This window comes from Panthera tigris, chromosome X (assembly GCF_018350195.1).
Source record: "Panthera tigris isolate Pti1 chromosome X, P.tigris_Pti1_mat1.1, whole genome shotgun sequence".
Taxonomy (NCBI): Eukaryota; Metazoa; Chordata; class Mammalia; order Carnivora; family Felidae; genus Panthera; species Panthera tigris.
Genome location: NC_056677.1, coordinates 126,353,222 through 126,421,829, shown reverse-complemented (window position 1 = coordinate 126,421,829; position 68,608 = coordinate 126,353,222). Strand labels below are relative to the sequence as shown.

The 68,608-nt window shown below is 51.1% G+C and overlaps 6 protein-coding genes and 1 pseudogene across 14 annotated transcripts in view; 3 read left to right on the top strand and 4 right to left on the bottom strand.

Annotated features, from left to right (window-relative positions):
* LOC122235309 (sodium- and chloride-dependent creatine transporter 1-like) overlaps positions 1 to 762 on the bottom strand; it is a gene marked incomplete at its 3' end in the record, with an annotated part of 3,626 nt that extends 2,864 nt beyond the window's left edge. The window contains exons 1-2 of the mRNA XM_042973992.1: positions 739 to 762; positions 250 to 696 (exon numbers count right to left, since the gene is read on the bottom strand). Of these exons, the coding sequence (XP_042829926.1) occupies positions 250 to 696; positions 739 to 762 (471 nt within the window). The remainder of the gene's footprint in view (positions 1 to 249; positions 697 to 738) is intronic.
* A 320-nt stretch (positions 763 to 1,082) lies between these two features.
* On the top strand, positions 1,083 to 2,450 carry LOC102968244 (cancer/testis antigen 1). Of its 2 annotated transcripts, none has more exons than XM_042974722.1 (3): positions 1,083 to 1,460; positions 1,809 to 1,914; positions 2,151 to 2,450. In XM_042974722.1, the coding sequence occupies exons 1-3, from the start codon at positions 1,171 to 1,173 to the stop codon at positions 2,205 to 2,207; spliced, it is 453 nt and encodes a 150-aa protein (XP_042830656.1). In that variant the 5' UTR covers positions 1,083 to 1,170; the 3' UTR covers positions 2,208 to 2,450. The 2 variants fall into 2 exon arrangements, with proteins under 2 accessions (XP_042830656.1, XP_042830655.1); XM_042974721.1 differs by having other exon boundaries at positions 1,809 to 1,937.
* Positions 2,451 to 12,912: 10,462 nt separating this feature from the next.
* LOC122235308 (olfactory receptor 3A3-like) lies at positions 12,913 to 14,382 on the bottom strand. The gene is given in 4 exon segments (XM_042973991.1): positions 12,913 to 13,452; positions 13,454 to 13,606; positions 13,641 to 14,117; positions 14,119 to 14,382. Coding segments are annotated over 4 exon segments (1,434 nt in total).
* A 7,266-nt stretch (positions 14,383 to 21,648) lies between these two features.
* On the bottom strand, positions 21,649 to 26,388 carry LOC102964310 (EKC/KEOPS complex subunit LAGE3-like). 6 transcript variants are annotated; one of them, XR_006213469.1, is made up of 5 exons: positions 26,303 to 26,388; positions 24,376 to 24,669; positions 23,441 to 23,691; positions 22,021 to 22,208; positions 21,649 to 21,908 (listed from the first exon to the last, which is right to left on the bottom strand). XR_006213469.1 is itself a non-coding variant. In XM_042974724.1 (4 exons), exons 1-3 carry the CDS (start codon positions 26,378 to 26,380, stop codon positions 23,665 to 23,667), a joined length of 309 nt encoding a protein of 102 aa, XP_042830658.1. In that variant the 5' UTR covers positions 26,381 to 26,382; the 3' UTR covers positions 21,649 to 21,908; positions 23,441 to 23,664. The 6 variants fall into 6 exon arrangements, 3 of the variants coding, with proteins under 3 accessions (XP_042830658.1, XP_042830657.1, XP_007096701.1); XR_006213468.1 differs by lacking the exon at positions 26,303 to 26,388 and adding an exon at positions 25,524 to 25,576 and having other exon boundaries at positions 24,096 to 24,669; XM_042974724.1 differs by lacking the exon at positions 22,021 to 22,208 and having other exon boundaries at positions 24,466 to 24,669; positions 26,303 to 26,382.
* LOC122235406 (EKC/KEOPS complex subunit LAGE3-like) lies at positions 26,362 to 27,933 on the top strand. 3 transcript variants are annotated; one of them, XM_042974718.1, is made up of 3 exons: positions 26,362 to 26,967; positions 27,261 to 27,404; positions 27,602 to 27,933. In XM_042974718.1, exons 1-3 carry the CDS (start codon positions 26,606 to 26,608, stop codon positions 27,744 to 27,746), a joined length of 651 nt encoding a protein of 216 aa, XP_042830652.1. In that variant the 5' UTR covers positions 26,362 to 26,605; the 3' UTR covers positions 27,747 to 27,933. The 3 variants fall into 3 exon arrangements, with proteins under 3 accessions (XP_042830652.1, XP_042830654.1, XP_042830653.1); XM_042974720.1 differs by having other exon boundaries at positions 26,368 to 26,967; positions 27,261 to 27,389; XM_042974719.1 differs by having other exon boundaries at positions 26,486 to 26,967; positions 27,264 to 27,404.
* A 3,044-nt stretch (positions 27,934 to 30,977) lies between these two features.
* On the top strand, positions 30,978 to 38,580 carry LOC122235307 (annotated as a pseudogene).
* A 1,512-nt stretch (positions 38,581 to 40,092) lies between these two features.
* On the bottom strand, positions 40,093 to 41,505 carry LOC122235370 (cancer/testis antigen 1-like). The gene is made up of 3 exons (XM_042974483.1): positions 41,110 to 41,505; positions 40,661 to 40,789; positions 40,093 to 40,410 (listed from the first exon to the last, which is right to left on the bottom strand). Exons 1-3 carry the CDS (start codon positions 41,388 to 41,390, stop codon positions 40,272 to 40,274), a joined length of 549 nt encoding a protein of 182 aa, XP_042830417.1. The 5' UTR covers positions 41,391 to 41,505; the 3' UTR covers positions 40,093 to 40,271.
* Positions 41,506 to 68,608: the final 27,103 nt, after the last annotated feature.

Below are 68,608 nucleotides of genomic sequence, written 5' to 3'. Positions count from 1 at the left end.
GTTCAAGGACCTGCCGCCTGGGCCTGTCCCCTCAGGACGGAAGGCAGCTGGGCTGGAGTTTGGAGGTTGCGGAGGACTACCCGGGCACGCGTGGGTAATCCACCGGGCTGGGTTCAAGGACCTGCCCCCGCCTCAGGCCCTGGCCCGGTCACCTCACCCCCCTGCGGAGACACCCCTTCTCCCCACCGGCCATGCTGCCCCCACCCCTGCCATCATCACCCACCCCGACCCGCCCGCCTCCAGCTGTACCTTTCCTGTTGACTTGACCCCCTTGCAGACACAGAAGTAGGCCAGCACCCAGCAGGCCGGCAGACACAGGGTCACCTCCCAGTTGAGGGCCCCTGGCACGTCCAACCCCCCCACCCCCCCACCCAGAGCCGCAAGACTTTGTTCCTGGGGGAGGGACAGCCCGTCAAGGCTGCCGCAGCAGAGGGCAAAGCGACGGGGGAGCTGTCGCCGGGGCGGTGCTCCCCCGTGCCGCTGTCCTCGGGGCCAGCTGGGACCCCTGGGCCCCCGGGCCCCCGGCCCAAGCCCGCAGCCATTGCGGTGTGGGAGGCGGGAGCCCGGGAGCCCCAGGCCGGAGGCCGGTCGCACCCTCGGCGGTGTACCCTCCCCCAGGCTGGCAGGCACTAGGGGACTGACGGTGCCCGGGACCGAGAAGTGGTGAGGGAGCGAGGCCCGTCCATTCCAGCTCTCCTAGGGGCCGCGCGGGGCGTGTTCCCTGAGGACAGGCAGGGCCTGGGAGTGGCCCCTGCTCGGCATCCCGCTTCGCCCCCCCCCCCCCGCCCCGGGGGACGGGTCCCGGCACACGCAGACCCGAGCCGTACGGGGAGCCCACAGACAGGGACAGGCACGGTGCTGCCCAGAAGCGCCTGAGCGCGGCCCACGCCTCGACGCCCGGGACCCGGGCGGGCGGCGGTCAGTTGGCTGCTCGCATGTGCGCCCGGCTGGCGCCTGCGCAGACACACGCTTGGGGGGAGGGGCGGGCCGGGCCGGAAACAGTCACGTGCCAGTGGCCTACAGGAGGGGATTCTGGGCATTAGCCTCGGGCCGGTTTGCGCAGGTGCGCGGGGAGCGCAGGTGACGTCACCCGCTTCCCGAGGGAGCCTCGTTCGTTCGTTCGTTCGTTCGTTCCCTCGGCGGTTCAGCCGAAGTCCAGGCCGGGGAACCATGGAGGCCACAGATCGAGGCGCAGGCGGTGGGGCCGGCGGTCCCGAGGGTCAGCGTGGCCCGGGAGACCCCGGTGTCCCAGATGGCCCCGGAGGCCACGAGGGCCCCGGCGGAGGTGGTGAGGGAGAGGAGTGTGCCGCGGCCGGTGCGGCCCCGCGGGTCGCGCAGGCGCCATGTGCTCCCGTCCCGGGCGCAGCTGCCGTGCCAGGGCTTGGCGGACACCCTTTGCCGGGACCCGGTGGGCACGGCGGGCCCACAGCCGGAGGGCCGGGGAGCCGGCCGCTGCAGTTGTATCCTCTTTGCCGAGTGGCGGGTGGCCGGGGCGATGGGCCTAGAGGAGGCGACGGGGTGGGGAGCGGAGGGGAGGGGGTTCAGCCTGGGGGTCCAGGGCAAGGAGGGGAGGGGGGACCGGGGCACCGGAGGGACCGGCCCGGGGGGGGGGGGGGCGGATGGGCCAGGGGTGGCCGGGAGGGGTGGCAAGGAGAGGCGGCCTGATGGACCGGGAAGGAGGGGAGCGGACCTGAGAGGATGGAGAGGGGGGAGAGTGGCCGTGGGGAAAGCAGGCCTCGGAGTGGTCAGGACGCCTGAGGCACCGACGCGATCGGTTTTCGATGATGCCTTAACCGAATGGCTACCAGCTACGTCACCATGCCTTTCCCGTCACCCACGGAGGCACAGGTGGCCCACCAGTGTCTGGCGACACAGGGCCAGCCCCAGGTCGGGGCAGTTCGGAAGGAGTTCACGGTATTCGGCAACGTCCTAATTATGTTAGTTCCAAACGGGTCCCTCGTGGGGGGTGGTGTCAGGTCGCTAGGGCCTATCTCCTGAGGGTCATTCTAATAGTGAATTGGAGACACCAAAGGTTAGGTCCAAAGAGGTAGGTGTGGCACCCTGAGCCTGTGGCCACCTGAGGGGGGGCAGAGAGATAGGGGCAAGAGTGATGACATTTCATTTGGATTTTCTTTTTCCCTCACTTTTAGCCGACTGACTGCCGAAGACCCTGGCCAACTCCAGATTTCCATCGCCTCCTGTCTTGACCAGCTTTCCCTGTTGGTTTGGACCATGCAGCGCTTCGTGCCCCCGTTTTTCAGATTGCCGGAGCCAGGCAAAAGGGGCTAATTGTAACCTAGCGTCCCTCCCTTCCCTAGGGCGTCCATTCCGATGCTGGTTGCCGCTTTATTACGGGGGTCTAATTGTTTGTATTGGACTTTGGGCCTTGTTTTTCCCTATTGCTGGAGGAGGGGCGTTCTTACAGCAGAAAATAAAACTACTTTTCCGCATCTGAGTGTATTTTCAGCTACTGTGTCAGAGCAAGGGGAGAGGGCAGAGAGAGAGAGAGAACCCAAGCAGTTCCTGCGCTGTGAGTGCAGAGCCCGACGCAGTGCTTGAACCCACCAACCGTGAGATCATGACCTGAGCCGAAACCGACTCGGATGCTTAACTGACTGAGCCACCCAGGCGGCCCTCGTTGATTAATTTTTCAATTGGAAGGGTCATATTTTACTTATTGACTGGTGAATGCTCTTTATATACAAAAGATACCAAATCTTGGCCAAAGTAATTGAAAATACTTTCCTTCCTCATTGCTTCACTGAATTCTTGCTTATAGTTCTTTTCTGTACTGGAGGGTTTTTAACTTTTTCTTGTATTTAAATATGAGATTTATTGTCAAATTGGTTTCCGTACAACACCCAGTGCTCATCCCGACGGGCCCTCCTCAATACCCATCACCCACCTGAAAGGGCGGGCTTACGCCGGCCGACTCCATCTTGTTCTGTGTTCTCCACCTTGAGTGACTACGTCCCCGACATGACCCCTTTTCCGGGAAAATCACAGAAACCTCAGACCGCGCCTCCTCCCCTTGAGTAACCTCCCGCTCACCCGTTCAAACTTCCTGATCAAAACACGCCCAGCGACCTGCGTAACAGGACTCCAACCCTTCCCCAGCCAATCGGCTGAGGCCACAGCCATTACCTCACCAACTGCTCCTAGACCCCTATAAAACCTTTGTGCTTTTGAAACTCGCTCTCTCTCCCTGGTATCTCACCGCTGCGTCGGTGCAGGTAGGGGATTGAGCTCGAGCTAGCTCGAATAAAGGTTCTTTTGCTTTTGCATCGGACTCGGCTCCCTGGTGGTCTTTGGGGATCACGAATTCCGGGCATAACATTTGGGGGCTCGGCCCGGGATCCCCAAGACCCCCAAGGGACCCCCGACCCGGAGAGCCTGACTGGCCATGGTTAGTGTCTGTCTGTTTGTTCTGTCTTTTCTGTGTGAGCTCACTTCTGGAATTCTGGTAGTGCTCGACGCGGTCTAAGTGGACGCACTGGAGGACCACGGGCCGGGAGTTTCGGAAGACGTTCCGATCCTCCCTTCTGGAGGGACGTGGAATCCCCTCAAAGGTCTGAGACGAGGCGGGTCGCTCCCACTGGTCGGCGTGAGGCCGTAGTCTTTGGAGGGACGTGGAATCTCCTCATCGGTTTTGGAGGGACGTGGAATCCCCTCAAATGTCTAAGCTAGCTTTCAGTTTTGCTTCCATGGAGTTGGAAGATTTTCTAGGGGCCCTCTGTTTGTCTGTTTTTGTGTTTCTCTGTTTTGTTCTGTGGACTTACTGGACGGACGTTATGGGACAGACTCAGACTACTCCTCTAAGTATTATGATTGATCACTTTAAGGATGTGAGGGGAAGAGCTAACAACCTCAGTGTGGAAGTCGGAAAGGGTCGGTGGCAGTTTTTTTGTTCTAGCGAGTGGCCAACTTTCAATGTCGGATGGCCACCAGAGGGGACCTTCGACCTCCCTACCATCCACCGAGTCAGGAGTATCATCTCTCAGCCTAAGACGGGCCATCTTGATCAGCTCCCTTACATTATCACTTGGCAGGACCTTGTAGAAGACCCACCCTCTTGGCTTAAGCCCTTCCTAGCCCCGCTCCCTCCGGAGCCAAAACCCATTCTTGCTTTGCAGGGGACAAAGAAGAAGAAAAGTCTTATCCAGCCTTCAGCACCCCTCTACCCTGTCTTACAGGGGGGTACTGAAGAAGAATTAATTTTTCCTCCCCCGTATAACCCCTCTAGGATGCTGGAAGAACACCATCTTCCCCCTCCGGGGGAGGCAGACGCTGTTCCGAGAGCGGGAGGCGGAAACGCTCCAGTGGGAAGCCCGCCCTTCACCAGACAAAGGGCTCAGAGGGAGCAACCCGCCTCCGCCGCCGACTCCACTATTCTGCCCCTGCGAGCCACCGGACCCCCAGACGCGGAGGGGAATCAGCCCCATCACTATTGGCCTTTCGCCACTAGTGACCTCTACAATTGGAAAGCTCAGAATCCTAAGTTTTCCGAGAAACCGGCAGGGCTTATTGATTTATTAGACTCTGTTCTTTTTACCCATCAGCCCACGTGGGACGATTGCCAGCAGCTTTTGCAGGTCCTGTTCACGACTGAAGAAAGAGAAAGAATCCTCAATGGGGCCCGAAAACTAGTTCCGGGCACAGACGGGAATCCCACCACCAACCAGGCTCAGATAGATGCCTCCTTCCCCTTAACTCGGCCCCAGTGGGATTTCAACACGGCAGAAGGTAAGGAGAGGCTCCGGGTCTACCGCCAGACTCTAATGGGGGGTCTCCGAATGGCTGCTAGAAAGCCAACCAATTTGGCCAAGGTAGGAAATGTACAACAGGGAAAAGATGAATCTCCGGCTACCTTTTTAGAACGGATCATGGAGGCATTCCGTACCTATATCCCCATGGATCCAGAGGCTCCGGAAAGCAAGGCAGCTGTTATCATGGCCTTTGTAAACCAATCGGCCATAGACATTAGGAGAAAATTACAGAAAATAGATAGACTAGGAGAAAAAAGTCTGCAGGACTTACTGGTGGTAGCCGAAAAGGTATATAATAACCGGGAGCCTCCTGAGGACAAGCAGGCTCGCGCCATGGCGGCTGCCAGCAGTAAGCAGACTCGAGACCTGGCCAGAATACTACTAGCTACCACTGCTGACTCCCCTGAGGAACGAGACCGCCGTCTCCGGCAGCTGGCAGACGACGCAAGAAAAGGTAAAAGAACCACCAAGGGGGGGAAGCAGAGGCTGCAGAAGGATCAGTGCGCATACTGCAAGGAGATAGGGCATTGGGCCCGAGATTGTCTGAAAAGGGCCGGCGGGAAAGGAAGCAAGACTGATCAAGTAAAAGTCCTAGAGCTAGATGAACTAAGTGATTAGGGGAGTCGGGGTACGGACCCTCTCCCCGAACCCAGGGTAACTCTTAAAGTGGAGGGGACCCCTGTTGACTTCCTTGTCGACACCGGAGCACAACATTCGGTCCTCCGCACCCCACAAGGAAAACTAGCCAGCAAGAAGTCCTGGGTACAAGGGGCAACTGGTATGAGCCAGTATTCATGGACTACCCGAAGAACAGTAGATTTGGGAACAGGCCGGGTATCCCACTCCTTTATGGTAATACCAGAATGCCCCTACCCGCTGTTAGGATGGGACTTACTGACCAAGATTGGAGCTCAGATAACTTTCAGACAAGGGGGGCCTCAGGTCACCGATGGCAAGGGCCACCCCATCCAGGTACTGACCATGAAACTGGAGGATGAATACCTCCTCCACTGGGAGGCGCTCCCGAGAGAGGATAATATAGACAGATGGCTACAAGAATTCCCCTCGGTTTGGGCAGAGACTGGGGGGGGGGGGATGGGACTAGCCGCTCATAGGACCCCAGTCCTGGTAGAGCTCAAGCCAGGAGAGAGTCTGGTAAGGATCAAACAATACCCCATGTCTCAGGAGGCCCGGAAGGGGATCCAGCCACACATCCGGAGACTACGAAGCCTAGGGGTACTAGTTCCTTGCCAGTCTGCCTGGAACACCCCCTTACTGCCGGTCAAAAAGCCTCACACAAATGACTACCGACCGGTACAAGACCTCCGGGAAGTAAATAAGAGGGTCGCGGACATACACCCAACTGTTCCCAACCCATTTACTCTCTTGAGCTCCTTGGCGTCCTCCAGGGTCTGGTATACTGTACTAGATTTAAAGGACGCCTTCTTCAGTCTGCCGCTGGCACCCCAGAGCCAACCCCTGTTCGCCTTCGAGTGGCATGATCCGGAGGAGGGCTACAGTGGGCAACTCAGCTGGACACGGCTACCTCAGGGAATCAAAAATTCGCCCACCATCTTCGACGAGGCACTACACGAGGACCTGGGTGAGTACAGAAGGGAGCACCCTGGCCTCACCTACAGTACATAGATGACATCCTGATTGCTGCCGACATAGCCAAAGACTGTGAGCGAGGGACCCAGGACCTGCTGGCTACCCTGGGGGCTTTAGGGTACCGGGCATCCGCGAAGAAGGCTCAGATATGCAGGGAGAGGGTAAGTTACCTGGGATATATCCTGGAGGGCGGACAGCGGCGGTTATCAGATGCCAGAAAAGAAACTGTCCTAAAGATCCCTACTCCCACCTCCCGAAGAGAAGTGAGGGAATTCCTAGGATCAGCCGGCTACTGCCGCCTCTGGGTTCCAGGTTTTGCTGAGATCGCCAGGCCCCTATATGAAGCTACCAAAGAGGGGAAAACATTTAAATGGACTGAAAAAGAAGAAATTGCCTTTAATCGGTTAAGAAAGGCCCTCCTAAGTGCCCCAGCCCTGGGCCTACCAGACATTACGAAACCCTTCCACCTCTTTGTAGACGAACATAAGGGAATAGCAAAAGGGGTTCTAACTCAAGCCTTAGGCCCCTGGAACCGCCCAGTGGCTTGCCTGTCTAAGAAACTAGACCCAGTGGCTGCCGGCTGGCCGCCATGCCTAAGAATTATTGCGGCGACAGCACTCCTAGTCAAGGATGCAGACAAACTGACCCTAGGACAGGAGATCTGGATCACGACCCCACACGCCATTGAAGGGGTCCTGAAACAGCCTCCTGACAGATGGATGAGCAACACACGTATGACTCATTACCAGAGCCTCGTACTCAACCCTCCACGGGTGCGGTTCCATCCCAGTGCAGCCCTCAATCCTGCAACCCTGCTGCCCGACCCTGACCTAGGTGCTCCACTACATGACTGTGCAGGAATCCTGGAACGAGTACATGGATTCCGGATGGACCTGACCGACCAGCCCCTCCCCGATGCCGAGGCTACTTGGTTCACTGATGGCAGCAGCTTTGTGCGAGATGGACACAGGTATGCGGGTGCAGCGGTGGTCACCGAAACGGACACCGTATGGGCGGAGGCTCTACCCTCCGGAACGTCAGCCCAGCGAGCGGAGCTCATAGCCCTCACCAAGGCGCTGATGCTGGGAGCTGGAAAACGGCTTAACATCTACACAGACAGCCGTTATGCATTTGCCACAGCTCATATTCATGGGGCAATTTATCAGGAGAGGGGGTTACTGACGGCAGAAGGACGGACTATAAAAAATAAGCAGGAGATACTTAACCTGCTTACGGCCTTATGGCTTCCTGCCAAGCTAGCCATTATCCACTGCCAAGGGCACCAAAAAGCTGATAACCCAGTAGCTAGAGGTAATCGAAAGGCTGACCAGGCAGCCAAGGCAGTAGCCCTTACTCCAGTCCCCACCATGACCATACAACTACCGGACCCGGGAGACCCAGTTTTACCAGACCAGCCCAAATACTCCCAGGAGGAGTTACAGCGGATCAAGAAACTCCCCATGGCCCAGGAGATAAAGGGATGGTGGTATACACCCAACAAGGAGCTCGTGCTGCCAGACCGGCTCGGAGTCTCACTATTAGAGCACATGCATCGGTCTACTCACATGGGGGCCCGAAAATTAAAAGACTTAATCCGACATGCCGGAATCAAGATTCACCAACAGGACACCAAAATAGAGCAAGTTGTATCTGCCTGCAAGACCTGCCAACTCACCAACGTGAGAGCCACATCAGATAAAAAAGGAACCAGGCTCAGAGGCACCAGACCGGGAGCCCAATGGGAGGTCGACTTCACTGAAGTTAAACCAGGAAAGTATGGTTATAAATATCTTTTAGTATTTACAGACACCTTCTCTGGCTGGGTGGAGGCATATCCAACCAAGCATGAAACGGCTCAGACGGTGGCAAAGAAGCTACTAGAAGACATCTTACCCAGGTATGGTTTTCCTGCCATGGTAGGATCAGACAATGGACCAGCTTTTATCTCGCAGGTAACACAGGCAGTAGCCAAGGCGGTGGGGGCAAACTGGAAATTACATTGTGCTTATAGGCCCCAGAGCTCAGGACAGGTAGAAAGAATGAATAGAACCCTAAAAGAGACCCTTACCAAATTAACCATGGAGACTGGCGGGGACTGGGTGACTCTCCTACCGTACGCCCTTTACCGGGTTAGAAACACTCCTTACACTCTGGGTTTTACTCCCTACGAGATCATGTTTGGCAGGCCACCCCCTGTTATTCCCAGCCTTCGAGCTGAACTTCTTGCAGAGTTTAAAGATCAAGAACTTTTTCTTTCCTTGAGAGGGCTCCAGAGGGCGCACGAGGACATTTGGCCGCGCCTCCGTGCCATCTACGAGGCTGGCCCGACCCCGACACCTCATCAGTACAAGCCGGGAGACTGGGTCTATGTCAAGAGGCACCACCGAGAGACTCTCGAGCCGCGCTGGAAGGGACCCTACATTGTAGTGCTGGCAACCCCCACCGCTCTCAAAGTAGACGGCATCGCGACCTGGGTCCATCACACCCACGTTCGGCCAGCGGACCCCTCCTCGATCCGGAAGGACTTCGTCACGCGATGCGCCATCAGTCGGGACCAACACAACCTGCTCAAGCTCAAGCTCAAGCTACAGCGCATTCGACCCACCTAATATTGGTAACTCTGTTAACTCTGCTTGTCTTTGCTCATGCTGCCGGGAGTCCCCACGTCCCCCAAAACATCACCTGGCAGATCATAGATACCAGCTCAGGGACAATACTTAATTAGACCTCCCAGAGCCACCCCAGGGACACATGCTTCCCAGAACTTAGCGTAAACCTCCAAACTCTGTTCCCCTTGTCACCATAAATGCAGCCGGTCCCATGATTGGGTCCGTAAGTTACATGACAAGGGGGGAATGAAAGGGCGGGCTTACGCCGGCTGACTCCATCTTGTTCTGTGTTCTCCACCTTGAGTGACTATGTCCCCGACATGACCCCTTTTCCGGGAAAATCACAGAAACCTCAGACTGCGCCTCCTCCCCTTGAGTAACCTCCCGCTCACCCGTTCAAACTTCCTGATCAAAACACGCCCAGCGAGCGACCTGCGTAACAGGACTCCGACCCTTCCCCAGCCAATCGGCTGAGGCCACAGCCATTACCTCACCAACTGCCCCTAGACCCCTATAAAACCTTTGTGCTTTTGAAACTCGCTCTCTCTCCCTGGTATCTCACCGCTGCGTCGGTGCAGGTAGGGGATTGAGCTCGAGCTAGCTCGAATAAAGGTTCTTTTGTTTTTGCATCGGACTCGGCTCCCTGGTGGTCTTTGGGGATCACGAATTCTGGGCATAACACACCCTCCCCTCCCTCCCACCCACCCCCCATCAACCCTCAGTTTGTTCTCAGTTTTTAAGAGTCTCTTATGTTTGGCTCCCTCCCTCTCTAACCTCTTTTTTTTTTTTAATGTATGCAAGTGGTACGTTATTGTCATTAGGATTTTTGTAGTTTATGTCCAAGGGAAAGCCATCCCCACTGTAAAATTATAAAATTTGTCCCTCATGCCATCTTCTAGTACTTTGAAATGTTAACACACAAGGAATTTATTGTGGTGTGAAAGATGACATTGGTCTAATTTTGTCCCCTTCCCCCCAAGGTTCCTCAGGTGTCTCAATGTCATTTATTGACTAATCCATATGTCTCCGCTGAATTGAAGTGTCGTCTTCACCAGGGTCTAAACCTGCATCTTCGTTTCTTCTTGCACATTTGTTTCTCCAGCAAATTTGGGCTAGGTGATCTGGGATGGCCTCTCTGAGGAAACGGCCTGAAGGATACAGTAGAGAAAGTTGGGATTGGTGTGGGAGAAGGGACAGACAGAGACAGAGGAAGACAGACAGACCGGCCGACAGAGAGATTTGATTGGCTCAGCTTGGATTGCCCTTCGAAGGGTGCAGGGAGAAACGTGAGGACAAGAACGAGAAGAGAGAGAGAGAGGTTAGGGCATCAGTGGATTAGAGGACTGTTGCACTGGGGATACTGGAGCATTTGGGGTTTTCTTCTTTCGTTAAGAAAAACCTATTGTAAATAATACTACTATGAATGTTTTGTTTAAAAAGATTGTACAGGGGCACCTGGGTGGCTCAGTTGGTGAAGCGTCTGACTCTTGATTTTGGCTCAGGTCATGATCTCACAGTTCTTGGCATCGAGCCCTGCATAGGGCCCTGTGCTGAGCATGGAGCCATCTTGAGATTCTCTCTCTCTCTCTCTCTCTCTCTCTCTCTCTCTCTCTCTTTCTACTTCCCCCCCACCCCACTCACGTGCATGTGTGCGCGCTCTCTCAAAAGAAATAAAAGAAATTGAAATATATTTCTATATATGTTTAAATATACACAACCCTAGTTTCAGTGGTGATAGAGTTTTCAGGTTATTGAGTTCACGATCTTGTAGGAACTGTACATTCCCCCATGACCTACTGATCCAGGTTTCTGTAATTACGGCATATTACCTGGTTAGCGGCTGAGGGAGCATTATTCTACTATGTAGGAGAGTGAAGGATATGGGGAGAAAGGCCCAGATGGGTGGCTGCAAAGTTGATGTCCAAAGTCGAGCACAAGTCCCATGTCCTCATGGGAGCGTAAGGTTTCTCAGCCAGGACACAAGCAGTGTTCTAAGGGACCAAGCCAGAGCTGTGCCTGGAGAAAGAGATGTAAAATGAAGAGCCAGAAGCCAGAGTCCAACCCAACTTGAAAGAGTACGTAAAGAACAATGGTGAAATTATTTGGGTTACTCGAGTCAGAAGAAAAAGAAAGCCGGTCTTGACCTTATTCTTAAGTCAAACAGTAAACAGAGCAGGATGCAAAATCCAGAAGCAAACAGCCACAACCACAAATAAACCAACACCAGTGTCTAATTACACAAAGGTGTTAAGCTCTGTTATGGAAGAAAACATCATAAATAAAACGGAAAGACAAGTTAGGAAGACATTAGTAACCCAAATGGCAAACTAAAGTGAGTATCTTCAAAACACAAGTGACCCCTAGCAAATAAATCCGTAAAAGACACAAACAGCCCAGTAGAAGATTGTACAAATGACGGGACCGTGGGATTCCTGGAATAAGGATTATAAACAGCCAATTTGGTACAGGGTATTGTTTACCAGTGGGAGCGTCTACACAGCGTGAATGGAAGCTTCCACTCTTGGATCCCCCACGGAACGTTTCCTTGAGGATCTGCGCTCAAATAAGGACAGCCGGAAGGAAAGTAGCAAGCACAAAGCAGTTTATTAAGGACAGTGCACTCTCCAGGTGGCAGAGCGGACAGGCCCAGAGGTGTCTGGGTTTGGGGGTGTCTTTTCTCTGTATGTTTGCATAGGTTCCGGATGGGTCACAGCTAGGGGGGTCTCCCACTGAGGGTGCTTCCCATCATGTGCGCAACTCCTCCTACCGGTTGGGAGGGGGAGTTTTTCTGGCCCCACCCACAAGGTTCTGGCCAGAAGAGTCCATGGCCATCTTCCCTTGGGCGGGGAGAGTTGAAAACAAAACCATGTAAATCTATTGTAATGAAGCTGTAGGTTACCCTGAGGCCAAGGTTGAAGAGGAGAGCCCCTGTTCTGCACCTGTGGCCCTTGGTCTGTCAACCTGGGGGTGTTGGAAGCCATAGGACCAGGATGTTAACAGCCGCAAAGTCAGGACATTGTGCCCTCAGGCTTCTAATGTGTCACCTATTTAACACCGCCTTTGCCTCTGGCTCATGTCTAACCAACTGCCTACTTGATCGGTATGATCCTATGTATGCAAACAAGCAAAAGAAAAACCGTTATAAACGCAGAGGACTATATCCTAGGAAAAAGTCTGGGAGGACACACGTAAAACTGATCATAATGGTTACTGCAGACACTGAGTTTATGGGAAATTTTTACTTTCTAACAACACACCTTTGTGTAAGGCATGAATGATTTTATAATAAACATACATTATAGTGGAAAAAAATTTAAATATCTAAGCGTTCGGAGCTGTAAGTGCACTATGATTCCAGTTTTGCTTTCCTACTTTAAATGTGCATGCACGTACATTTGGTTTTTTAAAATTTTTTAAAGTATATTCATTTTTTTTGAAAGACAGAGAGAGACAGAGAGAGACAGAGAGACAGAGCACAGCAGGGGTGGGGCGGAGAGAGAGGGGGACACAGAATCCAAAGCAAGGCTCCAGGCTCTGAGCTGTCAGCACCAGAGCCCAGCGCGGGACCCGAACCCACGAACCGCAAGATCAGGACCTGAGCCGAAGTCGGACGCTCAACCGGCTGAGCCACCCAGGCGCCCGTGCACATACATTTGTAGTGCAAAAAGAAACCTGAAATAAACCATCAAAATTTACAGTGAGGTTCTCTCGCGGTGGTGAGGTTATAGAGGGCATTTTTTTCTTTTTCGGTCACTTTGTAAGGTTCTGTAACTGCACAACCTAGGCAATGACCATGTTTTACTTCCATAAATAGAAAACAGTGTTTTAGAATAAGGAAAGAAAAAAAAAAAAGAGCAACAGAAATATTTGATCGTTGCTGAAAATGGGGGGAAACCTGGCACCCAAAATAGGATTCACCAAATGGATCACGTGCATGAAATTTCAAACTCCTGTGTGATTGGATTCACCCCCAAAGCACTGGCATGTGCCAGCCCCACCCTGGAGAAGATCTTCATGAGCTTACACACATGGGGGGAAATGCCCGGTGGGACAGTAGGCCGAAGGCCTTCCACTGCCACCTTCATTCCAATCTCCGTGTTGGAGAGGTCAGCAAAGAGTACCTCCCGTGTCGCCAGTTCCCACAGAAGCACTGCAAAACTCCCCATGTCCGCTCAGCGTCTGTTTGTATCTTCAGGCTTCTTCTGCAGAGCTTCAGGGGCCACCCAGGCAGGTGCATACCTGCGCCCAGGGCATTGGAAGGAGAACCTGACGTCGGCCGTGCTGATTCGGGCAGTCATGTCCTCATCAATCATTACACTACGGCTGCTGAGTGCGTGTCGTGGGACGAGGGGCTCTAGAGTGTGTACGAGGGCCATGCCCCTTGCCATGTCCAATGCAAACGTCACAGCCTGGCTCTGGTCCACAGCAAAATCGGTGCCTTCGTGTAATACATTGTACAGGGAGGGATCCATATGGCATCCAGTGTGCGACGAGGGTGGGGTGTGGAGCAGGTGGAGACTGACAGGCACCTAGCACTGGGAGCACATTCGGATGTGAGAAACTCCTGAGCCGGGGACACTCCTCGTTGATTTGATGTGACCAGTGCCTAGGAGGCACTTTCTTTCCCGAGGGCCTTGAACAAAGCCCTCTTCACCTCCTTGTTTCGCACGCTGTAGATGACGGGGTTGAGCATGGGGGTGAGGACCACGTACAGCACAGAGAGCACCCGGTCCCGCAAGCCAGAGCACGCAGAGCTGGGGAGGATGTAGCAGAGGACTGAAGCGATGTAGAAAATGCAGACCACGGTGGTGTGAGCACCACAGGTGGAAAAGGCTTTTCTTCGGCCCTCAGCGGAGTGAATCCTGAGAATCGCAGCCACAACACGTACACAGGCGATCGCAACCGGGGCACGGGGTGCAAGAGCCACCACGAAACTGAAGACGAACAGGGCAAGTTCGCTGGCCCACGTGCTTGAGCAAGAGAGCCTGGTCAGTGGAGGGAGGCCACAGGAGAAGTGGGTGATGAGGCGAGGCCCGCAGAACCTCAGTGGAGCTGCAAGGACGGTGTGGGCGAACGCATCGGCCAAGGCAAGCAGACGGGAGGTGGAAGCCATTCCTGCCCGGGTCCGTCCGTCGGCCCATGAGGACTAGGTGGTGCGGTGGCCGGCCAATGGCTGCATAGCGGTCATAGGCCATGGCTGTGAGCAGGAAGCACTCCCAGGGAGCCAGGAAGTGGAGAAAGAAGATCTGGGGAAGACAAGCACGATAGGGCACGGTCCACACTGCTGCCAGCAGGTGTTCCAGCACCTGAGGCCCCGTGCTGGAGATATAGGCAGTGTCCAGCAGTGAGAGGTTGACTAAGAAGTCGTACATGGGAGCGTGGAGTCGGGAGTCCATCACAGTAAGGCTGGCAATGCCCAGCCACGCTGTGGACCCGCAGAAAGATCACAAAGAGCAAGGGCCTCAACTCCTCTGCGTCGGCCAGCCCTTCCAGAAGGAACAGCGACACTCGGGTCTCATTCCCCAGCTGCCCGGAACCATGCGCAGAAACCTGCACCTGTAGAGTCCAACTCAGAGTCAGATGAGGATCCAAGTGTGGAGTTCCAATTTGCACAAGGCAGCAGGGGTGAGGGAAGGTCCAGAGACAACAACAACAACAAAAAGAGACAGGTTTCAAGCTTAAGAACATAAGACTCAGAATTGGGGGAGTGAGGCTAGGTTCAGGAGGCCAGCGGTAAGGTAGAGGCCAGTAGAATGGAATCGGTAACCCCACACCAAGACAAGGTGCACAGACCTTGAAGCCACGGTGCATGCACCTCCCGTAAGGATATCAAAGTCAGTCCCTCAGAAGCTTCTACCTGAATAAGGACCCTAGACCTCGTAATTATCTGCAGTGGTCCCCTTATTTCACCCTCACCAACCCAGCAGAGCCCCAACTCAGGAGCAGTGATAGGACACTAGTCAGGTCCCTCCTCCTCCCGCTCTGAACCTTTCAGTGCCTCCCATCTCACTCAGCGTCAAAGCCAAAGTCCCCCCGGCGACCTACCAGGCCCTCTGTGATACGCTCTCCCTCCTCTCCTCTCCTCTCCTCTCCTCTCCTCTCCTCTGCTCTCCTCTCCTCTCCTCTCTGACCATCGGGCAAGAAGTCTGTCAGCTCCGTGCCCCATATCACATCTTCGGACTGGCCCACAGCAGCAAACGCCCTTGCCTATTCCCTGCCTCGGTGGAAGAGAGCCCTGCCCTCCTATCCAAGGCTAGCTTGTCCGATTTCCCCAGCTGCTCTCTTCATTGGGCCAGCCCTGCTCGGCAACCCTTTTACATGGGAATGTGCTAAATGCCACTCGACTGTTCACTCTCAGATGGTTTATTTTATGTTATCTCGATTTTACCTCAATGAAAAAAGGAAGCAAAATAAAGACTTTTTCAGACATAAAAAAGCTGAGATTGACTCGTTGTCAGCGGAAAACCTGCACTACAACAAATGTTAAAGGCTGTTCTCCACAAGCAAGCATGATACCACGTGGGAACTTGGACCTACATGAAGTAATGAAGAGGGTTCCAGAATTGGAAAGTATGTGGGTAAATGTAAACATTTTTTTCTCCCTTCAAAATGTCTCTCAATCGTCGCAAACCACCTAAAGCAAAAATATTGACAACTCGGTGTGGGGTGTATAACTGCTATAGAAATAAAAGGTATGACAACAATAGCACAAAGGACACGAGTGGGTAGTTGGAAGGGTACTGCTGTAATGTTCTTACGTTACGTGCGAAGTGATTTGAAATTACTTGAAGGTGGTCTATAATGAGGTAAAACACATATTAGGATCCCTAGAACCCTAGGTTTAATATGTACACTTCTCTAGCGGAGATAAAGTGAACTTCCAGAAATTACTCAATCTGAAAGGAGTCACGAAAAGACAGGGAGGGGAACACAGAACACATGGGGCAAATAGAAAATAAATAGCAGGGTGGTAGATTTAAACTCAACGATGTCCCTCGTTGCATTTATTCCAAATGGTCTAAACGTGGCAACTAAAACACGGAGATTGCCAGACTGGATAAAAAGGCAAAGCAAAACTATATGCTACGCATAAGAAATGCGCTCTATGAAGACACAGATACGGTAAAAGTAAAAAGATGGGCAAAGATACACCATGCAAGTCTTCTAATAAGAAAGTTTGAGTAGCTATATTAAGAGCAGGCAGAACAGACTTCAGGACAAGGAATACGACGGGATGGAGGACGTTTGCTAACGATAGAGGGGTCACTTTGTGAAGAAGACATAAAATCAAAACCTAAATACATAGTAGGAAAGAAATAATGAAGCTAAGAGCAGATATGAATAAAACGTTAAATGGACAAACAATAGAGGAAAATCCATGAAGCTGAAAGCCTTTTTTTTCCTTTCTTTCTTTTCTGTTTTAATGTTTATTTTTGACACAGAGAGAGACAGGGCGCGAGTGGGGGAGGAGCAAAGAGAGAGGGGGGACACAGAATCCGCAACAGGCTCCAGGCTCCAGGCTCTGAGCCGGCAGCACAGAGTCCGATGCGGGGCTCGAACCGACGGACGGACCGTGAGATCATGACCTGAGCCGAAGTCAGACCCTTAACCGACTGAGCCACTCAGGCGCCCTCTCCCCCACTTTTTAAAGGTTTTATTCATTTTTGAGAGAGTGCATGTGGGGGAGGGGCATGGAGAGGGGGACAGAGGATCTGAAGTGAACTGTGCTGACAGCAGCGAGCCCCATGTGGGGCCTGAACTCACCAACTGCCAGATCGTGACCTGAGCCAAAGTCGGACGCTCAACCGACTGAGCCACCCAGGTGCCCCTGAAAGCTTCTTTAAAAAAAAAATACCAGGGGCGCCTGGGTGGCTCAGTCGGTTGAGCGGCCGACTTCGGCTCAGGTCATGATCTCGCGGTCCGTGAGTTCGAGCCCCGCGTCGGGCTCTGTGCTGACAGCTCAGAGCCTGGAGCCTGTTTCACATTCTGTGTCTCCCTCTCTCTGACCCTCCCCCGTTCATGCTCTGTCTCTCTCTGTCTCAAAAATAAATACACGTTAAAAAAATGTTTTTTCTAAAAATACCAATAAAACTGATTTTGAAAAATAAAGTGTAACCAGGGAATATTAGGAACAATATTTGTGGGTAAGTTTCCCAATTTAGATGAAATGGACAAATTCCTTGAATGACACAAATTACCAAAACTGACTCAAGAAGAAATAGAAGACCCGAATATCCCTACATCTATGAAAGCAATGGAGCCGAAAACTCCAGGCCCCCGTGGCTTTACTAGTGGCTACCACCAAATACTTAAAGGAGAACTATCACCAATCCTACACAAATGCTTTCAGAAAGCAAAGGAGGAGAAACATTTCCCAAATCATCTTATGAGGCCCGCATTACACAACCCCAAAACCAGATGAAGACATTGCAAGAAAAGAAAACCACAGAGCAATATCCTTCATGAAGTCACACACACAAAAGAACTTGATTCGATATTAGCAAATTCAACCCAGCAACATACAAAGAGGATGATACCATCGTGGCCAAGTGGGGTTTATCCCAAGAATTGGTTTTCATTAAAAACAAAAAAGTCAATCAGTGTCATCTGTCATATTAAGAAAATAAAGGAGAAAAAACATGTGATCATTTCAATAGACGCAGAAAAAAAGCATCAGACAATATCCAACAACCACTCATGACAAGAACTCTCGGAAAACTAGGACTAGAGGGAAACGTTCTTAATCTGATAAAGGGAACCTACAAAAATCCTACAGCTAACATGATACTTAATGGTGAAAGATAGAATCACCGCCCCCGCTCCCTCGCCCGCAAAGTTTGAGAAACAAGGTATGGACGTTCAACACTTCCATTCAACACTGTCCTGGAGATCCGAGGCGGTGCACTAGGCAAGAAAGAGGAATAAAAGTAGTGACACAGACTGCAAAAAAAGAAATGGGATTATCTTTATTCAGAGATGACATGTTTGTTTACGTAGAAAACCCTAAGTGATGTACAAAGAAAAGAAGAGTGACATTTTAAAAAATCACTACCATTTATAATAGCATCCCCAAACATGAAGTATTTGGGGACACATGTAATAACATATGTGCAAAACCTTTACGGTGAACACTAAAAACTATTGATAAGTGAAAGAAAGCTTACAAAAATGGAGAAACGCATCCTATGCGTGGAGCGGAAGATCCTGTATTCTTTTTTCTTTTAGCGTTTATTTATTTATTTTGGAAGAGACAGAGAGAGCACGAGCAGGGGAGGGGCAGAGAGAGAGAGAGAGGGAGCGAGAGAGGGAGGGAGAGAGAGAGAGAGGGGGGGGGGATATCCCAAGCAGGCTCTGAGCTGTCAGTGCACACCCCGACTCTGGGCCCAGTCTCACAAACCGTGAGATCATGACCTGAGCCGAAATCAAGAGTCAGACGCTTAATCGACTGAGCCACCCAGGTGCCCCAAGGCCCTGTATTCTTAAGATGTACACTCCCACCACACCATTCTAGAAATCCATTGCAAACCCAGTAAAAATCGTGATACTGCAGAAATGGACAAGCTGATTCCAACGTGTATATCCAAATGCAAAGAACCTGGAATAGGCAGCTCGAACTTGCAAAAGAGGAATAAAGTCGGAAGACATAAGGATGACTAAAAGAGGATACAGACAGAATGGAAAGTTCACATGTCACTGGTGGGACTGTAAATTGGCATGATCACATCGGAAAACAGTGCTTCCGTTTCTTATACAGTCACACTTACGCTTACCATGTGACCCAGAAATCCCACTTCTGCTATTTACACAAGGGAATTAAAAGTATATGTGTGTGCAAAGACTTGTACGTGAATCTTCGTATCAACTTGATTAACAATAACCGCAGTTTGGAAACAAGCCAAACGTCCAATAGCAGGTGAGTGGTTAAGCCTAAATTACGGTACATGCACGCAATGGAATACCGGTCAGCAACAAAGAAGGATGGACATACTGTGTGATTCCCAGAAATTCCAGAAAAGGCAAAATCTAAGCTGAATTTGCTGTGTGGGGGCAGACTGTAGAGGAGGACATTGTCTGCACGGAGGCACAAGGGCGGCTGTGAGAGCGATGGGAATGTTCTGTATCTCGGCTTTGGTTGTGGACACCTTTGTCGTAACTCATGAAACCGTACGCTTAAATGTGTGCAACTTCCCATACGTGCATTTTGCCTCAAATAAGCTGAGCAAAAACAAAGAAAAGAGAAGGGACAAACAAAAACTGAATAGCAAAATGGCAGACTTAAATCCGACCATATCGGTAATCGTATTAAATGTGAATTTGCCAAACAACCCAATTTAAAAGCAGACATCGTTAGAAGGGTGCTGTTTTTTAAGTGACCACACTACACGCTGTCTACGTGAGCCACATTCAAGATACAAAGACACCAATAGGTTAGAAGTAAGAGGATGGAAAAGGACTTACGAATAAATAGTGAGCAAAGAAGCCTGATGTGGTTATAGCGATATTAGAGAAATCAGACTTCGAGGAAAACTGTGTTACCAAAGATGAAGGGATGCATTTCATACTAGTAACAGCAGCAATGAATCCATCTGGAGGAGAAAATGATCATAAATATGTTTGTGCCTAATGACACACCTTCAAAATACACGGGGCGCCTGGGTGACTCAGTCGGTAAGCGTCTGACTTCGGCTCAGGTCACGATGTCACCGTTGGTGAGTTCCAGCCCAGCGTCGGGCTCTCTGCCCGTCGGCACCGAGCCTGCTTCGGATCCTCTGTCCCCCTCTGTCTCTGCCCCTCCCCCGCTGGCTCTCTCTCTCTCCCCCTCTCTCAAAATAAATAAACTTAACACACACGCACACACACGCACGCACACGCACACACACGCGCGCGCGCGTGCGCGATGCAAGAATTTTTAGGATTAATAGGTGAAAGGGACAAGTCCAAAATCACGGTTGGAGATTTTAACATCCTCCCTCAGCAAGCGAGAGAGAGAGACAACACACTCTGTTAAAAGAAATAGAGCAGGGATTGGCAAACTACCGCCTCCTGGCCAAATCCAGCCCGGGGCCTCTTTTATGTGAAAAGTTTGTTGTCCCCCGACATAGAACATACGATCAGTGGTATCACCTACCTTGACCGATGTCTTTAGAACACTAAACAGGAGATCTGAATTCCACACGTGTGTCCACTACACATTCTTTTCAAGTACAAGTATGTTCGCCAAGATAAAGCATTTTCTGAGCCACGGACCAATTCTCAACACATTTCAACGTCAAGGATTGAAATTTAACCCGGTACGTCTCTGACCAGCCTTGCCTTGTTCTTGATTCTAGAGGGAAAGCTTTCAACCTCTCACTGTTGCGTATGAGGTCAGCTGTGGGTTTTGTCATATGTGGGCTTTGTGGCATTGAGCTATACAACTTCTTTGCCCCCATTCGTGGAGGGTTTTTATCATGGAAATATGTTCTATTTTGTCAAATGCGTTTTCTGCACCTAGGGAGACGATCATATGGTTTTTATCTTTCATTCTAACGATGCGGTGCTTCGTTTATAGACGTGCATGTGTTGAAAGATCCTTGTTTTCCGGCTGCAGGTTCCTCCTGCCCGTGCCTGGAGATGAGAGCTGCCTGCCCCGTAGACAGTGACAAAGAACAGGGCAGACAGAGACAGTCCGACGCTCAGGCTGAGGCGCTCTTTGGTGACATTGCTCATTGAAACGCTTCCACCAGCCACAGGCCGCTCTAGACACTGGCCACCTTCTTGCTGTGACACCCGCCTCCAGGACAAGGCAGCTGTGCCTTTACTTTCCTCACTTGTCCTGAGGACCTATTCGGAGACGCTCAGGTACAGATTCATAACTATAGAGTCACGGCGTTCTCCACAGCTCAGTCTCTCTCTGCTGACAGTGCCAATTCTCCCTCAGGCAAGGCTCTGTTCCTCCTCTCTCCATTTTAGAGACTCACCTCGTGCACCGGGGCGTCGCCCATTCCCCTCCTCAGCCACTCGGGTGCCTTGTACGTGGCCCCACTGTTGTGCTAAATAAGAGAATCTTGGAGGGGAAGGCAAAGGGTGATGTACTTCATGTCCCCTCCCCGCCTCAGGGAGACCTCTTCCCCTTTTTGTTTTCCTCAAGGACCCTTGTCAGGACTTTAGGGAAGCAAGCAGCAGCGTAATAAACTGGAAAAACACTTTGGGGAAGGATGATACAAGTGAAGTGAGAGCCAACCACAAGGAGCTCTGAGAATTGTGGGTTCGGAACCTCAGGGAATGAGGCCTCTGATGACACGGGAGTATAGAATGGGCAGTGAGGCCGACCTAGCCAGCTGTCCCAGCGCTCTTCTCCACAGATCTGAATCAAGGCCGATAAGCCACAAAGCCCTACTCCGCAGGTATTATACATGACTACGTACATGCAAGTATAAAACTAAAACAAAAATTCTAACATGTTGACAGTAGTTAATGTCCTGAATAACAGGACATAATTTTTTTTCTCCCATCGCCTAACTTGTCTTCTTCAATTGCCTTCTAGTACTTGAGTATCTGAATGTCAGAATCTCTCCCCCTACCTGAGAACAAAGGCGAGAATAGGAGAAGGCGTAGTTGCTAAAAATAAACCCAGACATAGAATAGTAGCAGTTACCATTTAATCACCAAAAAAAAAAAAAAAAAAAAAAAATGTGGATCTGAAGCACCCAAGGGCCAGTATAGGCAAAAGATGCGGCCTCGGTAAGAAAACGGCAGCTGCTGCAGGGATCACTGTCATATGGGGGGGACACAGAGTTGGGTCCAGCCACCTTTTCACTGCTGCGGCTTTGTAAAAAAGGGGGGCATGATGATCTGCATGGTCCGTATCACTAGGGAAAGCTGGCCAAGACAGGAGGTGATGGACATTTGGAGCCGGCCAGGGTCATCGGCAGTCAAGCGGCTACAAGGTAGGAAAAAATAAGTCAAGTCAGAGGGCAGGTGGGGCACATTCCCCGCTCCGCCCCTTCACACAGCGACGATCCTAGAGCACCACACTCCTTCCTTCGACTCACTCCTTTCCTGTTTCCCTTGTCTCCATCACAGCTCCTCCGGAATTGACCTTGTCCCTGGTCACCTGCCACCACCCTCTCCCTGGACCGTTCTAGAACTAGCACAGTCAGGATGCTGCCGTTCACATTGAGCTCCTCCCGAACTGGCTCCTGGAGCTCCTCGTTTGGAGTCAGGAACCTGTGGGCAATCTCTGCATCCACGGCCGATGGGAAAGGTATAGTGAGGGTGCTGGTGGAGACTGGGTTAAGGCACCATCCACAGTACTAATTTTGCCTGTGCCTCAGGCCTCCTCTTCAGTGAGGCCTGCCTTCCCCACCCCAGGCTGACCCTCAGGCTGTCCACAACCTCCCACCCTATACAGCCAGGCCACCGTGGATAGCATTGTCCCTACCGCTTCAGTCCCATCAGGCGGTCCACCCCACTCCGCATCCTCTGTCGGCACAGGCCAAACCCTAGCCGATACCCTCCAGGTGCCCGGAGCTCCCTCCTGCTCCCCTTTCAACTCCACTTCCCCAGGTCTCCCCCCACACCCCACGCCGCCGCGCGCCAAACCACCTCCAGCCCATCCCCCTGCCGTCCAGCCCGCCGGGACTCCTTGAATAGGATACAACTGGAGCAGTCGGTTACCAGGACCTCTAGCGCCAGGTGCGGCATCTCCACCAGGACCTGGTGTGTAGGGTGCCCGCTCCATTTGGAGAGCGCCACCAGAGGCGGCACCTACCTCTCCCACAATGCTGGTTCTTTCCGGATTGCTCAGGCCTCCGGGGTTGCTGGGATGGCCAGGGTCACAGGCACCACCCGAACCACCAGGGACTCTGGGGCCACTGACACCACGAGGTCCACCTGGCACACACTGGCCACCACCTGCTGCGCTCACCACCACGCCCACGGCACCTGTGCCTTCGTCTGCTGCCCTCACGGGGCCTCCACCAGCCACCTGAGACCCAACTTTGAATCCTCCCACCCTCTCAAGGCATCACTGAAGGACAAAGCACTCTCTCACAATGCTTCACCCCTTTACTCCACAATGCAATTCCGGATGCCCGGAGCAACTGTCCACACGGACCACTGGTAATGCCTCCTGACCTGTGATTGGTTCCCACCAAGCAGTCCCTTCTGTAGCCAATCAGTTCTCACTTATGAAGCTCCACCCCTTAGAGTGCCACGACACCCTAGTGCGTCTGCCCAAATGGGCACCCGCGTGGATGCGTCTGCCTGAACCAGCCGTGCCACGAGCCTTCGACGGCCCGCCAGCTGCGTTATCCGGGAAGCCTCTGCCTGACACTACTCCCCACACGGTGGTGCGGCTCATGGTCCCCAGTGTCCATGCCCAAACAGACTGCCATTGCCCAACTCTTAAAGCCTCTGAGCACGTGACTGAGCTGTGTAGAACTCCGTGACTCTATATTTACGAATCTGTACCTGAGCGTCTCCGAATAGGTCCTCAGGACAAGTGAGGAAAGTAAAGGCACAGCTGCCTTGTCCTGGAGGCGGGTGTCACAGCAAGAAGGTGGCCAGTGTCTAGAGCGGCCTGTGGCTGGTGGAAGCGTTTCAATGAGCAATGTCACCAAAGAGCGCCTCAGCCTGAGCGTCGGACTGACTCTGTCTGCCCTGTTCTTTGTCACTGTCTACGGGGCAGGCAGCTCTCATCTCCAGGCACGGGCAGGAGGAACCTGCAGCCGGAAAACAAGGATCTTTCAACACATGCACGTCTATAAACCCCGCCCTCGGCCGCCTCTCCAGCAGCTGCTGCCTCTCCAGCAGCTGCTCCCTCACCAATCGTCGCCACGCGCTGTGACGTGTGACCCCACTGCACCCACGTAAACCAGTCCTACCTCAGCTCCACCCCCTCCCCACACCCCTAGCCCCTCCCCAGACCTCGTGGGAGGCCGCCAGACACCACGGCCTGTGGTCCAGAGGGCCCTGTCTCTTCCTTGGGCTCAGTGTCCCCAGCACGTGGGGCTCCACGACCTCGCAGCAGGACCTCCAGTCCTCGTGGAGGGAGATGGGCCACAGCCCAGACGGACACGGCCCCGCACCCCGTCCCCTTCCCCTTCCCCGGTACAGGTGGACACACCAAAGCGGCCTTTGGAGGGGGCGACTGAGCACAGGTGCGGATCAGATCGGCGGTCTGGGAAGGTCACGAAGGGGCTCCCGCCGGGGGGCAAGCCTGCCAGTAGGAGGCAAGGAGGGAAGGGATGGCGACTGGAGCTAAAGTAGTTAGTGGCCGTGGAGAACAGGGATGCGGTCGCATAGGAAAAACCACGATGCAAAAGGGAAATCACTAAAATCCCAACTTAGGAAGCTACTGTGTATGTGCACGGAAATCCGGCAACGGTAGCCTGAAGTGTAAATACCTCGTATCTCTGTGTGGTGGCATTGAGGGTGGTCCCCACTTCTTTTTTGTGTATTTCTCCCCCAAAAGGTTCAGAATGACTTTACATGACCTTCAGCGTTTTCAGTTCTTTGACGTCCTTGTGTGCGTGATCTCTACGCCCCACGTGGTGCCGGCACTCACGACCCAGTGAGTGCTTCCACAAGTCAGGCTTGAGAGAGTAGATGATGCCATCCAGGGCGCCGGGCAGCAGCACTCCCCGCACCAACAGCACGACGAGGACCACGCAGGGGAAGGTAGCCGTGAAGTACACGATCTGGGGCGGGCGGGGGGCGGGGGGACCTGCTCAGAAGGGGCCCTGCGGCCCCGCCTCCCCACTTAGGGGCCCCCAGCCTCAGCAGGGGGGCAGGCGGGCCACACTCCCCCCACTGTGGTACGGTCCGCTCCGAGGTCAAGCGGGAGGCCAGCCTGCAGCCCCCCCTTCTACTCCTCAGAGCCTGGGCTCCTCCCGAAGGAAGCGGGGTGCTCAGCTGGCCATCGGCCGCCCCTGCAATGACAGGTCAGCTGTAGAGGGAGGGCGGAGGCAGGACCTTCCCCGGGTAGGGAGCAGGACATCGGCCTGGAGGCAGGTCCCATGCCTCCCGTGCCTCTGACTGCAGGTGGTTCTCTGCACAGGGGCAGGGTCCTGGGCAGGCCGGAGTGGACTGGGCCGGCCGGAGACAGAGGCGACAGCGAGGTGACCGCGAAGACCTCTGCCTCCCTCCCACCCTCAGCAGAGCAGGACAGGTAGGCAAGGGACGGCCACGGACTGGGTCCCCCCGGGCTGGCCGCAAAGCAGAGAGTGAGGAAGTAGTGAGTGAGGAAGAGAGGGAGACTGGGGCGGGGGTGCCCGACACAGGCAAGTTCAGCTGGCTGTCGCCTGGGCCTGTCCCCTCAGGACGGAAGGCGGCTGGGCTGGAGTTTGGAGGGTGGGGAGGACTGACTACGCAGGCATGTGTGGGAAATCCAGTGGCCCGGATTCAAGTTCCTGCCCCCTCCTCAGGCCCTGGCCTGGTCACCTCGGGTGGCGGGGTGCCCCCCCCCAGTGGAGACGCCTCTTCTCCCCACCGGCCATGCTGCCCCCACCCCTGCCATCATCACCCACCCCGACCCGCCCGCCTCCAGCTGTACCTTTCCTGTTGACTTGACCCCCTTGCAGACACAGAAGTAGGCCAGCACCCAGCAGGCCGGCAGACACAGGGTCACCTCCCAGTTGAGGGCCCCTGGCACGTCCAACCCCCCCACCCCCCCACCCCCGGAGAGCCGCAAGACTTTGTTCCTGGGGGAGGGACAGCCCGTCAAGGCTGCCGCAGCAGAGGGCAAAGCGACGGGGGAGCTGTCGCCGGGGCGGTGCTCCCCCGTGCCGCTGTCCTCGGGGCCAGCTGGGACCCCTGGGCCCCCGGGCCCCCGGCCCAAGCCCGCAGCCATTGCGGTGTGGGAGGCGGGAGCCCGGGAGCCCCAGGCCGGAGGCCGGTCGCACCCTCGGCGGTGTACCCTCCCCCAGGCTGGCAGGCACTAGGGGACTGACGGTGCCCGGGACCGAGAAGTGGTGAGGGAGCGAGGCCCGTCCATTCCAGCTCCCCTAGGGGCCGCGCGGGGCATGTTCCCTGAGGACAGGCAGGGCCTGGGAGTGGCCCCTGCTCGGCATCCCGCTTCGGCCCCCCCCCCCCCCGCCCCGGGGGACGGGTCCCGGCACACGCAGACCCGAGCCGTACGGGGAGCCCACAGACAGGGACAGGCACGGTGCTGCCCAGAAGCGCCTGAGCGCGGCCCACGCCTCGACGCCCGGGACCCGGGCGGGCGGCGGTCAGTTGGCTGCTCGCACGTGCGCCCGGCTGGCGCCTGTGCAGACACACGCTTGGGGGGAGGGGCGGGCCGGGCCGGAAACAGTCAGGTGCCAGTGGCCTCACCGGAATGCTCTCGGGGACGCAGGAGCCCGACAGTGACGTCACGCGTCGAGGGGCGCAGCTTCCGGAACCAGCCTCCATCTCCTCGGGGTCAGCGTCGACCGGATCCGGGCTCTGGGCCAACACAGCGAGGCCGGCTCGGTGGGAACCAGCTCCGCGGGGTCTGTCTGCGCAGGCGCCCTGGCCATCCCCGACAGCCTTGCGCGCCGAGGGGCCGGGCTTCGCGAGGCCCGCCGGGGGTCTCGGCGGTCCGCCGACAGTGGGCGCAGCGTAGCGGTGGGCTCTGAGGAGGCCGGTGCGGCGGCCATGAGGGCCCCGGACGACGGCGCGGAGGAAGTGGCGGTCACGCAGGCCCCTGACGAGGACGGCGCGGACGGCGCGGACGGCGCGGCGGTCACGCGGGCTCCCGAGGGTGGCGCGGAGGACGCGGGGGCAGGCCCACAGGCCTCCGACGGAGGCACGGACGGCCACGACCCCCGGCTTAGCCCCCGAGGTCCCGGTTGCCAGGGCAACTGCAGCCGCCACGACGGCGAGGGTGGCCCTGGCAGCAAGGGAGCAGTGGTCGAGGGGGCCTGCGCCCCTCCCCTGGCCGAACGGGCCCCGAGGGCCCTGGCCCCCGGTGGAGACGCAGCGCCGGCGGCGGTGACCTCCTCAAGACTGCTGGAGTTGTATCCTTTCCGTGGAGCCTGTCTGGGCAGGGGCCGTGGCGGGGTGGCTGGGGAGCGGGGCGGCAGCCCGGGGACGGGACGGACGGGGGCGGGGGCGGGGGTGGGCAGCCTGGCGGGACAGGGACAGCCGGTGCCCGCGGGCCCCCAGGGTGGGGGAAGCGGCTCAGGGTGGGCAGAGGTGGCGGGAGGGAGCGCGAGTGTCCCGGGGGTAGAAGCGGGCCTCTGAGTGGTCAGGAGGCTTCAGGCCATGGGAACTCCGGGAGCCCGTTGTGCCTTAACCGGGTGCCTCCCAGCAGGCTCACTGTGTCTTTCCGGTCGCCCCTGGAGGCAGAGATGGCCCGCAGGTCCCTGACTACACACGTCCAACGCCACCGAGGGTTGGCTCGGAAGGAGCTCTGCGTGAGGGGCAGCGCCCTGGCCGTGTGCGTCCTCCAAGAGTATGCGCGGGACGGGTGGGCGGTGGCGGCGGGTGCCGTGGTCGCATCTCTGCCTTCCGGTGCCGTCGTGGAGGCCCCGACACACGCGTTAGGTGGAAGGCGGGGGGTGGGGGGCTGTGTGGGGGAAGGGGCTGGTGCCCTGCACCTCCACAGCAGCTCTCCCCTTTAACCGGATTTCCCTCTTCCCTCACTTTTAGGAGATGGACTGCTGAAGACCCCATCTTCTTCCGAGTTTCCGTCAACTCCTTCCTGGACCGGCTTCCCCTGGTGATAGGAAACATTCGCGCCTTGGGGTCCCGGCCTCCGCGACGCCTAGGCCCGGGAAAGGGGGCCGAGGCCTAACCTGGTAGCCCTCACGGGGCAAGGCACAGGGCGTTGACACTTGGCGTCCTCGCCACTTTATTATCGGGGGTCTAACGTTCTGCAGGTCCGGGCCTCGGTGGCTCTTGGCCCACTTCAGTTCCTTCCCTGCGCCTGGAGGGACGGGCGCTTACAGTGTTTGTTACTGCACAACATGAAACTGAGCGACTCTTTTGTGTCCGAGTTTCTTCTCACTTCCTGCGCCTCCACATTTTCTTACCTTTGTTCTGGTGTTGCAAGGGAGGTTCTGGGAGTCGTAGTCCAGCAGCCCAAGCTTATCGAGGACGACTCAGGGAGAGGAAAATCAGGTCCTGTATTCGGCGGTAAAGACTGCTGACGTTTTGGAATACGTTCCTAGTTGTATTTACCCATTAAATGGATAACAGCGTATAATGTATGCATTTTCCAGTTTAGCGTTAACTTTTCTCCGGATCCTTTTTTGTTTTGTTTTGTTTTGTTTTGTTTTTGTTTTTCCCCGTTGAACGTACTAGCTTTCCCACTCCCTAAGAACTCTTCAAACACTGTTATCCAGGAGACACACAAATGTATTATTACATAATGTTGAGCAGTCGGGTCGTTCTCAGCTTTGCCCCTGTTATGGGTCGTGTGAGTCAATGGGATTCTTGAACAGAAGTCTTTGCGCGAACAGTTACTTCCTTCAGATCGTTTCCAAGAGGTAGAATTCCCGCGTTCTATAGCTCCTCGGCACACAAGTGCTCTCCAGAAAAGGCGCCCCGCCGCCACAAGTCTGGTCTCCCCGCACCACCAACCAGTAGGGTGGCTTCCTACCGAAGTAGAAGACTCCTTTTGTACCAGGGAAATAAGCACGGAAACACTAGAGGAGGAGTTTTGGGGCTTACTGGCCTTGTTTCCCACGAGCAAGGGAGTGGTGCCGCAAGTGGCTATGGGTTTGGGGGCGGGGTGGGGGGTGGTTAGCTCCCTCTGAATAGCTTGTGTCTTGGAACCTCGCTAACCAGGAGTGCTAGCCTCACGAGGGTTCCCTCGGAGTTTCTACATGCATGGTCGTGATCTCTGTAAGCAAACACGGTTTTGGTTCCTTCCTTTCCGGCCTTTCCGGGGCTACAGGGGCGGGGGGAAGGAACAGGCTGACACTGGACAGATGGGAAGCAAGAGCAGGAAGGCACGTCGCAGAGAACCAAATCCTGGATCCAGCCATGCCTGAAGACAGAACTACCCACCCCCGCCCCCGCCCCCGCCCCCGCCACGATCGTTCAGTTACACACATCCAGAAACTCTCCCTTTGCTTAAGCCAACATGAATCCTTTTTTCCTTCTTTCCTTCTTTCCTTCTTTCTTTCTTTCTTTCTCTTTTTCTTTGAATGCTTTTATTTAGTTTTGAGAGCAAGACAGAGACAGCGTGAGCGGGGAAGGGGCAGAGAGACAGAGAGGGAGACACAGAATCTGAGGCAGACTGCAGGCTCTGAGCTGTCAGCACAGAGCTCGACGCAGGGCTCAAACCCACGAACTGTGAGATCGTGACCTGAGCCGAAGTCAGACCCTCAACCGACTGAGCCACCCAGGCACCCCCGTCGTGAATACTTTCTATTGCTTTTCTTTTTGTCTTTCTTCACTTGCAATAGAAAAGTCTTGTCCTTTATTGAATTGAGGAACCGTAGGTTTTCTTGTCACTTCACCTGAGAACGTGGCTCTCCTTTCTTTTAACAGAGAAACTGGGCTCTTTAAGTTCACAAAGGCATTGGCTCCTAGCTGGTAGGCCTTCAAGCCGTATGGTGGTAGAGTCTTCTGTGGGTAAGAGTCCAGAGAGGGAGGGGAGGGGCTGCAAGGCGCAGCTGGAGGAAAGGGACAAAGAGAAGGGGCACTGGGACCCACCCTTTCCGGATAGGGCTCCCAAGACTGGCCCGGAATTGTGGGGCCAGATCGTCAAGAGACCGGAACTTAGTGTGAGCCTCCCTCCCTCTCCCAGCAAAGCCCAGAGTTAGGCCACCGCCCTGGCCCCACACACGGACCGCTGAAGGTGCCGGGCGGCCTTAACACGTCCGTCAGGTCACAAAACAAGTCGATTCCAACGCGTCCCCGGGCTCCCCTCCCAGAGACTAAGCCAGAGCCCTGCCCCGCGGCCCGCCGAGTCAGATGTGATCCGGCCCGCATCTTCCACGGCCTCCTTCCCTCCCCTCTCCACCTTGTTCACTCGGATCCAGCCACACTGGCCTCCTCCCTTCTCTGAAACACACCAGGCCCAGGCCTGCCTCGGGACCCTTGCACTGCCTCTTGCCTGCCTGGAGCTCTCTTCCCCCGGGGTTCCATCTGGCCCACTCAGATAGCATTCCTGGCCGCTCTCCTTAAGGTTGCGTCCCACGCTCTCCCCACCTGCATTACTTTCACAGGTGTCGGGGGGTAAGAAGCAGGTGGGCCCGTCAGCATGGAGGTGCACCTGCGGCAGTAAAGCGTCGTGGGGCACGAAGGAGTTTGGGTGCCGTCGATGACCCTAGGGAGTCTTGAACGGAGCGGGACGGGATGCAACTTACGTCTTGTCAGGTCCCCAGTGCCTGCTGCGCTGGGAAGGGGACCAGGGCAGGCAGGACAGAAGTGGGGAGACTGGCACGCAGGCGAGAGACCCCCAGGCTGCGGCCAGTGGAGGTGGGGAGAAGGGAACGGGTTCCGACTGGATCTTGACGGGAGAGCCACCGGGGTTTGCTGACACGGATCGGACGTGGCCCTGGACCTCCTCAGATGCGCGGGACCCCTGCAACGGGTCACCCTTCCTCCCATAAAGGGAGCCCAGCTCCTCCAGAGTCCAACAGCCTCCCCACCTGCTTCCCTGCTCGCCGACCGCCCACCTGCCACACACTGCCACCGTTTTCCCGACGTTTAATTCAGAAACAAGGTTCCAGGAACAACGACAAAGAAGCTCATGCCAAAACAGAGGGGACAGCTGGGTTTCCGGGACCACGCGCCGGGGCCAGATTCCTCGGCGGGGGAAGAGGGAACAGAGGGGTAAGGCACTGCCGCCTCGGCCACTCGGGGCGGGCGCAGGACAGGGCAGCGGGGGTGAGGGGTCCGGGCCGAGCGGGCACCACGCCGAGGAAGCTGGGCGCTCGGGCCTGGAGAAGGAGACTTCCAGAGCCCCCTGGCCCACGTGGGGCCCTGGCACGAACCCGCTCATAGCTCCCCAGGTGCTGGGGACAGGGCGCCCGAGAAAGGTACGGTCCGACCCCCGAGAAGTCCGGAGGGGATGCCGGGACCCAGCCGCGGGGAGACCCCTGGGCGCAGCCACGGTCTGGGGATGGCTTCGCCGCATCACCCTGGGCGCCCCCCTCCTCGCCATCAAGTGCTGCTGGTGTCGGGGGCCCCTGCTCGGACCCGGCGGGACCGGCCACGGCCAGGGGCAGGTGGCAGAGGCGAGGCCGAGGCTGACCGTGCCACCAAGGAGCCAGGACGACCCAAGGACAGAAGGGGCGTGAGGTTGTCCACATCCCAGAGAAGGGGCACGTGGTGACAGACGGACACGGTGAGGTGCAGATAAATTAAATCAATAGGTGGTTGGGGGTATAAACAGGAAGACGGGGCAGGGGCTGGCACGACCCGGGGGCACGAGGGTAGGAGGGCGGGGATATTGCTGCTGCCAGGGTCAGGACCCTTGGTCCTGTCACCACCGCCCCCACGCAGGGCCCAAAGAAAGGCACTAATGAAGGGGGCCCGGGTGTGCGCAGGGCACGAGAGACCGGTGACCACCCCATCCCCGCCCCCGTGCCACCCGATCCAGGGCTCGGCCCCGAGGTCACCTCAGGCCTGGGACGCCCCCTCCTCACCGGTTCCGCCACCCTTAGCTGTTGCCGCACACGAGGCTGATGGTCTGTTCCAGGTTTTGCCGCAACTTAGGCTTCCGACAGGAGGCGTCTCGGTCCGGAGCGGTGAGGACCTGGGGGAGGAGGGCTCCCCCGGAGCCGGGCTGGCGAGGAGGGGCCGCTCCCTCCCTTGCCAAGCCGTCCTCCCCTGCCTGAGCTCTTCTGTCCCTCCTGCGTCCACGCACCCCGCTCTCTGCGGGTCCCCGGCACGTGGGAAGGGCTGCAGCCCCCCACCTCTGCACACGCTGCGACTTGGCCACCCCGAAGCCACCGCCTTCTCTGCTCGGCGGCCACAGTGCGGCCCTTCCCGGGAGTGGGCTGGACCCGCTGTCCCCAAACGCCCCGTCCCCTCCTGGCCCACACCCCACACCCCATCTCCCCATCCCCTCCTGAACCCCAACCCCGCACCTCATCTCCCCGACCCCTACTGACCCGGAATCTGCACCCAACCTCCAGGTCCCCTCCTGACCCCCACCCCGCACCCAATTCCCCATCCTCTCCTGATCCGGAATCCGGACCCAACCTCCAGGTCCCCTCCTGACCCCACCCCGCACCCAATGTCGCCATCCCCTCCGGACCCCCATCTGCACCCCGCACCCGATCACCTTGTCCCATCCTGACCCCCACCCGCCACCCCAATTTCCCGGCCCCTCCTGGCCCACCCTGCACCCAACCTCCAAGTCCCCTCCTGACTCCCACCCCGCACCCCAAATCCCCATCCACTCCCGATCCGGAATCTGCACCCAGCCTCCAGGTCCCACCTGACCCCCACTCTGCACCCAACCTCCCATCCCCTCCTGACCCTCACCCCATGCCCGACCTCCCTGTCCCGTCCTGACCCCTACTCCTCACCTGACCTCCTCATCCACTCTTGACCCCCAACCCTACCGAGCACCCGATCTCCCTGACTCCTCCTGACCCCCACCCCCCACCCAACTTCCTGGTCCCCTCCCGACTCCCACCCCGCACCTGACATTCCTGTGTCCTCCTGACACACGCCCCCACCCCGCACCCGACTTCCTTATCCCCTCCAGACCTCCAGCCCGCACCCCTTGCCAAATCTTCCCGTCTCCTCCTGACCCCCACCCTGCACCCCGTACCCCATCTCCTCATCGCCTCCTGACTCCACCTCGCACCTGGTCTCCCCGTCCCCTCTGGAACCACACCTCACATCCCATCTCCCTGTCCCCTCCCGACTCCCACCCTGCACCTGACTTCCTCGACCCCTCCTGACCCGCACCCCACACCGACCCTGTCTTTGCAGGTCTTCAGGATCTCGCTGTCAAACACAGTGAGCATTCTAGGGCCTCATCGCCCTTGACCATCAGCAGCACCCCGGGGAGAGGATCGCTCTCTCCTCCCTCCTGACCACCTCCTTCCTGCCCCCAGTGTGTGTGTGTGGGTGTGTGTGTGTGGGTGGGTGGGTGGGTGGGTGGGTAGGTGTGTGTGCGGGCGCGCACGTCTCACTCCTGTTCCAGGAGGCCACCCTGCAGTCTTAGGGTCCCTCCCTCCCCTCCTCAGTCTCTGCCGCCGGCTCCCTCTCTGCTCTGCCACCTCGGAGTGTCCCAGGACCCCAGGGCTCGGTGCGTGGGCCACTTGTCCCCCTATACCGGCTCTCGGCTGCCCGTGGCGAGCTCGTGCAGGCTCGGGGCTCTCTGGGCCGTGTCCTGGGCCCCAGATTTGTATCTTCATCGCAGACATTTGCCCACACCGCAGACTCCTGTATCCAGCTGCCAAGTAGACACCTCTATTCAGATTTGCGTAAGATAACTCAAATTTAACACGCAAAAAATGATGTCCACTCTTGCAGTCTTGTTATGTTTAACCATAACAATAATAGTACTGAGTGAAATAGCCTAAGGGAAGCTACAGAAACCTGTAAAGAAGCCTTAAATATGCATTGGTCCACTGTGGTTAATAAATACTTGTGTTTTTTTTTTAACTTGTTGAGAATATCAAAGTTTTGTTATAATTGGAAAATACCTTTCCTTGCCATTTCTTCATTTTATCTTTGCTCCTGGTCTTTTGGTATAGAGTGGCTTAAAACTTTTTTGTTTACGTGATCCATTGTTTCAGTATAGTTTGCGGTTTGCATTTCCTATGAAAGGCCTTCCTCAGTATAAAATTACAAAAATATTCACTGAGAACATCTTCTAGTACTTTAAAACTTTAACATCCTGGGAGGTAATTTTCGTGAGAAAGAACATTGGTATGTAAGTTTGTTTTCTTTCCAAAAGGTTTTAGTCAAGGTGTCCCAAACCACTTAGCGAATAATCTGTATTTCTCCCTTGAGGTGAAATGTCATCTTCAGCAAATTCTAAACCCCCCTTCAGTTTAATCTTGCACTTTTGTTGTTCCAGCTAATTTAGGTTGGGTGGGACAGGATGGCCTGTCTAGGGCAATGATCTGAAGGACATGGTCTGGAACATTGGGAGTGAAGGGAGGAAAGAGAGAGGAGGGGAGAGGAAAAGGAGGAGGAGGAGGAGGAGGGGGAGAGTGAGTAGAAGAGAAGGGAGGGAGGAAGAGAGGAAAAAGGACAGAGGAGACATAGAGAAACTCTCCCAAGCAGAGGAAATTGGTTTCTTCTGGAATGCCAGGAGGCAAGCTCACAGAAGTGTCAGTCAGCCGGGTGACATTTCAGAGGGATTTGTGGTTCTCCAAGTCTTCCCAACAATGTCAGATATCCTCGCGACCGCTGCGAGGAAGCCACTCTTTGGTGCTCTTGCATTAAGGACAGAGGCGCGGGGAGGTTGGAGACCCAGCTACCATTGCAATGGCAATGTGACAACAACTCTCAGGACCTTTTCTGAGGTGGGTTTTCTTGACGTCTCCACACTTTGGCTGCCTGCGCTAAGGGACCCCACCAGCAAGGTCAGAGAGAGGCCGGAAGGTTCCTTCTGGGTCTGGACGCAATCATGTCAAGATTGGAGTAGTGGTTCCCAGGCTCTGGGTTACCCGAGACCATCAGACGTGACCGTGTACCACGTGGTCACCTTTAAAAATGGCTTCCCGGCAGCGTGTACCCAAACTCTACCTAGAGTTTGCCTTCGGAGAACACATGGTCCAGGTTGCGCACTGGTGACAGTTGGGTTCTCTGCTTCCCTGTCCTGCGATGTGAATGGGAGTCTGTTGGCCTCCCCCAGCTTCACCCAGTAAGTCATTGCGAATCACCCAAATCACCCCGCATTTCCTGAGGCTGTTGCTTGAAACCCACCGACCGTTCTCATCTGTATGAGTTGGAGTACTTTGGTTCTAAGAGACAAAACGCAGCTCTAAGTGGGAAGGGAAGTGCTCATTGGTGAGACGCCCACGTATACACAGAGGGTCCTGCTGGAGTGTGCAGCACACCACTGATCAGCACAAGTGTGTGAGCAAACCATGTGAAGCCAGAGAAAGAACCATCTTAAAGGAGGAAAGGTAATTGTGCCGACCCCGCAAGCAGGACAGAGACTGGTGGCTAACCCCACTGGCAGGGAGGACAGACCTCATAATTCTGGAGGCCTTGGGCAGGGCACTCAGAAGGGTCTTGCCTCAGTAGTGTAGCGGGAAAAACGAATCCTCCGCTGAGCTGTTCTGGTCCCACGCAGCAAATCTTCAAAAGCCAAGACTCAAAAGGATCAATCTTTCCCCACTCACTTAACAGCATCCCTGAGCAAAGCTCATGACCATGTTTAGGAATACAAAGACATCCAAGGACACCTGGGTGGCTCAGTTGGTTGAGCGTCTGACTCTCGATTTTGGCTCAGGTCATGGCTCCAGGGTCGTGGGTTCGAGCCCGGAGTCGGGTTCTGTGCTGAGCGTGGAGCCTGCTCAAGATTCTCTCTCTCACCCTCTGCCCCTCTCCCCCGCTCGCTCTGTCTCCAAAATAAAAAGAGAAAATTCTAACCTTTAAAACAGGAATACAAAGACATCCAGAACCCAAGGAAAAATCACACTGTCTGGCATCCAGCCCAACATTACCAGGCATGCAGAGAAGCAGGAGGATCCAACCCGTGATGAGAAGACAAATCAAGCAATAACAGGCATCCAGATTGGCAAGAAAGAAGAAAAACCGCCCTCATTCTCAGACATGATTACGTATATAGAAAATCTAGTGGCGTCTACAAAAGAGCTATCAGACTAATCAGGGACCTTAGCAAGTTTTCAGGATTCAGCATATTTTAGAGAGAGCTACTTTAAGAACATGTACACATTAAAAATAAGAGGCTTAGGGGCACCTGGCTGGCTCAGTCCATAGAACATGTGACTTTTGATCTCGGGGTCATGAGTTAGAGCCCCACATTGGGCATAGAGCTTATTAAAAAAGAATAAAGTAAAAGGCTTCATTCTCCCTGTTGAAAATATGGGAAGAGATGGTCCCCTCCCCTTCCTTAAAGCATTTACTTTACACGCCTTGTAAGTTCTTTCTTTGTTTCTTTGAAAATAGGTAGTATTTTTTAAAGGGTAGAGGCGCCCGGGTGGCTCAGTGCTCGAGTATCCGACTTCAGCTCAGGTCATGATCTCATGGCTCATGACTTTGAGCCCTGCATCGGGCTCTGTGCTGTCAGCACAAAGCACGCTTCAGATCCTCTGTCTCCCTTTCTCTCTGCCCCTCCCCCACTCCTTCTCTGAATGAATGAATGAATAAATAAATAAATAAATAAATAAATAAATAAATTTAAGGAAAAAAAGGCTAAAAGAGCCCCTTGCCATCTTTATAACCCAGGAATGTGTTCTTCAAGGACCTGGGAAACATCTCTTTGGAATGTAAACATCAAGCAAGATTGTGTCCCGATCTTCAGTTTCTGTGGGAGGGTAGAAGCCTAACTTCAGTAGGCACCTTGCCCCAAGTTGCAAAACTGGCTCCTGTCATAAAGGTATGAAAAAGCTTATTTTTTCCTTGGATAAAGCCGATCAATTGTATTAGTCTGCTCAAGCTGCTATAGCAAAGTACCTCACACTGGGTGGCTTACACAACAGAAGTTTATTTTCTCACAGTTCTGGATGCTAGAAGTCCATGATCAAGGTGCCAGCAAATTCAGCTTCTGGTGAGAATTTGCTTCCTTGCTTGTAGAGGTCCACCTTCTCCTCTGTCCTCACACGGCCTCTCCTCAGTGCAGGTGAGGAGAGAGCGGGGGGAGTAGGGGCGGGGAGGGAGGGAGAGGAAGAGGGGGGTGCTCTCTGGTGTCTCTCTTATAAGGACACCAGTCTTATTGGACCAGAGCCCCATTCTTATGACCTCATTTAAACTTGCTTCCTCAAAGGTCCCATCTCCGAATACAGCCACACCGGGGTTTAGGGCTTCAGCATATTAATGTGGGGGAGGGAACACAAACGCGCCGTCTGAAACAGCCACGACCTAATACACACGGCCACCCCAGTTCCCAGGGAAATTCAGGATGAACTATGTGCGGGGCCTGGTGGCGTCACGTCCTCTTACTTGAGGTCTACTTGTGGTGGATGTTGAGAACACGTGATGAGCTCTACCCGCTTACCTATACAAAAGGGTGAAAGCTCCCTGTCTTTGGAATCTCTTAGCAGATTGCCTGTGATGCGCATCACATTCTGGTGCAATGCCTACTCAATGAGAAAACTGTTTTGCTTCCACAATTGTGGAGACTTTTTCTGGGTTGGCAGATGATTTGGTTCTTTTTTTTTTTTTTTTTTTTTTTTTTTTTTTTTGTCAGCTAGGAAAAATGCCTGAGAAGAGCCCTCTTCATAGTCGAGGGAAGAGGGCAGGGGGAAGAGGGAAACAGGTACCCCCATTGTGCCCTCCGTTTCAAAGAGGGCCAAATGAAGATTTCAAGGTACAAAAGGACCTGGGAGTATAGAGAAGCCACTGCAAAGCCAGGATTGGGATTCTTATCAACCTTATGTTCTCCTCAATTCTTTCTAATTTTTTAAAAATGTTTATTTATTTTTGAGAGAGAGAGACAGAGAGACAGAGAGACAGAGCGTGAGCAGGGGAGGGGCAGAGAGGCAGAGGGAGACATAGAATCTGAAGCAGGCTCCAGCCTCTGAGCTGTCAGCACAGAGCCCGACAAGGCGCTGGAACTCACTAACTGTGAGATCGTGACCTGAGCCAAAGTCAGCCGCTTAACAGACTGAGTCACCCAGGCGCCCCATGTTCTCCCCAATTCTTACCTGCTTTGCCTGCGTTTGCCCATTTCTGCGTTTTTCATTAGTCGCATGGATGTTCCCTGGAGCCGGAAGAAGGAAAAACACTCTCCCAGTCTCCTGGTGGCTCCACTCAACCGTGCTGAGGTTGGAGGGATAGGGTGGCTAAGACAGTAGGTGCTTGAATCAAACAGACCCGGCCTCTGTCGGCCTCCATTCTTCGCCTAGAACCGGTGTAGAGACGACAGTACCCAGCTCACCAGGCTGTCCTGAGAATTACACATGACGATGTGGGTCGGGAGCATAGCGTAGCGCCTGCACACAGAAGATTTTGATTTCATTCTATTTTCCCAGGGTGGTCACCACAATCACAGCAGGCACTAGTGGCAGAATTCTGGCTACCAGAGTGGTTCGCCTAATTGGCAAGTGAGGAATTTCCACCTCAGTGTTGGAGCACGTGGAAGCGTCATGAAGAGTGAAAACTACGCTCTCTCGAGTCATGTCGAATGGCGTGACTATCCCCTGCCTGCTGTGGCCCACATCGACAACGTCCGCCAGCCAGAAGGCCTCGAAAGAGAAGAGGCCTTCCTGCAGCATCCTCTCCACTGATGAAAAAGCTGAATCGTGCCACATTCAGTTCAACGAGAGCTTGGCTGAAACGAACAGGAGCACAAACAAGCAGAAGACGGTTGTAGGCACCACCATGTTCTCCATCAGCCGCTGCTCTCGTTCTGATCTGGGAGAAGCACTGCGTGTACGGCCCCATCCCGCAACCTCTGAAGAGGAGTGGGGTGGCCAAGCAGACCGAGAGGATGCTCGACTTGGAAGGCCAGCCCGATCCAGGGCTTCTCAGTCAAGCGGGACTACGACAAAAACGAGTGGAAGAAACAGTAGCCCGCCACTCGGCCATCTGAGCCTCGCCTTGTCCTGCAACCTCCACGCGGCTCGGTGTACTTGCTGGGAACTGTTGTGTCGCAGCACCGATGCTAACAGGTGAGCAGTTTACGTGACAAAAAATATTTCCCCCAAACTATGCTACACTGCCTCTCTCTCTGCCTCACTCACCCCGACCGACCAATTGTCCCAGCACTTGTCTTCTCTGATTTGAAACAAGGCCAGGAAAGCACAACGTTCTTATTCTAGTGTTTCTAAGTTCTTTGCTCATGCAAATTGAGGGGTTTTTTTAATATGTGAAATTTATTGTCTAATTGGTTTCCATGCAACACCCAGTGCTCATCCCAAAAGATGCCCTCTTCAATACCCATCACCCACCCTCCCCTCCCTCCCACCCCCATCAACCCTCAGTTTGTTCTCAGTTTTGAAGAGTCTCTTATGCTTTGGCTCCCTCCCACCCTAACCTCTTTTTTTTTTTTCCTTCCCCTCCCCCATGGGTTTCTCTTAAGTTTCTCGGGATCCACATAAGAGTGAAAACATACGGTATCTGTCTTTCTCTGTATGGCTTATTTCACTTAGCATCACACTCTCCAGTTCCATCCACGTTGCTACAAAGGGCCATATTTCATTCTTTCTCATTGCCACGTAGTACTCCATTGTGTATACAAACCACAATTTCTTTACCCATTCATCAGTTGATGGACATTTAGGCTCTTTTCATAACTTGGCTATTGTTGAGAGTGCTGCTATAAACATTGGGGTCCAAGGGCCCCTATGCATCAGTATTCCCGTATCCCTTGGGTAAATTCCCAGCAGTGCTACTGCTGGGTCATAGGGTAGGTCTACTTTTAATTTTCTGAGGAACCTCCACACTGTTTTCCAGTGTGGCTGCACCCAAACTGAGTTTCTCCTTGTGGCAGAAAACAGATCCAGCCACGACAGGGATGCGGGGAAACCACCATTCTGCTGGTGCCAGAATTCTGGCACATTTTCTGGAGAGCCACTCTGTATGATAGATCTGCCTCTTGGAATCCATCTTAAGAAAACAGCCATTCACGCAGAGACTTATATGTGCAAGAATCCCACCAAAACATTATGTGTAATAGGAAAAAAATTGCGAGAAACTGAAGTGTTGAACAAATGCATCATAATACATCTTGTACGTATCCATGCAGTAAGATATTTTTGAAGAAGTTTTAGACAGAGGGAAAGCCCAAAAATGTTTCCGGAAAAAAAAAAAACAAAAAAAAACTGATGCTAAACTTGAAGAAGCTTACTCCTTGCTATGACTGTTATACATTTAACGTATTCCTACAACCCTAAAGCCACGAGAGTATTCTGAAATCCTGACGGTAGTCAATGTTGAATGACAGGACCCAAGCAATCTTAATTTCCTTTCATTTCGTCAATTGTATTCGATTGCCTTGTACTAGAGTACTAGAACCAGAACCTCCCCTCCAACCTGAGGACACATGGGAGAAAATCTGGGTGCTGAAAAGAAACTCAGATACGGAACATTAACTCAGTTTTATTATCTGTATTCTTTAAGCAGCAATCAAAACAAGTGGGCACAGAGCACCCACGGGCCAGTACAGGCAAATAACTAAGCCCCAGAAATAAAGTGGCAACTACTGCAAAGGTCATGCCCCTGGGGAAGGGCACATGGCCTTCCACTGGATACTGTCATGGACTCAGCCCCCTTTTCCAGGCCGAGGCCTAGAAAAAATCGCGGGCACCAAGTGCTGCATGGTCTGCACCACCATGGAAAGCTGGTTGAGCAAGGAGGCGGTGGAAATCTGCAGGAGGACAGGGTCTTCAGCAGTCAGTCGGCTAAAAGTAAGGGGAAAAGGAAATCACTTTAGATTTGAGAACTCCTGGCCCTCCTCACTCCAATCTCCCCCCTCAAGGTTACCCCTCCGTGTCTCCCTTAGAGCAACCCCTGAGGCGGCCACAGACCCGGGGCCCCATGTGCCTCCTGAGACCAAGCCCTTGGTGTCTGCACATCTCCAACCGAAGTGGCCGTCGGGCAGAGGTTACCTCAGCTCCCCACTGCCTCCCGCCAGCCCCTTCTAGAACTTACATAAACAAGTCACTGCCAATCACCGTGAGCTCCGTGTGGACCGCTTCGTGGTAGCATTCGGCACTCGAGGTCAGGTACTGGTAGGTCAGCTCCGCATCCGCGTAACACAGGAAAGGCACCGTGAGGGCACTGGTGGACATTCGGTTAAGGCATATCTGGGTGGACCTCATGGAGGAGGCTTCCTTGCCCATCGGAGGCCCGCCTTCCCCCGGACCGCCCTTAGGGCCACCCAAGACCACCTCGGCCGCCCCTTCGGGAAACGTGCATCGCGGCACCCCCAGCTGCTTCCTCCAGCCTCCCTCGGCCCCCCCACCCCCACCCCCACTTCCCTTCTGTGCCCCCGCAAGTCCCCGACACCTCTCCCGCCCATCCACCGGGGCCGCCACCTGCCTCCCCTCCCGGCCATTCCCCACTGCCCCCCGACCTCGGGAGCTCCTTGGAAAGGATACAATTCCAACACTTGCTTTTCTGAGGCTTCCCCGGAGGCCGAGGCCGAAGCCTCTTCCCCCTGCCTTGGGGCGGGCCATGCCCCCTCGACCTGGGGAGCTTCCCCAGCCACGGTGCCCGACGTCGCGGTGCCGTCCCGGCCTCCGGGATTTCCGGGGCCACTGGACGAGCCAGCACTACCCGTCGCACCACCGGCGCCGTCGTCCAGGATCTGCGCGCCGTCCGCGCCGTCCGCGCCGTCCGCGCCGTCCGCGCCGTCCGCACCGTCGCCCGGGGCCTGCATGGCCCCCACACCCGCCCGCTCAGAGGCCGCCGCTAAACCGCGCGCCCCGCCGACCGCTGAGGCGCTGGGACTGCTTCACGAAGCTCCGCCCCTCCGTGCGCAAGGCTGCTGGGGATACCCAGGGCGCCTGCGCAGACAGACCTCTGGTGAGGTTTCTGGCATGTGATTGGTTCCCGCCAAGCTGGCCCGACTGCCCACGGGCCGCCAGGGAGACCCCGTCGGCGGCGCGGGAGAGCCAGGGCTCCCTGACGAAGCCCCGCCCCTAGGACGCGACGCAACTCAGTCTCTCGCGCGCGCCTGGGCAAACAGGCCCCGCCTATTCTGGACGGAGGGTTAGAGTAGGAGCGTGGGGTTGGCGGAAGGTGGAGTGACGCCAAACAAAGGGGGACAGAAAAAGGGGCAAATGTGGCGCGGGTAATGCGGTCAGGACGTGGCTGCCTTAGCTTTGTGGGGACACTGGCCACCATGGTCAGGACTTGGAGAAGTGTGCACTGAGGGAAAGAATCTGCCGGTATCCCTGTGGTCCCTCGGTGCGTCTAAATTGCCCCATCGATACATGGCGGGTGGAGGGTGGCAAGCTGAGGGAAGTTGGATCGTTTTACAAAGTGTCTGCCAATCTCAAACTTTCCCGTTTCTAAGAATAACGGCATTCCTCGGTTGCAAGAGCTATTGATATGTTCTGGATAGAAGTCCCTTATCAAACATGATTTTAAAATACATTCGCCCATTTTATGGGTTGTCTTCTCACTTTCTTGATTGGTACTGTTTGCAGAACAAAACTTTTCAATGTTGACATAGTCGGTTATAGGTGGTTTCTTTGTCACTTATGCTTTTGGCCCCCATTCTATACAGAGAAAGGCAGATACTCTGTGCAGTACACAGTCCCACTGGGCAGTCACCTGTGTCAAAGAGTGGTGACTATATGCATGCTGAGGTCACGCTCCTAAAAGCAGCTCATTCACTGGGTTCGATGGCTAATTCTATGTATCAGCTTGCCTGGGCATAGGGTACCCTGACAGAACGTTATTTCTGGGTGTGTCTGCAAGGGTACTTCCGGATGGGATGAGCGTTTGAATCTGTGGACTCAGTAAAGTAGACCCCCAATGTTGAGCAGGCATCGTCCAATCCACTGAGAGCCTGAATGAAACAAAGAGTGGAGGAATGAAGGAGGAATTTGGTCTCTTCCCCAGGCCTTTCCTCTGCCTCACTGTTGAGCTGTGACATCACGTCTCACCTTGTCCTGCCCCCTGGGACTGGCATTTACACTGCTACCAGCTCCCTTGGTTCTCAGACCTTCAGACTCAGGCTGAATTACACCATCAGCTTTGCCGGGTCTCCCGCTCAGCTTGCAGGCAGCAGGTCATGGGACCACTCAGCTTCCATTCTCATCTATCCTATCTATCTATCTATCTATCTATCTATCATCATCTAATCTGAATGAATGAATTATCTGTTGGCTTGGCTTCTCTGGAAAACCCTGACTAATACAGATTTGGTACCAGGAGTGGTTCTAGAGGAACAGAATTTTAAGGATGGGTTCTCGGAATTGGTTCTGAGGTTTCTGGAATTGGCTCCAATCTGATTAGATTTAAAGATGCTCATGACTGTTTCTGGTAGCAAAGAGAACACTGGTAGCCTGTGACATAAGCTGATAGAGATATGCAAAATATATGCACTGGCTACTCCTAATCAACTACTTATAAGAAACAAGGAGCTGGGTGACTCTTCTATGATACTTTTGAACCTCTTTGGAAAACTAACAAATATAATGACATTGGTTGGTAGCTCCTAATGTGGTTTGGGAACGTGGTTAAATGGAAGGATGAGCTCAGAGATTTGAATTCCCAGCTCAAACACTACATCACTGGCCTAGGGGCTTCTATGTGTGCCCTTTAAGAAATCCTAACGTTCTATAGCCACAGAGCCAAAACTGCTGAAAATTCAAATGCAGAACCTAAGTGCAACTAACTGAACTTTAATGCAAGTTGAACTCCCAGACTTGAAGCGTGCCCACTGTGAAACTGAGGCCATTGATTGGGAAACAATGGGATCCTCTAAGTTCAGATGGAGACTACATGTGGGAAGACACTGCTGAAGCTGGGGGCATTGAGCCCCTAAATTCTTTTTTAAAAATGTTTGTTTGTTTATTTATTTATTTATTTATTTATTTTTGGGAGAGAATGACAGAGTGTGAGCAGGGGAAGGGCAGAGAGAGAGGGAGACAGAATCCGAAGCAGGCTCCAGGCTCTGAGCTGTCAGCACGGAGCCTGATGAGGGGCTCAAACCCACAAACTGCAAGATCATAATCTGAGCCGAAGTCGGACGCTTAACCAACTGAGCCACCCAGGTGCCCCATTGAGCCCCTAAATTCTGATGAGTCTTCTTTACCAGTGGAAATGGCCTCCCCACCCCCAGAAGAAGTGGCCTATTTACCCCCAGTGGCAGCAGCCTCCTAGCTGACAGTGGTATAGGCCTCTCCACCCGCCTCTGAGGGGATTAACCACACATTGCCCAAGGAAACCATAATGGCCTCCCCGAGGCAGTTGCCATGCAAGATAATGCTGATTCTCTTCAGGACCTACCCCCACCACCCCTTTTTGCTTCTAGACCTATAAGTAGACTCAAGTCCCAGCAGGCCCCTACAGGCAAGTTACAAAGTGTGACACATGAGGAGGTATGTTCCACTCCAAAAGAATGACTTGACTTTTCTAATGTATACAGACAGAAATCTGGGGAACATGTGTGGGAATAGATACTGAGGGTGTGGGACAATGGTGGAAGGGACATAAAGTTGGATCGGGCCAAATTTATTGATGTGGGCTCACTAAGCAGACATCCTTCATTTAATATTGCATCTCCAGGAATTAGAAAGGTCTCTAAAGGTTTGTTTGTTTGTTTGGCTGCAACATGGACCTAAAGGCGGCTCACCATGAACAGATTAGAAATGCTGGACCTACCTCGTTTTAGTATAGAGGAAGGGATCAAAAGGCTCAGGTGGGTTGAAATGTTAGAGTGGATTTGCTCACTCCCCCTGGTAGGGTCTTTCCCCAGTACTGTGAGGAGGACTACGGGGCACCTGGGTGGCTCAATCGGTTAAGTGCCCAACTTCACTCAGGTCAAGATCTCACAGTTTGTGAGTTTGAGTCCCGCGTCGGGCTCTGTGCTGACAGCTCGGAGCCTGGAGCCTGCTTCGGATTCTGTGTCTCACTCTCTCTCTCTGCCCCTCACCCGCTCACACTCTGTTTCTCTCTCTCAAAAATAAATAAACATTAAAAAAAGTTTAAAAAAATACTGTGAGGACTACATTTGTGAAGGGCGCATTAGCATCCTTGCAGAGTTCCTTGATTGCTCTCCTCTGTAGGTCAGACCTCATAGAGGGAGCTGCAGTCACTGAATTGGGAAACCCGAATGCAGTGGGAGTAATCAGGCCCCTCTGTGGCAGGGATCAATGGGTGGCACTTAATCACCAAAGGCAGGGGGTGACTACATTTTCTCTAATGGATGGCAGATGCAAACCAGCAATCAGAATAGCCCGACTCCTGCAGACCCTAGCGTAAGGGCTAATTGAGCATGATGTGAGTAGAAGTGGAATAGGAACCCTACTAAATTAATCTGTATAAGGAAAAACATCTAGGTCAAGTGAACACCAGCCTAGCCTGAATCATTAAAAGCAGAAAGTCATGGCCCCTCACTTAATTTCTATACTTGAACCAGTTTACAGACCTGGAACAGCTTGAAAGAAGGGGAGGCCAGGTTCCCTTGAGGAAGGTCCCTGGCACCCTGCTGAAAATTTATAACTCCTAGTCTTTTTTTCTCCCAGCCTTCCCCAAAGGACCTATGTATGACCTTTTACTAAGGTAAGAGTACATTGAGAAGTAGTTAATCTTTTCAGGGACTACTGGACACTGGCTCTGAACTGATGCTAATTCCAGGAGACCTAAAACATCACTCTGGCCGACCGGTCAGAGTAGGAGGTGATGGAGGTCAGGCGATCCACGGAGTTTTAACTTAGGTATGATTCACAGTGGGCCCAGTGGGCTCTCAAGCCCATCCTGCGGTTATGTTCCCAGTTCCAGAATGCATAATTGAAATCGACATTCTTTGCCACTACACATGGCTCCTGTGACCTTGGGATGAGGGTCAAGTCGAAGCCACTAAAACTGCTTCTACCTAGGAGAATAGTAAACTGAAAGCAATACCATATTCATGGAGGGATTGCAGAATTTAGTGCTACCATCAAGGACTTGAAAGATGCGGGGGTGGTGATTCCCACCACATCCCCATTCAACTTTCCTATCTGGCCTGTGCAGAAGACAGATGAATCTTAGAGAATGACAGTACATTATCGTAAACTCAACCAGGTGGTGACTTCAACTCCAGCTGCTGTACCAGATGTGGTTTCATTGCTTGAGCAAATAAGTTATTGCATCTGGCCCCTCTTTCAAAAAAAATTTTTTTTATGTTAATTTATTTTTGAGAGACAGAGAGAGAGAGAGCACGAGCAGAGGAGGGGCAGAGAGAGAGGGAGACACATAATCCGAAGCAGTCATCTGGCCCCCTCTCATACCAGAAAAAGAGCCACAACACCTGCTGGGCCTCTTTGGATTTTGGAGGCAACGTAGTCACCATTTGGGTATATTACTCCGACGACTCATTTACTGAGTGACCTGAAAAGCTGCTAGTTTTGAGGGCAGCCCAGAACAAAAGAAGGCTCTGCAACCGGACCAGGTGGCTGTGCAATCTACTCTGCCACGTGATCCAGCTGATCTGATGGTGCTTGAGGTATCGGTGGCAGCTGAGGATGCCGTTTGGAGCCCTTGGCAGGTATCTCTAGGTGAATCACAGCACAGACCTTTAGGATTTTGGAGCAAGGCCGTGCACCATCTGTTTTCCTTTGGAGAAACAGCTCTTGGCCTGCTACTGGGCCTTAGTAGAGACTGAACACCTGACAACAGGCCACCAAGTTACCGTGCAATTAGAGCTGCCCATCATAAGTTGGCTGTTATCTGGTCCGCCAAGCCATAAAATTGGGCACGGACACCATCAAATGGAAATGGTGTACATGTAACCAGGCTTGAGCAGGTCCTGAAGGCATGAGGAAGTAAAACCATGGCCCAGGGGCACCTGGCTGGCTGAGTCGGAAGAGCATGTGCCTCTTTATCTCAGGGTCGTGAGATTGAGCCTTACACTGGGTGTAGAGATTACTTAAATAAAATAAATAAATAAATAAACTTAAATTTTTTTTTTAAAAAGTGAAAACGTGGCCCAAATTCCCACAGTCTCCACACCTGCTACATGATTTTCTCCCTCCCAGCCTGCACCTATGACCTCATGAGGAGCTCCCTATGATCAGTGGACAGAGGAAGAGAAGACTTGCGCCTGGTTTACAGGTGGTTCTGCATGACCCACAGGTGGACAGGTGTGGCACAACAGCTCCAGTCTAGGACACCCTTTGGGACAGTGGTGAAGGGGAACCCTCCCAATAGGCAGAGATCCCGGCAGTATACCTGGTTGTTCACTGTTCTTGGAAGGAGAAACAGCCAGACATTCAATTATATACCAGCCAGCGGGCCCTGGCCAATGGTTTGGCTGAATGGTGAGGGATTTGGAAGGAGCATCATTGAAGAGCTGGTGACAAAGAAGCTTGGGGAAAAGACCTTTCTGAATGGGCAAAAAGCACGAAGGCATCTTTGTCCCATGTGAATGCTCACAAAAGAGCGACTTTAGCAGAGAATTTTTATAATCAAACGGATAGGGTGACCCATCCTATGGATTCCAGTCAGCCTCTTTCCCGAGCCAGTCTTGTGTTTGCACAATGGCCTCATGAACAAAGTGGCCATGGTAGCAGGGATGGAGGTGATATGTGGACTCAGCGACAGGGACTTCAACTCACCGGGCTGCCCTGGCTGTAGCCACTGAGTGTCCAATCTGCCAGCAACAGAGACCGACACTGAATCCTTGAAATGGCACCAATATTCAGAGTAATCAACCAGCTCCTGGTGGCATGTTGATGACATTGGACCCCTTCCATTGTGGAGAGGGCTGTATTTTGTCCTTATTGGAATACAATTTACTCAGGATATGGGTTTGCCTTCCCTGCACACAATGTTTCTGTCAAAACCACCATCTGTGGACTTGCAGAGTGCCTTATCCACCCTCATGGCATTCCACACAACGTTGCTTCTGATAAAGGAACTCACTTCACAGCAAAAGAAGTGAGTCAAAGAAGAAGAAGAAGGAGGAGGAGGAGGATGAGGAGGAGGAGGAGGAGGACAAGGAGGACGAGGAGGAGGAGGAGGAGAAGAAGGAGGAGGAGGAGGAGGAGGAGGAGGAGGACAAGGAGGACGAGGAGGAGGAGGAGGAGAAGGAGGAGGAGGAGGAGGAGGAGGAGGAGGAGGAGGAGTGTGTCGATGGGCCTATGCCCATAGAATTCACTGGTCTTACCATGTTCCCTACCCTCCTGAAGCAACTGGCTTGATAGAAGAGTGGAATCACCTTTGGAAGACTCAGTTACAGTGCTGGCTAGGTGGCAATACCTTGCAGGGCTAGAGCAAAGTTTTCCAGAAAGCTGTATATACTCTGAATCAACATCCAGTAAATGGTGCTCTTTCTCCCATAGCCAGGATTCATGGGTCCAGGAATCAAGGGGTGGAAATGGAAGTGGCACCACTCCTTATTACCCCTAGTGGCTCACTAGCATTTTTTTTGGCTTCCTCTTCCCACAACTTTATGCTCTGCTGGCCTAGCAGTCTTAGTTTCAGAGGGAGGGATGCTTCTACCAGGAGACACAATAATGATTCCACTGAACTGAAAGTTAAGACTGTCACTCAGCCACTTTGGACTCCTCATGCCTGTGAATCAACAGGCAAAGAAGAGGGTTCCTGTCTTGGCTGGGGTGATTGATTCTGACTACCAAGGGAAATTGGACTGCTACTCCACAAGGAGTGGAGGCAACGAAGACTGAAGTGCAACAGATATAAGGGTGTCTCTTGTTATTAAGTCTCAGTATTATGCTCTGTGGTTAAGGTCAATGGAAAACTACAACAACCCAATCCAGGCAGGACTACTAATGGCCCAGAGGCTTAAATGAAGGTTGGAATTACCCCACCAGGTAAAAAACAACTGAGATGGTTGCTAAAGGCAAAGAGAATACAAACTGGGCAGTGAAAGAAGGTAGCAACTATAACCATGCTACCAGTTACAGAAACAAGGACTGTAATCGTCATGAGTATTTCCTCCTTATGAATATCTGTGTGTGTGTTTGTGTGTGTGTGTGTGTTTCCTTTCCTCTCTTGCTCTCTTATCATGTGACATGATATGTATTGATTTTATACCATAGTATTTAAGTTTTGTTACTTTTAAGTTATAGTACTTAAGTTATGGGGTATCAAGGGGACGAGCAAATATCATCACTCAAAGACTTTAACGCCGCTTCTGGGGAAGGGGTAAGCGCATTTTGGCTCTATCCAGGATAGTTGTATCATGTTAGTGGGAATTATGACCTTGTTATTGTCTTATTTGAGATTAAGTATGGTTTAAGGATATGTGTATGAGTGTCAAGTTGACACCAACTTGTGATGACCCTTGTGATGTATGATGTGTGACCCACCTTGTGATGGTTAATTTTGTATCACCTTGACTGGCAATGGGGTGTCCAGATTAAATGTTATTTCTGGGCATACCTGCGGGGGTATTTTCAGATGAGATTAGCATTTGTTTCTCTCTTTTTTTAGTATGTAATTTAATGTCAAGTTAGCTGACATATAGAGGATACAGTGTGCTGTTGGCTTCGGGAGTAGATCCCCATGATTGATCCCTTACATACAACACACCCAGTGCCTCATCCCAACAAGTGCCCTCCTCAATGCCCATCACCCATTTCCACTCTCCCCATCAGCCCTCAGTTTGTTCTCTGTCAGATTAGCATTTGAATCGCTGGACTCCATAAAGTAGATTGTCCTCCCCAGTGTGGGTGGGTCTTATCCAATCTGTTGAGAGTCTGAATAGAACAAAAGGCAGAAGGAAGAGTAACTTACCTCTTTTTTTCTGTCTCACTAGAGCTGAGACCTCTCATCACATTTTCTCCTGCCCTTAGACCCAGATTTATATCATCAGCTCCCTTGGTTCTCAGGCCTTCAGACTTGAACTGAATCACCCCACTGGCTTTCCTGGGCCTCCAGGATGCAAACAGCAGGTCATAGGACTTCCTCCGCCTCCACAATCATGTGAAACAATTCCTCATACATTGTTTCTATTTCTCTGGAGAACTCTGATTAATACACTAGGACATTTATAAAATGCTGCTGCTGCTGTCTCTGTGACCAAAAAAGATCCTAATCCTCATTTGTAGGGCACCCCTGTGGCACAGCCAAAGGCTTAATTCAACCATGGCCATGGGAGAGGCCTCTGATGATACTAATCTGAGGCTTCTTGGAAACAGAAACATAAATGTGTGCAGGGTGTAAAGGCCTCCCCAAAGTATATTCAGTAACCACATGCACAGACACACACACACACACACACACACACACACGGAAAGTTGCCTGATGGCTGCCACATAGTGAATGGTCTTAAGGCCATTGTTGGCGGAAAGTGGGATGATAATAGGACCTCATTCACTTGGAAGGATTTTAGTTAAAACATACAAAAACCAGGTAGTGATGGACAGTTGGGGAGAACAGAAGAAACCACCGAATACAGTGGGCATGGGGAGGGGCTTGGAAGAAACACCTTCTCTCTGCCATGTGATCCACCACAAATGAACCAAGGAAGATGAGGAAGAATGCAAGTTCACTTTGGGAAGGCTCTCTAGGGGAAGTTGAGGTAACTCCTCCTTATTCTAACAAGATAATTTGAACCTCCCTCACATTTTACTCCTCTCTCCCTGTCCCCAGATGTGGTGGGGTCATGCATTGAGATGTCTGAGTCACCCCAGGACTACCGTTGGGTGGGAGGAGTTTCTTGCTGACTAAACAACGCTGAAGAGTATGGCTCTTCATTGTGCTGGGGAGAGTATGGAGCCCTGTTGGTCAAGCCACTGTTGACTTAGACATGGCAGAGGTGAATGCGAAACCACAAGAAAGCAGCACAGATTCAGAATCACCAATTATAAGCATTAACCAGTCAACCAGAAGCAAGAGAGAGAGGATGAATAAGAAACCCTGTCAACCCAACACCAAAGACATTGAAAAGGTCAGATCACACAACCCATGATCCTCCTCTGCTTCCTCATCTACCATGCCCCAAGACTCCTACCTGTCCTTGACTGGCAGCACCCCCTCCTGAGCCAACACCCCTTTTATAAATCTACCCTTCCCATGCACACCCCCCCCATCCACTGCCGTCAAACTAATGTCCTCTCTTGCCCTACCAGTTGAAGCAAATCATCAAGAGGGTAAAATTAGCCCTTCATCAGAGTTCAAGAAACACGAAGAAAACAGAAAGGGTGAAAATATTAGTCTGTTGCCACAGGGCACATAACAGGAAGAATGCAAATAAGGTAGCCCAAGAACAAGAGAACCTGGACAACTCTGCCTCTTCAAGTAATGTCCCATGCATAGTAGAGTCCAGAAAGCCACAATTGTTCTCTGCATCCCCAGGGGAAGCTCTGCAAAAACAGCCAACCCATAAAGACTAAACATTACACCAAAAGGTACACCAATGGTGACAATTAAAAAAAAAACAACAAATGAAAAACAGGGAAAAAAAAAAAGCAAAAAAAAAAACAAAAAACAAAGTCACACAGCAAATTCAAACCCCCTTTCAAACACAGCAAGGAAAAAAACCTTGTTCCTGTGAGGAAAGGAGTGGGAACTAGACACAAAGGATGATTGGATATCAGGGACTAACATAATACACATGATAAACCACCAGATCATCTCAAGCCAGTCTCCTTTCCTGGCTCTCTCACAAGCCAGCCCCAATCCCCCCAATAGATAAAAACACAGATGGAATAACAGCAAATCTGTGCATGGTAAACTCAAAGGGGATGTGGGGATGTAACTACCAAATCACAAGTTCAGAACCTAATTCTACTATTAAGCTTTAATATAGTGTATACATAGCTACATTAGAAAAAAAAGGGTCCTTTGTTATAAATAATTCTGAGGGATGCATCAATGTGGGCCCAGTAAATCTGAGAGTGTGGCTTGGGGAAGAGTGAGAAACAAGTAATACTTAGAATGGGAATAAGGATTGCATGAGAAAAGAAGATGTCAGGAAATTAAAAGTAATAAAATCTCAGCATAATGATAGAGTGGTTGTGGCAGAATAGAGCAATATGTGAATAATAAACATCCTCATGACTCATAGAGAAAGATGAAACCAAAGGGTTGTGTGAGCACTTTGTGAAGGGCAATAAACACACTTTATTATTAGGAATAGTTGGTTTAAAAAGATACCATTACAAAAAAAAAGGAACATTGGTCTGGATTCCGACCCAGAAAACACCTAGTGAAGAATAAGAAGAAAAGTCCTGTAGTTTACATTTTTCTAGATGAAAAACAGAGAAAATTTCACCACAGAACTTTTAGGAGAAATTAATTCATTTCTTTTCTTTTATTTAATATATTTTTTTAGGAGAGGAACAATACAGATGAGAGCAGCAGTGTGCGAACAGGGTGACAGAGCACAGTGAGAGAGAATGGAGACAAATGATGAACTTGAGTGTCAGCATGAGGTTGCATGCGGGCTCGAACATGAAGGAGAAAGTGAGCGCATGGTCTGGATTCCGACCCAGCTCTGAAACTTCCAATACCTATTGTCTGAAAGTCACCAATTAGTGACCTGTGCCACAGCGAAACAGATAATTCACCACAGCTGAATTAATTTCACCTGAAACAGTGAACAGAGAGAGACACAGCCGAGCATCAGAGAGAGAAGCCATAGCATCCACTCTGATCAGCAATGAATCTCGAACCAGAGATCATGCCGCCGAATCCCCATGAGCCACATGCCCCTGCACCCAGTCTCAACACGATAGCTATGATGGTTATGAATTACCCCTCTGAGCCCCTGAACACACTGCCCATAGCCCCAGCAAATGCCATAGCACCCCAAATCCCCATCCACTCCCATCCGGAATCTGCACCCAACCTCCAGGTCCCACTGACCCCCACCCTGCACCCAATCTTGCCATCCCCTCCTGACTCCCACTGACACCCCGCACCCAATCACCTGGTCCCCTCCTGACCCCCACCCGACACCCAAATTTCCCGGCCAGTCCTGATCCCACCCTGCACCCAAGCCCCATTCCCTCCTGAACCCCAACCCCACACCGGATCTCCCTGTCCCCTACTGACCTGGAATCTGCACCCAACTTCGGCATCCCCTCCTGACCCCCACTCCTGCCAAGCACCCGATCACTTCGTTCCCTCTTGTCCCCCACCGCCACCCTGCACCTGACTTCCCCGTCCCTTCCTGACTACTACCCTGACCCCGATCTCCCTCTCACCTCCTCACCTCCCCATCAAATCCTGACCCCCACCCTTACCTGGCACCTGATCTCCATGACTCCTCCTCACACCCACCCCTCCACCCACCTTGCTGGACCCTTGTGATTTCACCCCACACCTGATATTCCTGTGTATTCCTGACCCCCACCCCCACCCCCCAGCCAACCTCCCCGATTCTCCTGACCCCCACTGCCCACTCAAACTCCCTGCCCCACCTGGCCCCCACCCCACACCCAATCTCACCGTCCCCCGCCTGACCCCCACCACCACCCCACACCTGATCACCTCGTCCCCTCCTGACCCCCAACCCCATACTGCACCCGATTTCCCCGTCCCTCCTGACACCCACCCCACACCAGATCTTTGTCCTCTCTGACCCCCACCTGACAACTGAATTTCCTGGTGCCTCCTGATCCCACCCTGCCCCCCTCCCATGCCCTCCTGACCCTCACCTCGTACCCAACCTCCCTGTCCCTTCCTGACCCCCACTCCTCACCTGACCTCCCCGTCCACTCCTGACCCCCATCCCTATTGAGCACCCGACCTCCCTGACTCCTCCTGACGCCCACCCTCAACCCAATTTAAAGAGAGAGATTAAATAATCCAGGATTATGAGGGAAAATTAGAGAACTAAGTGATGCAATCAAATGGAACAATATCTGTATCATGGGAATTCCAGAAGAAGAAGAGAGAGAGAAAGGGGTTGAAGGTGTACTTGAACAAATCATAGCTGAGAACGTCCCTGATCCGGGGACGGAAACAGGCATTGAATTCCAAGAGGCAGAGAACTCCCTTCAGACATTACTTGAATCGATCTTCTGCATGACATATCATAGTGAAACTGGTAAAATACAAGGATAAAGAGAGAATTATGAAAGCAGCTAGGGGTAAACGGACCCTAACATACAAAGGTAGACATGTAAGGGTAGTAGAAGACCTAGCTACTGAAACTTGGCAGGCCAGAAAGGAATGGCAAGAAATCTTCAATGTGATGAACAGGAAAAATATGCATCCAAGAATCCTTTATTCAGCAAGTCCCGTCATTCAGAATAGGAGAGATAAAGGTTTTTCCAAACAAACAAAAACTGAAGGAATTCATCACTAGTAAACCAGCCCTACAAGAGATCCTAAGGGGGATTCTGTGAGTGAAATGTTGCAAGGACCACAAAGTACCAGAGACATCAATACAAGCATGAAACCTACAGATATCACAATGACTCTAAACCCATATCTTTCAATAATAACACTGAATGTAATGTAATGTAATTGTACTAAATCTTCCAATCAAAAGACATAGGGTATCAGAATGGATAAAAAACCAAGACCCATCTATTTTTTGTCTACAAGAGACTCATTTTAGACCTGAGGACACCTTCAGATTGAAAGTGAGGGAATGGAGAACTATTTATCATGCCACTGGAAGTCAAAATAAAGCTGGAGTAGCCATACTTATATCAGACAAACTAGACTTTAAATTAAAGGCTGTAACAAGAGATAAAGAAGGGCATTATATAATAATTACAGGGTCTATCCATCAGGAAGAGCTAACAATTACAATGTCTATGCACCAAATTCAGAAGCACACAAATATATAAAACAATTAATCACAAACATAAGCAACCTTATTGATAAGAATGTGGTAATTGCAGAGGACTTTAATACTCCACTTACAACAATAGATAGATCATCTAGACAGAGAATCAGTAAAGAAACAATGGCCCTGAGTGATACATTGGACCAGATGGACTTGACAGTTATATTTAGAACCCAACATCCCAAAGAAGCAGATTATACTTTCTTCTAGAGTGCATATGGAATATTCTCCAAGATAGATCACATACTGGGTCACAAAACAGCCTTCAATAAATACAAAAGAATTGAGATCATACCATGCACACTTTCAGACCACAATGCTATGAAACTTGAAATCAACCACAGGAAAAAGTCTGGAAAACCTCCAGAAGCATGGAGGTTAAAGAACATCCTGCTAAAGAATGAATGGTACAACCAAGCAATTAGAGAAGAAATTAAAAAATATAAGGAAACAAATGAAAATGAAAATACAGCAATCAAAACGCTTTGGGATGCAGCAAAGTCGGTCATGAGAGTAAAATACATTGCAATCCAGGCCTATCTCAAGAAACAAGAAAAATCCCAAATACAAAATCTAACAGCACACCTAACGGAACTAGAGGCAGAACAGCAAAGTCACCCAAAACACAGCAGAAGAAGTGAAATAATAAAGATCAGAGCAGAAATAAGCAATATAGAATAAAAAACAACCAGTAGAGCAGATCAATGAAACCAAGAATTGGTTTTTTGAAAAAATAAACAAAATTGATAAACCTCTAGCCAGGCTTCTCAAAAAGAAAAGAAAGAGAGGACTCAAATAGATAAAATCATGAATGAAAATGGAATTATTACAACCAATCCCTCAGAAATACAAGCAATTACCAGGGAATACTATGAAAAATTATATGCCAACAAACTGGACAACCTGGAAGAAACGGACAAATTCCTAAACTCCCCACACACTTCCAAAACTCAAACAGGAAGAAATAGAAAATTTTAACAGACCCATAACCAGTGAAGAAATTGAATCAGTTATCAAAAATCTCCCAACAAATAAGAGTCCAGGACCAGATGGCTTCCCTGGGGAATTCTACCAGACATTTAAAGCAGAGACAATACCTATCCTTCTCAAGCTGTTCCAGAAAATAGATAGGGAAGGAAAACTTCCAGGCTCGTTCTATGAAGCCAAAATTACTTTGATTCCCAAATCAGACAGAGACCCAGCAAAAAAAGGGAACTAGAGGTCAATATGTCTGATGAATATGGATGCAAAAATTCTCAACAAGATACTAGCAAATTGAATTCAACAGCATATAAAAAGAATTATTCACCATGATCAAGTAGGATTCATTCCGGGGCTGCAGGGCCGGTTCAATATTCACAAATCAATCAATGTGATACATCACATTAATAAAAGAAAATATAAGAACCATATGATTCTGTCAATCAATGCAGAAAAAGCATTTGAGAAAATACAGCACCCTTTCTTAAGAAAAACCCTTGAGAAAGTCGGTATAGAAGCAACATACTTAAACATCATAAAAGCCATTTATGAAAAGCCCACAGCTAATATCATCCTCAATGGGGAAAACCTGAGACCTTTCCCCCTGATATCAGGAACACAACAGGGATCCACTCTCTCACCGCTGTTGTTTAACATAGTGTTGGAAGTCCTAGCATCAGCAATCAGACAACAAAATGAAATCAAAGGCATCAAAATTGGCAAAGATGAAGTCAAACTTTCACTTTTTGAAGATGACATGATATTATACATGGAAAATCTGATAGACTCCACCAACAGTCTGCTAGAACTGATACACGAATTCAGCAAAGTCGCAGGGTACAAAATGAATGTACAGAAATCGGTTGCATTTTTATACACCAATAATGAAGCAACAGAAAGAGAAATAAAGAAACTGATCCCACTCACAATTGCACCAAGAATCATAAAATACCTAGGAATAAACCTAACCAAAGATGTAAAATACTGTATGCTGAAAACTATAGAAAGCTTATGAAGGAAATTGAAGAAGATACAAAGAAATGGAAAAACATTCAATGCTCATGATTGAAAGAATAAATATTGTTAAAATGTCAACACTACCCAAAGAAATCTACATATTCAATGCAATCCCAATCAAAATTGCACCAGCATTCTTCTCAAAGCTAGAACAAGCAATCCTAAAATTTGTATGGAACCACAAAAGACCCCGAATAGCCAAAGTAATCTTGAAGGAGAAGACCAAAGTGGGAGGCATCACAATCTCAGACTTTAGTCTCTACCACAAAGCTGTAATCATCAAGACAGTATGGTATTGGCACAAAAACAGACACATAGACCAATGTAATGGAATAGAGACCCCAGAATTGGACCCACAAATGTATGGCCAACTAACCTTTGACAAAGCAGGAAAGAGTATCCAATGGAAAAAAGACAGTCTCTTTAACAAATGGTGCTGGAGAACTGGACAGCAACATGCAGGGGTGGGGGGTGGTTAGCTCCCTCTGAATAGCTTGTGTCTTGGAACCTCGCTAAACAGGAGTGCTAGCCTCATGAGGGTTCCCTCGGAGTTTCTACATGCATGGTCATGATCTCTGTAAGCAAACACGGTTTTGGTTCCTTCCTTTCCGGCCTTTCCAGGGCTACGGGGGCGGGGGGAGGGAACAGGCTGACACTGGACAGATGGGAAGCAAGAGCAGGAAGGCACATCACAGAGAACCAAATCCTGGATCCAGCCATGCCTGAAGACAGAACTACCCGCCCCCGCCCCCGCCCCCGCCCCCCGCCCCCGCCCCCGCCACGATCGTTCAGTTACACACATCCAGAAACTCTCCCTTTGCTTAAGCCAACATGAATCCTTTTTTTCTTCTTTCTTTCTTTCTTTTTTTTTTTTTGAATGCTTTTATTTATTTTTGAGAGCAAGACAGAGACAGTGTGAGTGGGGAAGGGGCAGAGAGACAGAGAGGGAGACACAGAATCTGAGGCAGACTGAAGGCTCTGAGCTGTCAGCACAGAACTCGACGCAGGGCTCAAACCCACAAACTGTGAGATCGTGACCTGAGCCGAAGTCAGACCCTCAACCGACTGAGCCACCCAGGCGCCCCCGACATGAATACTTTTTATTGCTGGAAGCTGAGGTCAAAGAGATTTTTTTTCCTGCTTTCTCCTCTACAGTTTTAATGGTTTCCTGTCTCACATTCAGGTCCTTTATCCATTTTGAGTTTATTTTTGTGTATGGTGTAAGAAAGTGGTCTAGTTTCATTCTTTTTTTCCAAGTAGCCCATGAAACACAGTTCCAGCTGGGGCATAAAACCTCAGGTGTATAGGCACATAAACCATTTTCATCACACATGTATTTGTCATTGAGTTGGTATTCCCATTCCTAATCTAAGCTTCCTCATGGTATCTCAAGAGTCCTTTAGCCCTGTATAACAAGTGCCTCCTTTTTTCATATGACAGATGCCTCAGGGCCAATACCTATAACCACACATATGTCAAACAGCATTGACACTGGTTGTTTTGGGTTAGTAATTTGTGTCCAGCTGACCAAGGCTCCCCACTCTTGGTAGGATTGGACTTCTAACCAATCTTCACTGGGGGAGTATTGTGGGTCAAAGCAAGTGTATTGACTCTCCCTTTGGCATATAGAATAGGTAGTCTTATTGTATCTGCAGGGCCCGAGGATCTTTCCCTGGAATGAAAAGTGGGTATGGTATAGTAAGGTCCATGTGACTCCCTGTGACTCCTTGGTTATGCGAATACATGGGTCATATGATGAGGATCTAGGTCTACAGAAGGGGTCCAGATTAGAAGCAACAAATACCAACAAAGCATCCTATCCACAAAGGGAAGGTGAGTGCTAAAAGAGACCTCTCACCACACTCTCAGCTGGCCAGGGTGGCCTCAGCCAATCCTATGGTGAAGAGTAGAGCAAGAATCACAATGACAACGAGACACAAGGGGTGACAGTGCATCACAGTAAGGAAACAGATATAAAAAAATAAGGCCAGTCTTTTGTTTCACCGAACCGTTGACTCTTCAAGCTTCTGCCTTGCATAGATTAGTCAGCTTCCAGAGTGACTAAAGCAGGGGTTCAGTCCCCTGGAGCCTCTGGAGTTGCAGATTGCTTCTTCCATATGGTCAGGTTGTATGGCATTGATGGATTGGGAATGCACTCCCAGTTTCGAGATGCCGGCTTCACTCTGCTGTGGTGAATCCAGGGACACACTTCGGCAACCTTTACTGTAGTAGGGGTGAACAAAGTGACAGTGAACAGTCCCTTCCAGATGGGTTCTACGGGTTGGACATTCAACTCCTTCACCCATACAGCATCTCCTGGTTTAAAGGAGTGAGCGTCTGTGGTCAGACTCACAGGTAATTGCTCCCTAACCCAGTGGTGTAAGGTGGTTAGGGTAAAGCCAAGGGCCCGCATTTGTTGCCTTAGGGTTAGATTGCCTTAATAATGGTGGGGAGGGTGCCCATAAAGGATTTCATAAGGGGAGAATCCCGTGTGCTGAGTGGGGCTACACCTGATTCTTAACAAGGCAATCGGCAACACCTGGTCCCAGTGTAGGTGGGTTTCCTGACATAGTTTACTTAATTGCAGCTTCAGAGTTCGGTTCATTCTGTTCCACCTTCTTGGAGCTCTGGGGTCAGTATGCTGTCTGTAACTTCCAGATGATCTTTAACCCATTTGCCACCAGCCGCACCACCTCAGGCATGAATGCCAGCCCATTATCTGATCCCATAGTGATAGGGATCCCAAATCGAGCAATGATTTTTTTTAGAAGTTGGGCCCCTTCATGTGCCTTTTCTGTGCAAGTAGGGGAGGCTTCCACCCAGCCTGAGAAAGTGCGCACAAAGACCAACAGATATTTACAGCCTCAGACTCGGGGAAGCTCAGTGAAGTCCACCATCATATTTTCAAATGGGGCTCCCCCGACACTCTGCACCCCTGGGGTGGCATTGGGTCCCTAATGTGGGTTATTCCAGGCACAAATTTCACATTGCTCGCATACTGCTTGGGCTATCCTGGAGAGCCAAGGGATGTAGAAATGTCAGCTTAATGTAGTCTCGAGAGCTGCTGCCCGGCCAATACAGGTTTCCTGATGGAACTGCTTGACAAAAGCTGGAGCCAGGGACTCAGGAATTGTTACTCGGCCATCTTCAAATTTGCACCATCTCCCTGGGAGGTAGCTTCCATTTTCAGTCTTAAACCAGCTACGCTCACGTTATGAGTAATTAGGGTCTCATTGTGCCAGTGCGTTAGGGAACAGCGTGGCAGCGAAAGCCGCTGATTCCACTGTTCCTTTGGAGGCTGCAAGCTTTGCCTCTTGGTCTGCCTTATGGTTTCCCTGTGCAGCCGTGGTGTCTCCCCTTTGATGTTCCCAACAATGCATGACTGCCACTCATTTAGGGGCCCACACAGCGTGTAAGAGTTCAAGGATTTCCTTACCATATTTTATGTCCTTCCCTCCTGAGTTTATTAGACCCTTCTCTTTGTATAAAGCCCCATGTACATGGAGGGTGGTGAAGGCATACTTAGAGTCTGTGTATATATTAACACATATCCTTGTCGCCAGTGGGAGGGCTCGGGTTAGTGTGATGAGCTCTGCCTTCTATGCTCAAGTCCCCTTTGGCAGGTGTTTGGGGCTCAATGACAGAATTCAGGGTCACCATGAAGTAACCTGCAAGACACTTCCTCTCCCTTTCACAAAACTGCTACCGTCAGTGAAATACTCAGAGTTGGGGTCCTTGAGTGGCTGGTCCCTTAAGTCTGGTTGGCTAGAGAACACCTCATCCATGACTTCAATGCAGTCATGGTCTGGCTGGCCCGGCCTGACAGGCAGTAAGGTTACAGGTTTTAGGGTCCACACTACTTCTAGGTGAATGCACGGGTTCTCACATGGCATTCCCTGATATTTGGCCATATGGACATTGGTTAGCCAGTATTGTCCCTTGTGCTCCATTAATGTCAATATTTAATGTGGCACTCAGACTGTCAATAATTATCCCACAGTTAACTCGTCAGCCTCCGACACTAAGAGGACTGTGGCTGCAAGTGCCTGTAGGCAGGGCGGCCAGCCTTGGGCAACAGAGTCAAGCTGCTTGGAGAGATATGCCACTGGGTAATGCCATGAACCCAACATCTGGGTTAGGACTCCCACTGTGATTCCAGTATGTTCATGAATGTACAAGAAGAAGGACCTGGACATGTCTGGGAGCCCCAGACCAGGTGCATTGGCGAGAGCCCATTTGATCTCTTCAAAGGGCCTTTGCTGTACTTGCTCCCATAACAGATGCTCCCACTCTCCCCATTTGTGGCCTCATAAAGGGGTTTTGCCAAGATGGAGAAGTTAGGTATCCAGATTCTACAGAAACTTGAGGCCCTGAGAAAGTCCCAAACCTGACGTCAAGTCAATGGGACCCAGGTAGAACAAACGGCCTGTTTTCTCTCCAGGCCAAATTGGCACTGTCCCTGGAAGAGTGTGAAAGCCAAGGTACTTGACTTTCTTTTGACAGATTTGGGCCTTTTTCCTTGAGACCTTATAGCCAGTTTCCCATAGGAGGGTAAGGAGCTGCCGGGTTCCTTCCATGCAGTCCTCCCGAGACCTTCCAGCTGCAGTAAGTCATCTATGTGCTGAAGCAGGACACAGCCATGTTGATCCGCTGGGAAGGCTCTTAGTTCTGAGGCTAATGCAGTGCCAAAAATGTTGGGGAGTTTTTGAAACCCTGAGGCAATCTGGTCCAAGCCAACTGGCCCTCATCACCATTTTTAGGAATCTCCCACTGGAAGGCAAAGATTCGTTGACTCTGGGGGCCAGGTGGATGCAGAAGAAAGCATCCTTGAGGTCCAGGCATGGGAAGAAGGTAGTTTCTATGGGGATAAGACCCAAGAGAGGGTATAGGCTCAGGACAACCCAGGTGCAGGGTGACAGCAGCCTGGTTTACTGTGCACAGGTCTTGGACTGGCTGATAGTCATCAGAACCTGGCTTCTGGACTGGTAGGATAGGCTGTTCCAAGATGACCGACAGGGTAGGAGGATCCCATATTTTAGAAGTCTCTCCAGGTGATTCTGTATCCCCATCTTTGCCTTGTGAGGGATGAAATACTGTCTTTGGCAGATGGGATCTGCCCCTGGCTTTTGTTCTACAATTACTGGAAGTATGTTCCAGGCCACTCCTGGTGGGTTGTCCTCAGCCCACACCCCTGGTACTCTGAAGGGCAGCTCAGGTCCCTGTTGTGGCTCTTCCATGATACTGTAGAGGCACCATTATTCCCCCTGGGGAATGATCTTTGCTTTGGGTTTCCGTAGGGTCAGGGCAGCTTGTCTCTGAGAGTTGAAAGTTATCTGGGCCAGCAGCTTTCCTGATGGGTCATGGCCCATTAAAGCCATGGGGCAGTCAGGGAGGTACAGGAATTCATGGATGACTTCATGGTCACCTAAATTGCATCACCAAGGCAGCATGTCCAATTGCCTGTGGCCCCCACAATAGTGGCTTATCTCTGTGAGAGGGGGCCCACAGTTCCAGTCACCTCCGAGTGTTCTGTCCCAGTATCTACCATGAAGTCAATGGGTCAGCCTCCCACATTCATTTGGACCACAGGCTCTTGGGGACCTAACAAAGTAGATCCCTGTCTGTCCTAGTCCTCCTCATAGTCCTCCATGGCAGCCAGCCCCACAAAATCGTCTTCAGGGGCCCCATGAGGCCGAGATACTGGTTGGTACTGGCCCTGGACCACATGGCCTCTTTCTTTCTGCTTAGGGCCCTGCTGAGAATTACCCAGCTGCAGGGGACACTCATGTTTCCAGTGGCCCTCCTGACGACAATGAGCACACTAGTTCCATCCTAACTTTGGTCCTAGGTGAGATGATCCTCCCCACTGTTCCCTTTTTGGCCCCAGCCCCATCCCTGCAGGGCCCATTTCCAGGAGCATTCTGACCACTCCATCAAGGCAGCAGCTAACAAGTCTGCCTTTTTCTGCATCTTCCGACATTCCTCCCTCTGTGCTGCCTGGTCATAGTTGACAAACATCTGAGTTGCTACTTGCAGCAGCTGACTGGAATTGTGTGCGATGGCGAAACCCTGTAGCTTTTGCAGCTTGTGCCAGATGTCCCCTTGGGCCTGACGTATGAAAGCCGCATTGACCATCGCTGGTTAACGGATGCCTCTGAATCAAAAGGAGTGTAGAGACGAAATGCCTCGCATAGTCTCTCATAGAACTGGCTCAGGCCCTCCTTGGGTCCCTGGAACACTTCTGATGTTTTACTCATATTTATGGCCTTTCCCCCTCTTCCTTCATGCCATTTAGAAGAGCTTCTTGATACCACTCAGTCCTTGCGAGCCCTTCATCTACACTTGAGTCATTTGGGTCCCACTTGGGGGTCCTCTTCAGGGAAGTGAGCCTGAGCATAAGCCTGGGTGTCCAGCGTCCTAGCCAGGGCATTCTCCTCTAACTATTTTAGGGATGTTTGGGTAATCTGGCGACGCTCCTCCATTTCAAAGAGGGTCAAGAGGATTTGGCAGCAGTCTCCTTGTAGGTTTATGGGTTTGGATTATGGACTTCATTGGTTCAATCATAGCCTGGGGCTTCTCCATATAGGAGGGAGTATAGTGCTTCCAATTTAGGAGGTCTGTAGTGGTAAAGGGTTGGTACACAAAAACACACTGGCCTCCTTAGATCTGGCCTTCCTGATCATAATAGATGGGTCCCCTCATTTCCCTCAGTGGCATCTGTAGGGCTCCCTGGTGTTGCTACAGGGAGGGACTGCCTCTGCTGACTTGACCTTCTAGTCAGTCGCCTTCTGGAAGGGGTGTATGGGGTTAAGACCAGTTGTCGGGTGAGCCGGTCACATCTGGAGAGGCTGGTGGTGCTAGAGGTGGTGGTGAGGCCTTGGAACTAGGGGCAGGCTCCGGTGTGGTTTTAGCAGCCAGGGTGTCTGGAGGCACAGATGGCAGTGAGGGGTACAATGGGGTATATGACAATAGGGTCCTTCAGACTCTCCTGACAGTATGGGTTTTTTTTTTTCTTCAATTTTTGGCCAGCATTTGGAGGAAGCCATGACACAAGCCATTATAACTTTACAGTTCTCTTCAATACAGACTTTTAGCCAAGGCGACCAGGATAGGACCAGGTCTTGCCAACAGTCAATGTAAGGAAATTGGTCGGGTGGCCTGGATCCCCTACAACAACCCTGAACACTCATCCAACTAGTTCCTTAACAAGTGATCCCTCAGAGGGCCAGCCCACCCCAAACAATGTCCAATCAATTTCACAGAATGTCTGGAACTTTCTGGGAGTTAATTTCACACCATAATCTCCTGAATATCCCTTTTTGAAATTCCTCAACATACATTCTGGGGAAGTTGGTTTACTTTGCTTCCCACCTATTTCCTCTCCCTAATGGACAACTTTCACGCACATGAGGGGAAAAAAGAGGAAGGAGGAGGACTAGTTTGGAGAGGACACACACTAGCTTTATCTGTTTCCAGCCGCTCTTGGGTGATATTTCAGGTGCCCCTCAGCTTTGGCAGGTTTAGTATCAAGCCCTGACCCAGATCAGACTCTTGAGGAAGTCTGATATTGCCCTAAGCTATATGAGGTTGCCACAGAACCTCGGATCAGGACTCAACACTTTATTTGGCCCACTGGTTAGCTATGAACCTTTTTGCTGTCTGTCTCATTCACACACAGTCACACAGTGACTCCAACCGTCTGCCCAGTGCCCAGCACCTTGGAGTTGCAGTTTCATTCCTTATGGAACTACTTGGGCAACTCTTGGAGGTGATCAAGATCCCTTTCTGCCTCTTAGGGGCAGGTCTACCAAAACAAACCCAGGTTCTTATCAGTCTCATGGGCAGCACTCCCTGAACTGGCTCCTGGGCCTTGCCAGGTTCCTTTGTGCATTGGAGGCCCTCTCCCCAGCATGCCAGGAGGAGCTAGTCTCATATGGATCAAGTGGTGAGGTTGCCTCTCCCAGTGCCCCAAGGTTCGTACCCCAGTGACAAGGGTGGTGAAGCACCATCTCCACCTCCTAGGGAAGCCCCAACAAAATGTAATGGTGAGTCATACAAAGAGAGTCAGGACACTGAAACTTTTCTTTTCGGGAAGCAGCTTTATTTGTACCAGCATGGGCTCAGTGGGCTAAGGCCCAAAAGACTGAGCCCTGAGCACAGCAGGGGGTTGTCTTTTGTACAATTTTTGCTCCTTTGTCTCCCATATGTGGTAACATACAGTCTGAATGGGCAGTCTACGTTACAGTCGTGAGGAATGTCACACAGGCACACATAGCCAGGTTGCCTTCCCTTGTCTTGAGGTATCTGTATCATTTACCCAAGGAATACAACCTAAGGTTTACCATTATTTGTTTGGCAGGGCTTTCCAAGTAACATACCAAATAAAAAGGCCCAATTGATCAAAAAGATTTTATTTACAATTTAAATCCTGGGAGGTTTGTTAAAACCTTAGAAAGTTATAAAGTACATACTTAGATAGGATTATAGATCATTACAAATCTTAATTTTTTATTTAACCAAGGTGGCAATAAAAGATTCTAAAAGAAAATATGTGGGGTTATATAGTTGTTAGCAAAACTTAGCTCTTTTAACATTGAGAAGTTTTAGTTTTCTTAAGTAACCAAAGACTCGATAAAGACAAAACAAAAACCTTGATTTTCTGGGCAGACAAAAGAAAAACAACTTTGTTTATATTTTCTTATCATAAGCAAACTAACAATCTAAGAAAACTTTGTCTTTTAACAGAGAGAAAAGCAGGCTTTTAATCTTATACCAGTGTACTTTTAAAATCCATTCACTTCAACCTAGTTTTGACCACATATAAAGTTCCTTCCCAAAGATTTCCCTTTACAAACCTTCTACAACTTTTTTGCGTTCAGATTTTGACCTAAGTCATTTTTCTCCGAACAACCAGTCTCATTTAGGACAAAATTACTTCCTGTTACCTTCAAAAAAATGTATTCCCATTTCTTAGATCTTTCCTACATGTCTCCCACTTTTCTATGTACAGAGTTGCTTTCCTTATTTCCATCAGTCTTAATTATATTTAGCAGAATTTTAACTCTTAGAAACCTTAGTCTTCAGTTTATTAATTGTAAACTATCTGTTGCATCAGAATTCTTTAGACTTGAAATTTATAAATACATGTTGTAATTTTTTCAAAACATGCCTTTTTATAGTATAATCCTTTAATAAAGCACAAGACATATTTACCAACAAAGCCAAGTATCCTCAGCTGCTCTTCAGTAAGAAGCCAAAAACACAAACCTATGTTCAGTAATCAGTGTTTCAGCATTCTTTCCTATTGGAAAAGGCCTAGATATCCAATGAATTCAATCCAATTTATTATCCAAGCAAAACTTTAAAATTTCAGGTTACCTAAGACTTTGAAAGATATCTTAACAATTACCCATGAAAACTTTGAGACAGACAAAATTAACCATCATCTTAAGTCATCTTTTTGTTGACAAATTGCAAAAGAGATAATAGGAGCTTATTTAAACCTTCAGTAAATCTAGGTAGAAAAAGTTTCATATTTAATGCTGATAACTCTAAAGACATGTCAATCTTAATTAAACCAACAAACTTAAATTACTTTAAATACCAAATATATTCCACCTGTGTCCACTTAAACATCAAACAATTTGTTCACCATTGTCAATTTTGCCTGGGACATTGGTGGGGAAATCTGAAGTAGGCAGTGTAAGCCCAAGGGGATACTCTTCACTCCTTGACAGCAAGGAGGGGAGGAGCTGATGGTGCCAGAGGCAGGGGAGATGCAGACTGCACCCAAGATGGTACAGAAATAGGATGATGAGGAGAGGAAAGCAGAAGAGGTATGATACAGCCAGGAAGGTTGGAAGTGGATAAAAGTCCAGAGGACAGAAAAAGAGGTCTCCCAGTCCTAAAGCCTGTCAGCTCAGACAGATGAGCAGATGTAGATTTTTTCTTCCACCAACAAGTAGAAATGGGCATTCCGGGTTGGGCCAGAGAAGACAGGGAACTTCCCTGAAACAAGAGGAGTTTTGGCAGCTGCTTGGGAATGTTCCTTAACGTCTCCATCCAGAGGTAGACTAACCAGAGATAATTGGCTCCAATTATCATAGTTACTAATCCAGGAAATGAATGAGGGAGAAGATCCCACATATAGTTAGAGTAAATTGAGTCTATTAGGAAGAAGGAACAGTGAGAGACAGAATCAGAGTCCCCTTCATTAAGGATGGCCTTTGTTTTCTCAAGCAACCTGGGTTTATTCAGAGGAGGCCTGTTTAGACAATCATCCAATATATCAGGAGGGAGTTTATCAGCCTGGCTAGGGGCTAAACACATTCTACAAGAGACCCTTAGTTCCAGATTCTGATTTAAGGCCATGAAAGCCTGGACATAGGCTACCTCAGTCCATCTGCCCTGGTTTTTGCAGAAAAGATGTAACTGATTGTATTAAAATTTAATGTTCCATTAATGGGCCATTTTTCCTCATCTCTTAAGGAGTATTGAGGCCAGGCAGTATTACAAAAAGAAGATCAGGGGCGCCTGGGTGGCTCAGTCGGTTAAGTGTCTGACTCTTGGTTTTGGCTCAGGTCATAATCTCCCAGTTCCGTGGATTTGAGCCCCCGTGGATTTGAGCCCTATGTCAGGCTCCATGCTCACAGTGCTAAGCCTGCTTGGGATTCTCTCTCTACTTCTATCTCTGCCCCTCCCCCACTCACACTGTCTGTCTCTCTCTCAAAATAAATAAATAAATAAATATCTTTTTTAAAAGATCGGGTTTTTTTTTCTTTCTTAGATCTTACAATCTGAATTGATTCCAGTGGGTTAAAAGTCATCTCAAGGGAGAGTCCTTGGGGACTAAATAAGATCCCATGTTGCCAGAAAAGTAGAGAAGGTCCATTACCAAAAAAATTCCCTCTGACTCCCAGGTGGCATGCCGCTCAGGATATGTCAGAGGTTCCTGGTGTCAAAGTGAACAGATGTGTCCCTCAAACAAAAATCACTATCATCACCGACCAGCTGCTAAGGGCCCTGGAAAAGGGATGCTAGCATCCCTTCACTTCCAATTGCATCCTAGGCTACAAATTGATGTCTGGCATATGGACCAAAATACCGTGCCTGTGCCATACCTTGAAAGCTGTGCCATAAAAGGCTGGGCTGTAAAAGGACGTGCCTTAGTTTACCTTGTCTTGAAGAGCATGCTGTGAAGGTCATACCTTAGTTTCCCTGAAAACTGTGCCATTTTTAACCCATGGAAAACACTAGAAATTTTTATAAGGGGGAATTACCCAATTCTTTAAGTAGTTAGTAGAGGACATTGACAGAAAACAGTAAAGATACAAATCCATTATGATCTAAGTGACATTCCTACACATAGAGTCTTTACAGCCAACTTCCCTAGGAAATGGTCTGGGGTTGGGTTTTAATTCAGTTGGGTACTGATTTTGGCCAGCTCCCAGTGGAAGTTTCCTGGCCGGAAGCGGCTAGACCAGAGACGTGGAGGGGATCACATTAGACCAATGAAGGGGAAACCTCACACAGGAGTCTTAAGATTGGCTGCTGTGCTAGTCACTTAGGTGGCTGTCCCGTGCCCAAGACAGACAACTATCTATAAGGACAGGAATAAAGAGAAGGCATCAAGTTTCTGGGTCTTATTACCATTCTGGACAGGGTACTACCTTACAGGCAACAGGCAGGCTTTCTCCTCCCCATAGAGTAGCCCCAGAGGCCAGAGGATTACAGCCTGACCAATCGACGTGAAAGTGTTCCAATAAGACCATACTCCTCGAAAAGCCCCTGAAATGAAAGTAAAGGAAGAAAAGAGAAAGTACTCACCAAGTTTGCACCAAGTCTCAGAGTCCAGATGAAAAGACTCAAAACCCCACGTTGGGCACCATATGATAAAATTTGAAGTGGGGTTCATGAACAAACAGCTAAGAAAGAATTCTTGAGATGTCGTTTGGTGCAAAAAGGTGATTTTATTAAAGCACAGGGACAGGACCTGTGGGCAGAAAGAGATGTACTGGGGTTGTGAGGAGTGACTGATTATATATTTTTATGTTAGGGAGGGTAGAGATAATGTTAGTTTTTAAGAAATTTCTGGATACTGTAAGTAGGGTCCCACAGGACCCTAAAGATTTAGCTATTGTCAAGATAAGGTTGCTTTTAGTTTCTTAAGGGAG

Coding starts and splice junctions, on each gene's coding strand:
- LOC102968244 (XM_042974721.1), top strand. CDS start 1,171: ATGGAGGCCACAGATCGAGGCGCAGGCGGTGGGGCCGGCGGTCCCGAG. Junction 1,461..1,808: donor GGGAGCCGGCCGCTGCAGTT/GTATCCTCTTTG, acceptor AATGGCTACCAG/CTACGTCACCATGCCTTTCC. Junction 1,938..2,150: donor TTCGGCAACGTCCTAATTAT/GTTAGTTCCAAA, acceptor CCTCACTTTTAG/CCGACTGACTGCCGAAGACC.
- LOC102964310 (XM_007096639.2), bottom strand. CDS start 22,709: ATGGAGCGGGCACCCTACACACCAGGTCCTGGTGGAGATGCCGCACCT. Junction 22,247..22,626: donor GGTAACCGACTGCTCCAGTT/GTATCCTATTCA, acceptor AGTCTCCACCAG/CACCCTCACTATACCTTTCC. Junction 21,909..22,120: donor AACGGCAGCATCCTGACTGT/GCTAGTTCTAGA, acceptor CCTACCTTGTAG/CCGCTTGACTGCCGATGACC.
- LOC122235406 (XM_042974718.1), top strand. CDS start 26,606: ATGAGGGCCCCGGACGACGGCGCGGAGGAAGTGGCGGTCACGCAGGCC. Junction 26,968..27,260: donor TCCTCAAGACTGCTGGAGTT/GTATCCTTTCCG, acceptor GGTGCCTCCCAG/CAGGCTCACTGTGTCTTTCC. Junction 27,405..27,601: donor GCCGTGTGCGTCCTCCAAGA/GTATGCGCGGGA, acceptor CCTCACTTTTAG/GAGATGGACTGCTGAAGACC.
- LOC122235370 (XM_042974483.1), bottom strand. CDS start 41,390: ATGCAGGCCCCGGGCGACGGTGCGGACGGCGCGGACGGCGCGGACGGC. Junction 40,790..41,109: donor GAAAAGCAAGTGTTGGAATT/GTATCCTTTCCA, acceptor AATGTCCACCAG/TGCCCTCACGGTGCCTTTCC. Junction 40,411..40,660: donor ATTGGCAGTGACTTGTTTAT/GTAAGTTCTAGA, acceptor CCTTACTTTTAG/CCGACTGACTGCTGAAGACC.